Source organism: Rousettus aegyptiacus, unplaced genomic scaffold (assembly GCF_014176215.1).
Source record: "Rousettus aegyptiacus isolate mRouAeg1 unplaced genomic scaffold, mRouAeg1.p scaffold_m13_p_11, whole genome shotgun sequence".
Taxonomy (NCBI): domain Eukaryota; kingdom Metazoa; phylum Chordata; class Mammalia; order Chiroptera; family Pteropodidae; genus Rousettus; species Rousettus aegyptiacus.
The window spans coordinates 70,253,830-70,325,918 of record NW_023416286.1 but is presented as its reverse complement, the minus strand read 5'-3'; the positions used below and the strand labels follow the sequence as shown (position 1 = coordinate 70,325,918).

Here is a 72,089-nt window from a genome sequence, read left to right as displayed (position 1 = left end):
ATGAAAAAATAACTTCAACATAGTCACCTCTGAGCTCTTTATATAACATTGGAAAAAATACTGCTTTCTCACCTAGTATGAGAAACTGGGTCAAGGAGATCCTTTTACTACTGTTATTTACATAAACATTTCCTGTTTCTATAATATTTTGTTTCCATAGAGTCCTATTATTTTACTTCATTGTCACAACCACTCTGTGATGTGGGTAAGACGTGAATTAATTTCTCCTACTATTAGTGATAACACTGAGGCAGGTGATGAGCCTAAGATTGTACAGTAGAATTCAAGACAGATCCAACATCATCAGTGCTAGCACATCACGTGATACCCAGTAGCAAAGAGCTGCGTGTTTCTGGATGGAACAAATCTGTTTTATTTCTAAGTTATACTTGATGCCAACATAACTATTTAATATAACCAGTCTTGTTAAGAATAAGAAAAAATTCAAACTAATTACTGAAGTCGAGTTGTTTCAGTGAATTGACTAATTCAGCACAAATGATATAGCTACTTAAATACTATGTCAGCTTTATAAAATACATAGTCCCTCCTTCCTAAACAGTTCCTGAAACAGCTTCAGGCTCAAAATTTTAATTTCAATTTAAAATGCTCCAAATTAAATTTAAATTTATGGGAACCCCCTAGATAGGTCTGCCTCTGATGATGTGATATTTATTAGTTTCACTGTTGTCTTGCTGATTTCATTTTCTTCAGTTTTCCAGGGCACACACTACCTTGGTTCTCCTATTCCAGGGCTGCATCTTCTCAGTTTCCTTTGCTAGTTCTTGTTCCTCTTCCTAACCCCTAAATGCGTATGGTTCCAAGACTCAGTCCTAGAATCTTTTATTTCTGTCTGCACTCATTCTCTAACTGATCTCCATTCTCATAGCATTAAATGTTGTACATAAACTCATAAATTTCAGCTACAATCTCAGCCACGCCCCTGAACTTCATCCTCGTGTACCAATCACCTACTCATCATCATTTGTGAGTTTAACATGTATCTCAAGACTGAAGTGCCAAAAATCAAATTTCTGATTTCCGGCCCAAACTTGTTCCCTCTATATGCTTCTCCATCCCTCCAGTTACCTCTAACCAAAACCTTTGGAATGAGCTTTCACTTGTCTTCTCTCATACTTTATATCTAAACTATCAGGGAATCCTGTTAGTTACATCTTTAAAAATAAATCCGGCATCACACCTTTTCTTACAGACATACCACTGTCCACCTCTGACACTTGGAGCCATTTTTTCTATCACTTGGATGCTTATAATTATCTTGTTACTCCTCAGTAAACAAGGTTTGGTCTACATACCATGGGCATGGGCATCCCCTGGGAGATCGTTAGAAATGCAGCAGCTCAGTTCCCATTCTAGATCCACTGAAACAAAATCTACATTTTAGCAAGGTTCCCCATGATTTGTACGCACCCTAAAGAGTGAGAAACTTCATCCCAAACGGTCTCTCTGTTTCTTCCCCAGAACCTCTAGTCTGTTTTCAACACAATAGCAGCTAGAGTAATCCTTTTAAAATGAAAGTGATATTATGTCTGTTCTCTGCTTAAAAACCCTTTATGTTTTCCTGTCTTACTACAAGTAATAGCCACAATCCTCACAGAGGCCGACATAAACGCCTACATCACCTGCAGCCTGTTCCCTCTTGGCTCCCAACACACTCCAACTCTCATTCATTGAGAACATGTCATTTGAATGTGGAAACTTGCTAAATCTTGTGGGCAACTCCTTAACAAACACCTCTCAATATATCTTTCTTCTACATACAGGTAACTTCATTCTTAATGTTAGGTTTGTACTGACGTCGGTTTTCCACTCGGAGAGTGAACTCTACTTGCCTCTATTTTCTAGAAAACACCAAAAAATTTCCCAAACACTGATTATATTCTCCTAAATGCTTTAAAATATATACTTTTTTTTATATAGAGAGAGTTCTTACCTTTTGTAGAAATACTGAAATACTTACAGATGTAACTATATAAGGCTGAGATTTGCATTGAAATGATAAGAGAGGAGGGGAAGCAGACATGGGAAAAGGTGAAACAAGCTTGGCCTTAAGGGAAAATAGTTGATAGGTACAGGGAAATTGTTTGTTTTCCAATCAACTTTTGTATATGTTTGAAATTTGTCTGAACAAAATATTTTTAACACATATTCAAATTTATTAAAATAATTTTCTTCTTTTCCACGATACCAGAATAAAATTATATGATGTCTAAGTTAAGCTTTGATGGTAACAATGAACAAATATGCCAAAGTAATTCAGAAATAATTGTTATCCTCTGTGCTTATGATTCTTTATCTCCCTAGGCCTCTCTGGATTATATCTCCTTGATAAAGGCTGTTCTTATTAGCTTTCTAAAGGCAGATTATTTTAATGGAAAATTCTGTCCCTAGGAAAAATAAATAATTGCAAGTGCTTTGGGTAGCATTAAACTTTGAGAAAAATTACTGTTTACAGTTTGTAGAAGAATAATGATATCTTATTATTTAATAAACAGCATTGGACTTCTAATTCATTTATTTGTTTTCCTAACGTAAAGTCGGCACATAGTAGGCAGTCAACAAGTATTAACTGAATAAAAGAATAGATGAATAAGTAATTATATTAATGTTGATAGCTGTGTTAAAAAATAAAATCTAATCCAGTCTTAAATAAGGTCAAAATTATATTTGGCAAAATTGCTTTTTCTCAAATGATTGCATCACTAAAGGAATGTTTATTTGTCATCTGGTTAGAATTTCAACTCAGTATTTGTTTTAGGTTACATTCCTAATATAACAGATTCTAAGGTGTAGATTTGCATACAGGAAGTTTATTGGAATGTAGATGAGGGATAAACACCTATAAAAGTGAGGGAAGCAGGATGGGGCAGAAGGAGAAATGGAACTCTGGAGCGATTGTGACAGTGACCTCAGCTAGTCCTATGTGGAGTTTTGGAGCTGGGTGGTCCTTCAGTTGTCCCAAATCAAGAATAGGGAACCAAGCCTTTGGATCTTGTGCAGAGTAGTACTGACATGCAGACTGCCCTGGCTTCTCTACCCAGGCAATTTTTAGAGAAGAGGTTCTGCGAGCCATCAGCAGTCAAACTACAAGGCCCACCATAATATTTATTTTCACACCCAATATTGAAAATTTCACACCAATAAAATATTCTACAATTATTTCCTTTCTACTCATTTCCTAACGTGATCTGTGCTACTGCCATATACTAAATCATTTCTGTTTAAAAGAATATTGAACTCTGTCTTAAAACTCTCCACCTCTCTTAAAACTATGAAATCTGCTTTTCCTTCACTTTAGGCATCTTGTTTCTTAACCCTATTTATTCTTGTTTTCATTTTTATTTTTGAACTTTTTTATTGTGGTTAAATATATATAACAATGTCATTTTAACCATTCGTAAAGATACAGTTCGGTGGAATTAAAAACATTCAAGATATTGTGTAATCCATCACCATTGTCTATACCCAAAACATTTTCATCATTCTCAACAAAAACTAAGTACCCATTAAACAATAATGCCTCCTCCCAGCCCCTGGTAACCTCTGTTCTACTTTCTGACTCTATGAATTTGCCTAGCCTAAGTAAGTGTTATCATACAATATTTGTCCCTCTATATTGGCCTTATTTCACTACACATAATGTTGTTAAGTCCTCTACATTGTAGCATATAACAAAATTTTCATTCTTTTTTAAGGCTAAATAATGTTCCATTATATACATATGCCATATTTTGTTTATCATTTCATCTATTGATTGGTAGGTGGGTTATTTCCACAATTTTGGCTATTATAAATAATGCTGCTATGAATTTGAGTGTGCAAATATCTGTTCAAGTTCCTGCTTTCCATTATTTTGAATATAGACCACAAATTGAAGTTGCTGGGTCATATGGTAGTTCTATGTTTAACCTTTTGAGAAACTACCGAACTGTTTTCCACAGAAGCTGCACCATTTTAAATTTCCACCAGAAATGTGTGAGAGTTCCAATATCTCTACCTCTGCACCAATACTTTTTATTTTCCATTTATTTGTTTGTTTGTTTATTAACACCATCTTAGTAAGTATGAAGTGATATTTCATTGTAGTCATAGAACAGAAGCTATAAATGAAAGGTTTTTAGGAGAGGAGGAATTTGGACAATTCAGTTAACACTTTTTCGTAACTTTCCAGCACTGATCTGAGGCTTGGGAGCCAGAGCACAGAAATTGGTTGTAGAAAATTGTAAGAGATGGGGATAGAGGAAAGGAACATCGTAATAAGTCAAGGAGATGAGATATGTTGGAGTGCCAATGAAGATGAGAGGATGCTTATATAACTTTGTAGATCAGAGCACTCTATTGACATGAACTATCCACCATCTTGGAATTTTACATAAGAGAGGCAGCTGGTCTGGAGCCCTTTTTGTGGGGGAGGGGAGTTGGTTTGTTTTTATCTCTGTTAAAGCAGCCAATCCAATATTTTTATTTCGTTTATTTTAATTTAATTTATTCTTGCCCCCAGGGAAGAGTGCTGCTAAGGGGAGAAGGTATAAAGCTAAATAATAAGATAGCTAAAGATATTCAATTTTTTAAAAATAAAAATGGAAGATGAAAGCAATTTATATTAAGAATTTTATAAGTTGAAAACAGGCTTCCTGTAAATCACATGCAATGTAGCTGCAAAAAAAGCAATTCAATGGCAATGAAATTGCTAAGTGCTAAGAGATGCATGAATTGCTCTCAGTTGGGCTGCTGAATTGATCTATGGTCTTCACATCCAAGGAGGAGGACATGTCCTGTCCATGGTAAAACAAAGCCATTTTATCCCAGTCAGACCAATCACCTTCTCTCTCTATTTTCTCTACCTAAAACTTTAGGGAATCAAGCTTTAGAAGAGGGACAATAGACACAAATGTAAAGGAAGAAAAATCTCTCTTTTTCAATGCCTCTCCTTTCTCCTGGGTGACTTTTTTCCCTTTCGTCACCACTTTCATTTCTCTGCAAGCTCTGGTGTTTTCACACTGACTTACCTCTAGTAGGAGAGCCTGGAAAACGAATATATTCTTTTAAAAAGGAAGTGATTTTAACCCAAAGCAATAACACAACCCAAAGGAATAAGCTCAAAACAATAAAGTTTTGACACTGGTTTAACTGGGTAAATAGTTTTTTTGAGGGTTAGATGCTCTCCAAATCATGGCAGAGGGGACTATCTAAGCCTACCCTACTTTTGAGGAATTACTATTCTTTCGAAATCTCTATAAGGCTGTCAGCTTCTGAGAGCTCTCTTCACAGATCTGATAGCCCTGGCTTTATAACTTGGATATCCTGAAGGAGCAGGATGAAACAGATTCTTCACTCAAGAGTCCTCATCTTTTCCTAAAGAAGAACTGCTTTTGACTTCTACTTGGGAAAATTACACTGACAGAGCCAAATACTAAACTGCTACTGAGATGAACAGTGAGCACAGCCGAGAAGATGAGCCTGGCACCATTACCTAACTTTTAAAAGAGGCAAATCAAAGGGGACAGGCTCCAAGATCGGTTGGTAATATATCTCAATATGCCCACGTGAGCCCTAGACCCTAGGGATCTAGATTAACAAGCTGGCCACAGGTATACCCTGACATCAGGCTCCTAGAAAGGAAAATTCTTTTAAATCAAAAGCAAATATTTCCTTAACTGTATTCCTTAGAGAATATCATCCAGCCTTGATGAATGACTCACTCCTCAGAAGTTACTTCCCTTCTTCAACACTTTAATATTAAAAATCATTACTTATTAAAGATTTTAGTATAATTTCCTCAGAGACTATCAGAAAGTCCCCAAATAACCCAGGATAATTTAAATTCCGCATGACTCCTGAAATTGATAAGATAGAATTATAGTAATTACAGTACTTAGGATTCTTGTCAAAAAAAAAGTTTAAAACTCATTTTAATGGAGGTACCATTCCCCCCCACAAAATTAAGCTATAATTATTTTTCAAATTTTACTTGATTTTTCAATGTTTATTTCCCCTAAAATTAGTAATAAAAAAAAAAACTTATAGATTTAGGGCTTTTAATAAATGCATTTATAAAACTGTACTTAGAAATTGAGAATTATGCTTGGAAAAAAAATTGTCATACCCTACTAGTATTTGCTGCCAAGTACAGATTTTTACTAACTGCATCTTTCTGGTAATCCCAAAGCTATAGTTTTCTGAAGAAACTTCAAACTTTGAAGGTAGCTATCAATAATTTAAAACAAATATATCGATTACTATTCTTTCTTACCTTAATATTCATTTTAACTAGGTTTGTTTTCCTTGAAAAAATCGTAATATTACATATTAGGTATACATAATGCATTATTTTTCTATATAGTTATTCGGACATTTGATTATTATACTAACCTTGTGAAATACAAAGTAGGGTGTTTATCCTTACTCTATTAATTTAAAAATAAATTAAAAATGAAGTGCAGAGAGGGTAAGTGACTTGTCCAAAGACAGAAAGTTAAAGACACATTGAACACTATCACTCAAAACTGATGACTAATCTCAAAATTTATTAGTGACATAAAATGTTTACTTCTTCCTATTTCCACAATACATTAATAGACCAAGCCCGATCTATAGCTACTCCACTTCCAAAATGTGTACATTCTCATTAGCTCTGATTCTCCTTTTACTTTGCTGTTAGAAACGGGGTACCTGAGAGTGAGCCATGAAAAGATGCCATCAGATTGTATCAAAAATTAGTGAAAACCATAAAGAGCTGGTTTCCATCCATCCCTGCCCCCTTCCCTAGGGGGGAAGGAAAAAAAAAAAAAAAACTACAGGCTTGTAAGCACCCAGCTATGGCCACAGAGCTGTTTGATTGCTTAAGCCGGGTGGTCAGACAATAGGACCAGAAAGAATGGCCGCTTCCTTCCTTCCTGTTGAGTGTTCTGCCTGAGTGAGCAAATTCAATAGCACTTTGCTTCACAGCAACACTAGGCTCTAGCATGAGGGAAAATCAACAAAGAGCCATTCTAGGGCATTTCCAACCCCACCTAAGCCAAGCCTCTGAGCTATAGAACCGTGGGGGAGGGGCTGGCCAGATTCAGACTCTCTTGGCGGGGTGTGCCTGAAAGCGTGTAAACATGCAGGTTATTGTTTATATTGAGGGCTGCTGTTTATGCCACAGTATGCATCTGTAATTGCCCAGTTTAGTTGTCTTCCACTTTCTAATCTACAATTCTCCGAAATGTTTCAATGCTTTCTTCACTGTGACAACAAAAACAAAATTATTTTGGATAACTAAGATTATCTTAACCCTAGCATCACCTTAAACGTTCTTCCAGCATGCCATCTTCTTTTCTTCCGCTGCCTTTTAGATCTATGTGCATAATAATTTGGCCAATTGGGCAGTTAAGAATGGGAACTAATGAAGGTGTAAAAGAAAGACATTAAATATTTAATACTGTAGAGTTCTATTTAACTAAACCTAAATTTCTAAGTTAAAATACTTTTGTATCGTCTTTAGAAGTATAGATGTAGAGTCTATAATTTCAAAAGTCTTTAAAAGTCTTTAAAGACGTCATGCCTCTAAATTACCTTTTAAAAATTAAATATCATCTTACATAATAATGTTTTGTTTTTCCCACTCTATGTAAACCATACTCAGAATAAATTATGTCAGTAGGCTCAATTTCTAGAGATGATTCCCAAGAGTCTATACCCCAGCCACTGAAACCATGAAGGCGATGATGAATGACTCCCTTGATAGTGTTATACTGCGCAGTTAGCCTTAAAAAAGAGAGATTATCTAGATCAGCCTGACCTATCACACAAGCCCTTAAAAGTCAAATGACTTTTTCTAGATGCTCAGTAGAGAAAGAGATTCAAAGTGCAGAAAAGATTTGACAGGCCATTGTTGGTTTGAAGATGGAGGGAGCTACATGAGAAGGAATGTGGATGGTCAGGAATTGCTGAGGATGACCATCAGATAACAACCACCAAAGAAACAGGAACCTCAGTCCTATGATCCCATATGTATGTGCTAGAAACTGGCTTCTGTCAATGATCTGAATGAGTTTAGGAGGTGATTCTACCACAGAGCTTCCCAGTAAGGGCCCAGCCCAGGGCATAAACATAGGCCTTACGGGAGCCTGAAGAAAGAACTGAGCCGAACTCTCCCAAACCTGTATCTATAGAACTGTTAGATAATAAATAGATTTCATTTTAAGCCAAGTAGGTGGTAATGTGTCAGGGAAGTAATTTAAAAAAAAATACATCTTTCCTTTTCTTCGTTATGCTGAATTTTCTCAGGTGCATCAACATCTTCATGAATATGAAAATTTACTTGGCCATCTTTGGTTGTTGATTTGGGCATAGTTTCTGCCACTGTGAAGTCCATCATGTTTAAACATTTTTGGCAGTAGATGTGCATGTGTATTTATACATGGACTTCCACAACTGGAAATAGGCAGCATCCAACACTGTTATTATAGAGGCGTTTAGACTTCAGGAAACCATAATATGGTTAAACTAAATTATATTATTCATCTGATGATGCAAACTGAAACATATCTTGGGTTCGAAATTGAAGATGAAAGTTAAGATTCTTTAAGTGACTAAAGAACATATAATACTTCATCTTTCAATATGAAAGATTAAATTCTACATGCATTCTAATTGGTAATCATTTACAAATTTTATTTCATAAAAATTAGTAAGAAAAAGTCTCCATGAATAATAAAACTTATTAAGAGCCAGAGACTATGTGACGGCCTTTTTTATTTAAACTTTAAAACAATCCCTTTAAGAAATTACTATTATTTTAACCCTTTCACAGAGGAAGCAACTGTAGCTCAGAGAGATTACAGGATTTACCCAAACTCACACAACCGGGATTTGAGCCAAGGCAACTTGAAAACAGAGTCCCAGATCTTTTTTTAGCAACGTAAAATACAATTTTATTTTGAGAGCATTTTAAATATGTATAAGAGTTCCAAGTACAGAACAAAGAACTTTTTTTTTTCTGAATCACTTGAGAGTAATAGCTGATCTGATATCCTATCATCACCAATAAAGACATTCTCTTATATAAGCACAATATAATCCTCAAAATTAGAGAGCTAACCTTGATACATTACCACCACCTAATCCTCAGACCCAATTTAACATTTCCAATTGACCCAATAATATCTTTTATGAGAAATGGATCTGGTTCAGAATCACACATTTCATTCAGATGTCATGTCTCATTAATCCCATTCATTCTGAAAGAGTTCATCAGTCTTTTCTTAATTTTCAAGACTTGAAAATTACAGGCCCATTATTTTATAGAATATTCCTCAATTTTCATTTTTTCTGTTGTTTCCTTTTGATTAGATTCAAGTTTTGTATCTTCAACAGCCTATTGCAAAAGTAAAGCTGTGTTCTCTTTGCATGGTATCTAGTAGTGCACAACGATGTTCACTTTAATCTCTTGATTAAGGTGGTATCTGACATATTTTTCTGCTATGACGTAATTTTTTTCCTTTATAATTAAAAGTGTTTTATGGGAAGTGGCTCCATAGTGTAGTGGTTAACACGTCTGCTTTACACATAGAAGATCCTGGGTTCATGCCCCTGGTGGAGCCACGGACCATACCTTGGGTGCTCCAGGCTCCCCGAGTGAGCCGGGGGTGCCAGGCCCCGGGCACATGGCATGAGCATGTGGGAGGAGACGCCTCACCTTTAGCGATCCAGTTCTTAAGAGGAAACGACAACATCCATAGGTCAGGAGTAGAAGTGGAGGGGTGGGGGGAATTTAAGAGAGGGAAAAAATAGTATTTTGTGGGGGATGTTATTTGAAGACATGAAATATCCTATTTCTTATTACTTTTTTAGTTTGTTTATTTATTAATTTATATCAGAATCATCTCACAAATTTCTACTTTATTCAATGATTTACAATCCATTAATATTATTTACTTGTGCCTTTATTTTGGCCAGTGAGAGCTCATTTAAGCTGGCTGCTATATCTATTTGACACCTTAACATAATTTTGTGTTCACTTCCTTACTTTCTGATACAATTGCTTTCTGAAACAGCACCTCTAGAATCAGCCATTTCCTCAAGGTTCTCTGGTTAATTTTGTGAAGAGAATGATAGTTAGAAACCCAGATTCAGGTGTTAGATGTGTTCGGTGCCATTAGGGTGTTGTTTCCAGACCCTTCCACAAAACTAGGGAATATACATAAATATATACACATTAACATCTATTTTTATTGAAATCCAAAGTCCACGCCAATAGCTCCTATTCCAATCCAATATCACAGGGTTAAGTGAAAATTTCTCTTTTTTGTTATTTGTAATTTCCTTATGAGAAAGTAAGATATTCTGAAATTACATGTTCTCAGGAATCAGAATTTGCATACTGGAAGTCTGGGCTGCTAGCTTCAGAATGTTCTTTGTCAAACTTTCTCAGTCATCTCCAGTTTTTTTTTCTCTCTTTCCTTCTCTATTTGCTAAACTTCCAGTTTCTTGTGCACACACCTAAGGTTTTGCTTACTATTTACTCTATAATAATATTACATTGAAGGGGTTCAGAATGAACCTCCCCGTAATGTGCCACTTTGGCATGTGGACTATTTTGAGCTGATGGCAATCAAGACCCAGCAGATTCAAGAAAGACTTTACTTCTCCCTTAATTACCTAAAAGAATTTAGATAGGAGTCCTGGCCCAGAAAGAGAACTATTACTAGAAATAACCTCAATTTGAATGACCTACCTGTATAGCAGGAGAAACATCTAATTACCAACTATCTGCTCTTCTTACTGTCCTCTGAATCATCCTCTCCACCTTTTAAGCCTCAGGCCCTATTCCATTTCTTAGCTCAGGTTAGCATGTGGGCTTCAATTACCTGACTTGTCCTCGGGTTTCATATTCTTATTATGGTGGACCCCCATACATACGTAATTAAAATTGTTTTTCTCTCATTAATCTATTTTATGTTACTTTGTTAGACCAGCCAAAGAATTTAGATGGGTAAAAGGAAAATTCTTCCTTCCCCACAATGTATGTGCCTCCTCTACTTGATTATAATGCCACAAAGGTACAGATAGATCTTCCTGACATAGTACCTGACACAAAATGTGTTAACAACAGTTAACCAAATGAAACAGGGGTACATGACAAATGAATAGAATGGTCAGTTTTCAGGTCTTTCAATGGAAGAATAGACCAAATGCCAAATCCTTGGCTTGATCTGACAGAGAAAATCCATTTAAGAGTATTGCCTAGCCTATCCTAGAGCAGACGTGGATGATCAGATAAAAATGCACATTTCTTTCTAGTGTTCTTGAACACTATGTTTGCCAGGTTAACCAGAGACTTCAAATCTAAGCATTGTTTTCATCTATTGCGATTTTTTGTATTTGTTGTGTACAGTCCACTGGTTTGGCAATACAAGTCCATTAAGTATGTTATAAAATGAAAATAATCACAGCATGGGAAGGCAGACATTACTATGTTAATTTAGTTGAACTTCAGAAGAAATGAGTCAATGGACAAATAACTACTTACACTATTAGAAGAAAAACAATAATCTTTTTAATATATTTTAAGCAATTTAAATTTTTAAAGCATTTTTGTTATTCTGTCTTTTAGAATTAAACTGATTTTAGAAATAAAATAACTTAGACATAAAGAGTTCAAGGACATGTCAAGTCATAGAGTTGACATTTATTTGACGGGCCTGTGCTAGATGCAAAGATGAACTAAAATTTTGCCAGCCTGAAGCTGCTTTTTGAGAAGTTGATTTTAAGCTGTTTATTAAGAAATAAGACTCAGAGAGAACCTTTGGCTCTCCCCACTGTCTAGCCCAAGAGATACAGAAAGAAAAATGTGCTTTAGGAAGCGTGTCTGGGCGTAATCATCTTAGGATTCTTCACCTCAGCATTAGTTAGGAACACTCCAAGCCTGTTAGCTAGATACCCCCTGTGTCCCATTGTTTCTGAGTTGCCCAGCAAGAATTTGCCAGGTATACTCTGTTCCTCCTCAACTATCTGTAAATCTCCCATTCTCACTTCTGAAAACTAACACCCTACACTGCTTTCTCTTTTGTCCAAGAATGTCATATATACCACTGTTTTGGAATTTTCATGCTTATGTGAATTCCACATGGGCATGTATTAAAATGTGATTTTTCTCCTGTTAATCTGTCTCTATTAATTGGATTATTAACCCAGCTAGAAGAATTTAGAAAGTGGGAGAAAAAGTATTAACTTTTTAGCCCACACAAAAATTTAAATATTGATTTCGATTTCTGATCTTCTACTTTAAAACTCTATTCACTAATTTGTGGTATTCTGAATAAATGCCTTTTTTCCCCTCTAGATTCTTTTTCATTCTCCCTCAGAAGACATCGGGATTGCTTATTAATTTTTTTTATGTTGAATGATATAATTTATTCTCATTTTCATGAACGGCCACACAACAACCTCTAACAATATTCCATGCCTTCGTTAGAGTTTTCAGTTTGAAAAAAAGCTGTGGAAAAATGGAATTTCCCCCTGGCTTGCTGGTTAATAAGCACACCGCCACTGCGGGTCAACGTGGCTTCTTCCGGTGGGTGTTCTGGCAACTCCTTTAGTTAATTAAAAGCTAGACTACATGTACTAATTATTCATTATGGAGCTGTCTTCTTTGCACTGCTGTTTACTCTGTTATAAATATGAGAGTACACTGTTACTTTGCTTTACAAATAGCAGATCAGAAGTATTTCATTCAGTCTGACTCAATTGTGCCCTGAGAGACAGAATAAAACATCAGGTTGAACTAAGTCAGCACATTAATATGTGTAAACTACGAAGGTGTCTGATATAATTATTTTAATTAAAGTGATGTTCTGTGAACATTTTGTTTCCCATACTCTATTAGTGGGAAAAAAATATTCTCCCTTTATTTTGGTCAAATAGGTAATATTTTCCTTCTTCCTCCCCCCCCCCCCAACCCCCAAAGCAGTCGATCTATCTCCTTTATAATTTACAAGAACTCTCCTGAGGCATTCATATGCTTCGAAGGTCTTGTAAATTATTATTCATTAGTTATTATTATTATAACTAATAATTTCCCTAAATCCACATTTCACTTTTGGCTAATCTATTTGGTTCAAATGTGTGTAAACACAGGAGTGTTCTATTTCTCAAAATCAGAAAGGCTTTGTTAGAAGCTCTGTAGGAGGCATTCAAGGTTTAAATTCAGCAGGATTTTCTCAGCAAACCCAGCACCTTTACTCCCACCTCCATTACAGCTCTGCAGTTTCCTTATTTCCCCTCCCCCAGAGAAGGAAGCTCATCATCATTAGCACACAAATGCCAAATAACCAGCCAGGCCTCTCCCTAGGAATACAAATTAGGGGCAGGTAGCTGAAGAGCTTAGAAAGCTGAAATCAGTCACAAAGAAAAGGATGAATAGATGAGAGACCGAAAGTGGGGTAAAGTGTTTAGTTTTTGTCATTTAAAGTGATGTCTTTAACTCTTTGCCTTCTAGAGACTACCCCTCACCAAATAATAGAGCTTTGCAATCAAGAGTATTTGAGTTAAAAAAAAAAAAAAAGGTATCAAGTTTCCTTTTGTAAGATATAATGATAAAATTAGATATTGGTTTCACTAAGGCCTATGTCTGACAGAAATACAATAGAGAGCCTGTGACATTGAATTATTTACTAGCAGACTTTTTATTAAGGAAAAAAAAAGAGACTAGTGCATTTCCTTTTTTTATTTTGGTCACTACTTTCAGCTCAATGCAAATCATGTTTTGCTGCATTTACACTTGGCTGAGTTTTGACTTGGGAGGTGAGTTTGGCTGGAAGCTTGAATCTTATTTTCTAATTAGCTCTACTTTATCTAGTAATTAATGGCAGAGCATTGCCATAGCTTTTGGTAATAATTATGAGATCAATGGCCAAGCATGTCTTCTCCGAGACTGCTACGGCTTTGGATGTCCGGAAACTTGGATATTCCAAATGCAGTACTGCAGGCAAAGCAACCAGCAATGCGCTCTCAAACTCAAGTCTGAGTGTTTAAGCGTGACTCTTACCTCAGTGGTTAAAAACAGAACTACAGAGTAAGAAGATGTGTTAGAGCCTTAATATAAAACAACCAAGGGGCACAGAAGTACAGAGCTTAACAAAAAACTCAGGGTTTCTCCTACAACAGTATATTGTGACTTAGAGGTTTTTTTTTTTTTTTTTTTTTTTTTATTTTTTCATTAAGTGTTAAGAGTGCATTTCCTAATTTGGAGAAGACCGATCTTTGTTTTAACGCTGCTAGAGATTGCAAATCATGTACTACAATTATTTATTAAATACCTTCTGTATGCCCTTTGACCACATTTATGCTCATCTCTGATCCTTACATTTTTTGTGGGACTAGTTTGGACAAACAAGTTATATGTAGATGCCAAAGAAGATGTATGTCATTGAAGTGGAGACAGGGTTTGTAAAACATAAATTCTAAAATATCCTAAATGACCACTTATATGATGGTCTTGAAGAGAGGAGACCAGGACATAGGTGCGTTTGAGGGGTGCATGCCTATAATGCATGTTTTTACATCTACTGTGACAGATTCACAGTATCATTGTTTTGTTTATAGCAACACTCCTGACTAAAGCTAATACATCATCTTGCTTCCCTTTTCTTCTTATTTTTCCAGATATATGCATTTTTTTAGGACAAAAATGGTTTTTCCTTTCTCAGCATCTTTTTTTTTTTTTTTTATCACCTCCCATAGTTAGATTTCTTTCTGTCACCACATATCTGACCCCTTTTCCTTCCCCCCATCCCCCTTACCCTCTGGTAACCACTAGTCTATTGTCCATGTCAATGAATCTCAGTTTATTTGTTTGTCCTATTTGTCATTTTTGATTTCACACACAGGTAATGCTGCAAAGTTTCTGCTCTGAAATCTATCAAAAGTAAAATCTGCATATAAAATCTAGGAGATAATAATTAATATCAGATAAACAGTTCAAAGAAAGACATTCTCTGAAAATCATCATCATCTTGTCAAGGGGTTTTCCTCAAAAGCTTCATGGACATTTCCTTCCCTTCAGGTTGACATTGGATTGAAGAGTAAGAGCTTCCCTGCAAACCTTTGCTTTCTTTTTTGTTTGGTTATTTCCATATATTTTTAAATAACTCTGTAAAATCCTACTGAATACAAAGCAATAGGGAAGCAGTTAGTCTATAAAAATGCAAGCTTTAGAAAGAGATAGTTTGAATGGAGGAGTCCCTGTATTTATCATTAGTCTGACATCTTCGAGCTCTAGTATCTTATCTACAAAAGTAGGATAATAATATCAACCTCACAGTAGGTTGTGAGATTAAATGGAATCCTATTTGTAAGAAGCCTAGCCCAGTGCCTGCATCTAGGAGCTACTCAGCCCATGCTAAGCTACTTTTTTTCTTTCAGAGAATGTGCAGAACATGTTTATTTTATAGCTGGGTTATTCACAGGAAGATTGACTTAAGAAAGTATGAATCGAGGAGCTTAGTCTAATATCAATGTGAATCAACTGGGTTCTGAGAAGGGGTCTGATGAAGGATACACAGCAATGAGTGAAACCCAGGAAAGTCCAGAGTAGATTGGTTTAAATAAGAAGCTCTCTGTAGTTACCCCATCCCTCTCCCCAGCCCTAGGCTTCCTTTTCAGTACTTGACAAGTGAACAGAGGACTCCATCTTGTGCGTGGAGCCTAAGCCAATAGTCTGTTCCCAGACTCTCCACCTGGAAGTTGCACATACATCTCAAACCACTCATGCCAAAAATAAAATTGATAAACGTCTCTATTCAATCTGCTCTGTATCTCACATTCCCTAGCTTTATGGTTGGCATTATTATCTAACTTAGAAAACTGCTTTATATCATTATAACTTTACCTTCGAAAAGGACATTTAATTTGTCACCAGGTCCTGTAGGCTCTTCTTCTCAAGTCATTTCTTCTTTTTTCATCTTTATCTCTACTGGTTTTTCTAAAATACATGCTTCGATCACCCCTTACCCTCGATACCCCCAATTCTCTCCACTTGAAGTGCTGTCGCTCTCCATTCTCCACCTCAGTAAAAACTACTCCTGTTTCAAGAAGCAATTCCACTGCCCCCTCTACTAAACTTTTCTTATCCCCTTCAATGGATGTTTGTTCCCATTAGTGTCCATTAGTGTCCATTTGAAGATGAACTCTAGAACATACCCCGTTTTATTGTTTCTTCTTAAGTTTTCTATTTCTAATAAAATGTCTGTGTTTTTTAATTATAAAACTAAAAGAGAAAAAGATAAAAGTGTTCACAGTAAATGATTCAGCGGTGTATAAAATATAAAGTAAAAGTCCCACATATTTCATTCCCAGACAAAATCACCACTGTTAACGATTTGGTGTATGTCCTTCCATCCTAAATAAACAGAAACACACACACACACACTCACACATACACCAGTGCACACACTTGCACTTGAGTACAAACACACATATATTTCCAAGACTGAGATTTTAATTTTAATATTTTTAAATTTAAGTATAGTTGATATACAATATTATATTAGTTTTATATTAGTTTCAGTTGTACAATATAGTGATTTGGCATTTTTATACCTTACATTGTGATCACCCCACTAATTCTAGTAATCACCTATAACTGTGCAAGCTTATCACAATAAAGATGAGATTTGAAATACAGAATACTCTATAACCTTCTTTTAGCACTTAAAATTCTTTGGATATTTTTTCATATCTGATCATGAATATACACATATGGAATTCTTTTAATTAGTGCTTACAATGGAACACTTCATTACATAATTGTGTCATAATTTATTTAACAACTTTATATCAATAACCATTTATATTGTTCGATAGTAGCTATTATGAACATGTGCATTGGATATTCTCAGATACAAAACTTAGGATGTTCATCTAATAATCCCTGTAGATAATTTTCTTAAAATCTAGTTACTTATTAGAATATGCATAGTTTTGCTATTACTAGTACTTCAAATGAGTTGTCTAGAAAGTTTATACCAATTTTCATTCTCAACTATGAATTTTCTGTCCTTTCACCAATAATGAATATCATCTTATTTTTAATCTTTGCCAATTTTTTAGGTGATAAATGACATCTCGTTTTTCTTTCTTTCCATATTTCACTTGCACAATTAATTTTTGATTTAGCCTTTCATATTGTTTGCCCATTTTGTACTTTTTGTCTCATTATTTTCTTATTTACATGAAAGAGCTATTTCTCTATAGGTAGGTAGGTAGGTAGGTAGATAGATAAGTAAGTTAGCAGAAATAGATACATAGGTAGGTAGGTAGGTAAGTAGGTAAGTAGATAGATAGGTAGGTAGGTAGATAGATAGATAGATAGATAGATAGATAGATAGATAGATACAAATTTTGTCTTCTAACTTCCTTTATGCTTTTACCATTTAGATATTCAAAAAGTCTATGTAACCACCTGGCACTATTTTACATTAGATTTCCTGGTTTTGGTGTCATATTAAGAAAGTTCTTTTCTAATTAAAAGAAAAAAGTCATATATTTTCTTTTAGTTTTCATTGTTTTTGTTTTTCACAGTTCCTGTCTTTACTATTTATTCATTTGACTATTAATTCTTTTTTAATATATTTGTACTTAAGGGAGTTTTTCCCCAAACACTTGCCTATAAACCCAAACCATTTATTTAACAATCGATCATTTCCTCTTTGATTTTTAAATGTCACCTTTGTTATATAAAGGGGATCAGAATATGCCATCCCAAAACATGCCATTTTGGCCTAAAAATTATCTTGAGCTGAAGGCAATTAAGAAGCAGCAAACATAGAACTGGCTCTCTACCTCCCCCTATCAGCCTAAAAGCAGGGCATAAATATCCCTTCATGTAGATTTACCCCCTTCCCTTCCTTTACCAGGAAGAGGAAGCACAACTCTTATCACTGGAGACAGAAAGTAGGCACTACAATGGGTGTACGCACACAAACTTTACTAAAATGACACTTATCTTCTATTAGTTCCCCCCCATATAGTTACCTTCCCATGATTTACCACCCTTAGAAGCCTCAAACCCCTTTCCTTTGTCTTGTTACTTCTCCACAAAATTGTCACCTTTTGTTAAAATTGTATAGAAGACCTCATCTTATGTGTCCTATCTGCACCATTTAACCCAATGAATTATTCCCTCCCTCTTGAAATAATTTCTTTCCATGGTTTCCAAGACACCACACTGTCTTAGTTTTCCTCCTATGTCTCTGGCTGCTCCTTCTCAGTCTCTTTTGCTAATTTTGTCTCCTCATCTCCACCAATAAACAATGCCCCCAGGATTATTTACTTTAGTGGATTATCAAGTCTCATGACTTTAAACACAATCTCTATGCCAATGACCCCACCTCTAAACTACATAATCCTATATCCAACTGCCTTCTCAATACCCTCCCTTGGAATGTTCCCTCTCAACCTTGGTTCTCTTACATTCATTCTCTCTCAGGGTACCTCTATTCTTTCAGTTCCACGAATTTTGAAGAAGTTCTTCACTCCTCTCTTTCTCCCTACCATACGTCCAGTCTATCAGAAAATCCTGTCAGTTCAAACTCTAAAATAGAATTGGGTCACTTCTTATCCTTCTGCTATGACTACCCTCGTTTAAACCACCCTAATCTTTTCCCTGCATTATTGCAGTAACCTTCCAACTGGTCTCCTTGCTTTTGCCCTTGACCCACTGTGGTCTGTGCACAGCACGGGAATGCTTCTCTTCATGTTCTGTCACTCCTCTACTCAAAATCCTCCAAAAGATCCTTTCAAAGTGCACTCCATGGCTTACAAGGCACTTTTTCATTTGTCCCCATCGTCTCTCTGGCCTCCTCTCCTTCACCTCTTCCCCTAGTCCACCCTCCTCCAGCCTCTTTTTCCCTCTTCATGGACTTTTACTTTTTCACTCTACCTGAGGATTCTTCCTCCAAATATCTACATGACCTTTCCCCTCACTTCCTATAGGTCTTTTCTTAATGCCATCCTCTCTATAAGGTCTTCTCTGTCTCCTTTCTCTAAAACGCCAGCAATGCTTGTACCCTTTCCCTGCTTTATTTTCCTCCTGAGTTTACTTTATTTTATTTGTCTTCTCCTCTAGAATATAAGCTCCATGAAGGCAAGAGTTTTTAGTTCACCACTGAATCTCCAAAACTAGCCACATAGTACACTCTCAAAAACAGTCACTAAAAGGATAAATGGGTGTAGAAGATATCCTTGATATGTGTCTGATTCTGTGGAAATTTTTCTAAAATTTCATATTTTTATTCTACTACTTAATATTCATTTGGGTAGATACTCTTTATAAAATAAGTTTCTTTTGACTCTCGATTACCTTAAATCTGTTATTATAAATGGATATTGAATTTCACTAAATGACTTTTTCATAAGTATAAAAACAATTATATGCTTTATCCCTTTAAAATAAATTGAATTAACCTTGAATTCTGGACAGAAATTCTGTGTGATAATGATTTCTTTGTTTTAATCAATCACTTCATTTAATTCTCTAATATCATTTTGAATGTTTTGCATTTATATCCATACATGAGTTTAATCTATGTTTTTGTTTTTCTTTTACAAGACATCTTTATCAAGTTGAATATTACTATTTTGCTAGCTTCATAAAATTAGCTGGGAAACTTTCTTCTCTCACCCCACCTCCGTTTTCCTGTGTTCTGGAATAGTTTAAATAACATAGGAATTATAATTTCTTATATTATGATATAGATAGAATAACCTATAAATCTATTAGTACCTGACACTCTTTTAGGTATAAGTCTTTAACAACCTTTCCAATTGCCTCTATGGTTGCTCAATATATTCATATTTAATTCCCCTTGAATAAATCTTGCTAATTTATATTTCCTTATAACAGCATTAATTTTATACAGATTTTTAAAGCATTTAATAAGCAACCTCAACTAAGTAAATATTATGTTCTTTGCTTAAAGCATTATTGGCTCCCCTATGATCTTACTAAACTGGATAAAATCCACTGCATATCATAAAATTAAATTTTTAACTTATATATCTGGTGAATGAATAGAAGCACTGAGGTCTTTGAAGACATATCTATTGTGGAAGAGAAGAGGGAAGATTATGCCTAGTTCCTCCACAGTGTCTAGCACATGTGTTAGGTGTGCCAAACACTCAAAAAGGAAATATACTGACTGTGCCAAATAGAGTCAAGAGTTTCCTCATTTTCTACACAAGTTAGTGGAGTATAAAACCAGGTACTTCACTTGTCTCCTTTATCTTCCCTCTATTACTCACTTCAGATATACCCATGTGTCCGTTGAAATCCTACACAATCCAATATCCCAAAAGTAGTGCCAAAACAGAAGTACTTAGGCCATTAATTATGGTCGAAATGCTATAATAAGCCCTCTGAGAGATATAAAGAAGAATGAGACATGGCCTTTGCCATCCAATGACTGACAATCTCATTGAGAAAACTTGTTTTGAAGTAGCTCTAATAATAGTTTATAAAAGAGATACTAAACATCACAGTAGTATAATTCTTTTAACAAAGATCCAGTCAGCATCTATGAATCAGGAGCTATACTAGACATTATTTGTATAAAAACTAATAATCCTCAAGAAGTTAATGATCGAACCAGGGGAGACTCAGGTGTATAAAGTTAACTACACTGTGAGGTGATACATTCATTTATGTGACAAATAAAATACTGCACGGGCATTCACAAGAAAGCTATGGGTGAGTAGTAGGGAAATCAGTCATGGGGATGGCTTTATTGCAGGACTAACATTTAAGATGGAGACTAAGACAATGTATTCCTAAGCAGAACGAGAGGAGAGAGGATCCTGGAGACCCATAAGGAAAGACACTAAGTTAAAACATGATCTTTCAAGTATAGCTAACATGTAAAAGTCTGTTTGCATTGGGGGCAAAAACTGGGGTAATGGAAAGAGATAAATCTGGAAATATACCTTGAAGCCAGATGATGAAGTATCTTGAATTTTTGAATAGGGTGATAAAGACCTTCAATTTTTAAAGCAATAAAGTATTTAATATATATGTTAAATGCTCTGAGTGCCCTTTACCTCATCACAGAAAAAAAAAAAAAAAAAAAAAAAAAAAAAAAAACATTTATTTAATCAAATTTGGAGCTTATATTTATATTGATGAGCCTTGAAACTTAAAGTTCTTGACATATGTTGAATTCACTTTGGGGGCCACACAGCAGGCATCCTCCAATACAGCAGAAGGCCTTGTCTGACAGCCCATTGCAAGAGATCTAAAAACAAATTAAAATACTACAAAGAAATAAATAGTGATTTTAGCTATGAACCCTAAAAGTAAATGTCCAAATTGCAGGTATTGATTTGCGATCAACTTGCTTCTCATTAGAATTTATTTTCTTAATAAAGACCATTTTTATTTAATGATGGTTAATAACTCACCCTTTCAACACCCAGGAATCTAACCAGTATGATATTGAGGTTGATGATAACCATAGTATGATAGGAGCTCATATTTAAAACTTTTTGATAGAATATATGTGTAGAATAAATTTTTTCCTAAAAGTTTAATGTTCATCATATTGTTTAACTATCACAAAAATTGACTGAAGTATGTATTGTTTTTATTCCATTGGCCTTTGAAGAAACTGAAGCTTAAAGAGATGATTTATCTCTCCCAAGGTCATACACTCAGTTGCAAATCCAGGTCTCAAATTCTATCTGACTTTGGAAATGACATTCTTAATATTTATATTGTTGTTTTACAAAAATAGCTCTAGCAATAAGTGAAAAACAAAAGCTCACTAGAAATAGAAAATAAGCCAGGAGCCTAGTACAATAGTCCAGGCAAGAAATGAACAAGGTCTGGTATCAAGCATTGAGTATGGGATGACATAAAGAGAAGGGATTCTGGAGTCATTTGTGAGATTAAATTAACCAGACTGGAACATCCTTTGGATCTAAAGGGTAAGAAAGAGACAGGAGTCAAGGCGATTCTGGAATATAGCTTGAGTGACTAGGCAGATGAAGATAACATCATCTAACACAAGACATGTAGGCAAAGGAGTGGGTTTTACTGGGACACTCAGAAGTGATTGGACCTTAAGATATAAATTTTGGAATCAGTTTCATTTCAATAATAGCTAACACTATGGGGATAGATTAGATATCTTGACCCGAGGAGAGAATCGAGAATCCGTAGAAACGTGACACAAGGAAAAAGACCAGAATCCCAGAAAAATTCCAGATATGCCAGTGGTCAAAACAAGTGCTATGAGAATTTAAGGAAAGCAAAGTTTAATTCTGGCAGAGGGTGTCAGGGAAAGCATCTTGAAAGTGGGATATACAGTAGAATTTAAAAGTACAAATGAGGAGAGTAGTAGAAGATGGATATTCCAGGTCAAAAAACAGTTTGAATAGTAGTTAGTAGATGTTGCTTCAGGAATTTAGTATGTACACAGAGAGGATAAAGTTGGAGTGGGAAGAAGAGAAATTGTGCAGTGGTTGGTAGAGCTAGAGAGGTGAAGGAGTCAACTTGCAGAGAATGTGTATTGATATGGAAGAATTTCAAGCAGGAGAGTTAGGTGATGAGTTCCCAGTTTCAGGAAGAAAGCTTGTGGAACCTCTCCATGGGAAAACAAGAGGCTCTGACCTTTTCCAGGTCAAATCTGCAAATGATCATTGTGTTAGGGAACCAAAGAAGGGTGTTTTGGGCTTTCTTAGGCAGAAAAGGAGGTGGAAGGATGTATTTTCTTTTTCATAAATCCTATGAAATCTTTAAATCAGACCTCTATCTGACCCATGAACTAAACAGACTCATTAATCATCTAATTATAAAATATCTGCCTTTTAACTTGAACAAATTTTTAAAATAGTTATGACAGCATTTCAGAAGAAAAATATCTTTCATCATCCCTCTAACTTAAAGAACAGTCAAATTATATATTATTTACCGTGTTAAAAATCTGGAAATTGTTCAAAAGTTTGCCACACCGAAGAATAAATTATTTGTGACTTTGTAATTATTTATACTTCAGATATGATGTATTTATTTATTCTTACGAGTAGATAAATTAAATTTTAAAAAGAGTTTTTTCTGATCTAGGAAGTTACATAGCTTCCTTTATTTACATACCTCAGTGATTTATGACACATATTTTACACTGTATTTTACTTTTTTTAAATGCTCTAAAAATTGTTATTTCTAGAAATAGTTCTGTTCATCCAGGCTTTAAGTTTTCTTAAAGTAGTTTAAAGAGATTCTTCCATTATATTTTGCTTTTTTATTTTGTATAGTTCAAATTTTTTCTTCAGAAATGCTAATATTGAAATGCTTTTGATTGTGAATTTCCAGGGAAGATAGAAATGATATTATCAAAAAGCACACACACGTGCGCGCACACACGAACACACACACACACACAAGAGTAGAAAGAATCAGAAAGATTGCGATGACATTTTAAATAAAGATGTTCTACAGCTTCTCCATGGCCTTTGTTTGCTGATTTCAGAAAGGGTTAGAAGTTTTGCTAGCTAATGTTGACAGTTGTTTAGAAAAGTATTTACAGAAGTTTGGAAGGAAATATGACTCTTTCATGAGGGAAGGGGAGCAGGGGGGTTCAGCTGGACTGACTATAACCTTAAGCAGCAGAATCGGAAATGGAAACTTATTCTTCTGAGAGTTGACAACGGTGTACTGCACTTCGCAGACTCTCCCTGGAGAGTCTGTTGCTAAACTTGTGCTCAGCAATGTTCATAACTGATTCATGCTCTATAAAAGAGAGGTCAAGGGATGTTTAAATTCATTTATTTTAATGACCTGAGAATTTGAGTCCAATGGGATTAGAATCCCCTCTCACCTCCCTAGTGTAGCCACTGTGCAATTACTATTCCCGTTGAGTTCTCCTGGTATCTTTGTGAAGTACCACAAAGATGAGAGACACTATAATCAGAATCCAAATGCATTCACCACATATGAAATGAATGATTGATACTTGGATGAGGCCTTTGAAGTCACTAATGTGTAGCCCTGTATTAAATATTAAGAAAGAGTAATTTTTATTATTTTTAAAGTAAAACATACATATGCTCTTTCTACACTCTAGTGATTCATTGTTCACACCTTGGGAGAGCCCCCAACCCACTCTGGAGGTTATTCCTTTAGACTATTCAGGCTGAAAGAGGAAACCTAGTTGGAAATAAAAGCAAAAAACCATTTGCTGACGAAAGAAACAATTCTGTTACCTCTTGAAAATTAACACTTTTGAGCAGCGAGCAGCATTTTGTTCAAAATAAATTTATTCACTAAGCAAGAGCTATTCACTTAAGCAAATCTCCTTTAAATTGACAATCAGCCTGCCTTTATCTTTTTTTTAGTCATATATATAAGTCCGGTAAAATGGATCATAAGGTATCTGTCTATTTTGTGTTGAAAATTTAGTTTACCGTGTTCATGGATGATGTGGAGAGTTGAAAGTGCACTTTTGGGGAGACGGGTGTGGTTAAAGAAATTGAAGAATTGCTTCTTGGTGGCTAGATAGGAAAACAGTGCCAGAGCCTGTCCATTGCCAAATTCTGTTTTTTCTTTACTACAAACAGAACCTATTATTTCTGTAACGGATTTTAGTAATCATGTATTAATTCAATTCGCCTACTTCACAGGAGGCAAAAATGATTTAAACGACTTGCCTGTTGTTACATAGCTAGGGACAGAGTCAGGATCGGGATCTAGTTTTCCTCACTGTCGCTCCATTTATTCCACATTTTCTCACTTATGAAAAACACCCCATAAATGCCCTTTGTAGAGTGATAACCTCGACGCCAAGGTGCAAAGCATTTATGCAGATTATTTACTACCAATAATTTATTGTATTTCAACATATGAACATGGCATGTCTTTGAGCATTCGGGCAATTAAAAAATAGTTCTACTTTATAAGGAACCCTTTCTTGATGTGTCATTTGTTGTCCTGGAATTTTATCTGTAAGATATGTCCCTGCTGAACTGCTACATGAAACTCCACGTTTCCCTGACACCTAACAACCTTACTGTTGTCTCTCTTTTTCTTTCCTTTTTTTTTTGTGGGGGGAGGAGGGGCGGAGAGGACTTTAATTTCTTTCTTTTTTAAAAAATTTTATTTTAGTTTCAACTATACAGTACATTGGCTAGACATTTATATAGTTTACAAAACAATCCCCCTAATTGCTCTTTCTCTCCTCTGGCTCTCCACTTAGCCATTACATTACTGCTGACATTCCCGATGCTCTACTCCCCAACCTCATGACCATTCGTCAACTACTAATTTCTACTTCTTTCAATGAGCAATTTATAGTCCTAGCTTCAAAATCCCACATATGAGATAGATAGATAGATAGATAGATAGATAGATAGATAGATGATAGATAGATAGATAGATAGATAGATACATACATACATACATACATACATAGACAGACAGATGATAGATAGATAGAGAAAACATATCTGTGATAATATAAGTAATGTAATGACCTTGAGATAAGACACTCTAGGAAGTGTTATCTGGTTTTGCCCATTGGTCAGTGGTTATTTTGGTAGACTGCATTAGTGGCCACAGGAGAAAACTATGTGAGAGGGTGTAAACAAATGGAGAAAGCCAGTGTTGGTATTGCAGCTTCACTGTAGGTTGTCTGTAGCATGAATGCATGCCCACCTGCTGGTTCAGGACCTTGTGCTGCCATCGCTCTGCATGTATGGCATGTCAAATAGTACTAGACTTTGGCATTCCTATTGACAGCCCAAGGCAAGTTCCTGTCCTCTGGTGTAGGAAGACTTGCTATCAGAGAGGCTAAATTTGTTCTCTAAGGACAAAACAGTATAATTGTATCACAGATGGAGAAAGATTTCCATCAACTGGATTTTGCAGAGACTGTGTAGGACATTAGGGTTGCTTGAGCTTGGAGAACCTTTACCAGGTGAGTATGCCTCAGGTGATGCCAACATCCTACTGTCTTAAAACTGGCATCCAGGGTTCCATCCAGAGTTGAATAGGGCTGCCTCGCTGACACCTGAGCAACTCAGGGAAATGCTGGTCATCCTGGGAAAGAAACAATGTGATTCCTCAAAGGGGGTATTGACTTTCATTGCAATCCTTCCTCATGAGCAGGATGAGAGGGGCACTACAGCAGGAAGAGAATTCAGCTCCTGTGTCTTGCTTAGCTTCAAATCTAAAGCTGAAACACCAAAGCCATGGGTATCAGGAGGGACAGAGCTGTCATATCAGTTATTGATATGACTGGGAGATGTAAAGAGAATCTTGGATAAAAAGGAATTAACACTTATCAAACAACCACCAGGAGCTAGGTGCTGTGCTTAAAAATGCACATACCTTATCTTATCATGAATTGTTATATAAGTTGAGAGGAAAGTATTTTTCCTTCAGTAAGGGTGAAGAAACACAGAGAGGTTTAGACACTACTCATGGTCACACAGTTTTCTTCTGGTAGAGCAGGGGTCAGATTAGGTGTTGGAGACTTCAAAGCTCATATTCTTTCTGGGACATTGGACAGATGAGTAAGCGAGTAAGTAAATAAACTGGATTATTTATTTTTGTAGGAAATTACTCTCTTAGTAAAATAAGCAAATTAACTAATAAATAAAATGACTCAGAGGAGTCTTGATTTTAGATGTGCTTCCTACTGGCACGTACATTCCCTGTTTATGATCGACTTTTGTTGACAATGTTGACATAATCTATGACAACCCTACACTATAATTTGTTCTAGTTTCATACAGAGAAATAGGAGTGAGGAGTAACAGAGAAGGAGAAAGGGAGATAGAACTAGGGACCAGACCCTTCCTGCTGGCTAAGGTCTGGGAAGGGTCATGACCTCATGCTCAGAGCAGCGAACGCCGTAGGAAGTTTCTGCATCCTCCTCTCTTAGAAAAATTCCCCAGAAATTTATTTTGAAAATTTAAAGGTAATTTTTTCCCTCTCTCAATGTCTAAGCTTTTATTTTCAACTATCATGATTATACTACATTAAAAATAAACTATAGTCACTCCTATATTAAATGCTTTTGTGTTTTTAATGCCTACAGGACAAACACAATGGAAGAATCAAAGCAAAGGCTGTAGAACAAATGAAAACTCACTAGCATTAGCAGAGAAAGGGACAAAACAAATTACAAGATGTTCTTGTAGATATTTTCATAGTTTAGCTTACCACAAAATTCAGCCACTCTTTTTTTTTTTTAACTTAATAAATTAAGCAATTGAACTTTAAATATAAGATGGATCATCAGACAGACCAAATCCGTTACTGTCATTCCACTGTTATGTTCTTCTCCACTTCTATTTGGTAATTACACCTAGCAGGCTGCAAGACGTGTGAGCTCTGGGTGCAGAAGACAGGAGAAAAAGAAGGTGAATCAGCCCAGTACCCACTCTTCAAGCCCTGTCTAAGAACCACTGGGAGGCAGGAATCTGTGAATTCTTACATTCTGCTACAGGGGCTGAAGTCAGCTTTTTTATGTGTCTAAATGGGACATAAATTATTGTTAACTTAAAATAGAACATGGTGATTTAGCATGGTTTTAATTGGATTTGGGCAATAAAAATACCCTTTGCTACTGAAAAAGGAATGCAAAATTTGAAAATGAAGGTTATATAACCTCTTTATGGCAAAAGAGCAGTCTTTGAAAGGTTGTCCTCACAATAGAAGCTGATTTTATATTCCTAATGAGGCATGGGAGACAAAATCTACTCTCCAAATGTCTCAACTCTCTTCAGTGTTCTCTATTTAATTAGAATTACTCCCTATACTAATCTCTCCAGCTAGCAATCTAATAGCCATTAGCAGAATTTATTTACTGTTTAAATTGCTACTTAAAGTTTAGGCTTGGTTCCAAGGATTTAAGGCAGGTAACGAAGAGAAGGTTTGGTCTTTTAAGTCAAATCCTTGCCTCATCTCTCCCTTCGATGTAAGTACAAGAACTTTCCTTGTAAAACAAAACAAAGCAAAACTCAAAGGCTTAAGAAAAGAGACTTTTTTTTTTTTTTTTTGGAGGGGGAGGACAGGGATAAGGGATGATGAGACAAGCAGATGATTCTATGTGTCTGAATATACCTGCAAACCTGTTGAATTTGGAAATGATTTAAGTATATTCTTTTTTTCTTTTTTGTAAACACATATGCAAATGTGAATCTTAGATTTTAGTAATGTGTGAGACAGACAACAAAGAACAACAATCAAAATGGATCTGCCACACTCAATAGGGCAGCATCTTTTCATTTCCTATAGGAAAAAAATTAAAGCTACAGTAGTAACCAACCTAGAATAGGGCAAGTTCACAGTTATTACTCCAGTATATACTTTCGGTAAGCTTTATTTAGAAGTTCTATCAAATTCAAATAGAATATAAAATTTAGTGTTTTAATTTTTAAATGTATAACTCTTTTAATTTTTAGATTAGTCTGATTAGAACAATTACAAAATAATCGCATACTATAGTTACTAGGATTAGGAAAATCAATGAAAATAAAATAGTATGTTTCTATATGATAACTAACCAGGAATTAAATGGTAAATTTACTCAAATTAAATTTTGAATGAATCATTACATAAATTGTTCTTAAATTTAAATGCCATAAAGCAATACTTTTATATTGTTCAACTACTTGTTCAATTCTGGTTCATTAAATGCAACACAAAGGCTAAAAATATATTTGTTCATGGTTTCTCTTTATAGGTTTCCAAGTTAAGTAATTAATATATTATAAATTTTAAAAAAGTGTGTATTTTTTCATTATTCTACAGGATTAGAATTGCTGAGACTGATTAGATGAGCTCTATTGCTCATGCACTGATTTGAAGGAATAGTAGCAATGGTGATGACAATTACAACAAAAATTGTCTTAGACCCCATATAAGAAGTTAGTTTGGAATAACCTAATTTTAAATAATAATTTGTTGCCTATTTGTGAAGATGCTGGAACAAAAATATCATCAATGTAGAAGACATTTAAGAGATGTTTCTCTGTAATCATTGATAGAGAAAATGACTGTGATATGATGAAAACAGGATTTAGAATCAAAAGTCTGACCTTGAAGATATTTTCACTTGCTTACTATATGATTTGGAACTAACTATATATGATTCTCTCACCTACAGAAACTCTGATTTCCTCTTATGTAAAATAGGATTGTTATTATCTGTCCTACAAGTATCTCAGTCAGGGCTAGCTGTGAGGAAGAAAAGTCAAATGAGATACTGAGTGTAAAAAGAGCAAGTCAATGGTAGAGTACTGTACCATAAAATGTAATTGATTACTATGACTTGCATAGATGTGGCCCAAAATATTAAGGTCTCAGTCTAGAACTAAGGGGGAAAAAAAAAAACAGAAAAAAAAACAAACCATAATGATATTTAATCTAAAATGTTTCTATCTCTATCCTGCTTTATCCTATGAAGAAAGTGAAGTGGCTAACAACCAAAGCTGCTGTTTATTAAGTACTTTGTTTATTTGGTATATCTTCATGCCAAAATACTGCAAATCTAAGGCATGTGCTAGATACTGGTGATAAAATAGATTCTTGTCCTGTCAAGGATTATATGAACCAAGTTAAAAAAGGCAGTGATGATATACCATAGTTTTAATTTTGAAACAATTCACACACAAAAAAAATACTTTTAATCTCTCTTTTATTTGTGAATAAATAGATGCTCAGAGATGTTAAATAAGCCCCCTAGGTCATTCGGCCAGCCAGTGGTGACACTAACATGAGATGCCATCTATCGAGTTTCAAAGTGATTTTGTAACCTTGTAAATCTTCACTTCTTTAAAATGACTTTTTCTCTTCTCTTTCTCCTTGATTCAAACTGGCCTTGGGCTCATTGCTTCTTTTCTTTCCTTATCCTGCATACTGCACGACCACTCCCTTAATCACGAAGCCCTTAGGTCATCATCAAAACAGTCTTAGGAACAAAGCTTCAGGTTTGTGGACCACAGAAATAGAGTTTCCGTCAAACTAAAGATAACATCTGGCAGCTCCACACCCATGAAGGCAGAACTACGCCTTGACTGACATCAGGACCTAAAGCAATGATCAACTGCCTCCTACCCTAGCCCTGACCAGTCAGAAGTCCCGCAACCCCAACTCCCTTCATTTCCATGACAACTGATTTTTCTCTATATAATCTGTACCCCTGAGATACTCAGGGAGCCAGGCCTTTGAGCATTTGAGTGATAGCTTGCCTTGATACTCAGCACTTGGATATCTCTAATAAACTTTACTTTCTTTACTACAAAACCTGCATGAATCTCTTCGATGGCTTAGGCTCATGCAGACAGATGAACACTTTTTCTGTCCCAGTAACAATTTTGATTCTTACATATTGCTTCAAAATAAAGTTTTTGGTGCTTTCCTACAGACCCACGAAAGCTCTGCTAGGTAGTTCAGACATTAAATTGTTCTATTAGTTATTTATGTACACAGTGATTTTTTAAATACATCGGTTTTCAGAAGAAAATATATTTCATATTCTTTAATATGGTTTTCTGTATAATACAAGGGGTTTAGTGTCCCATTTTTTAAAGTTCCATCCTTTTGTCACCAGGAAATAAATTATGATGTATTGATGAAAGCCTAAAGGCAAAACAAATCAGATATAACTATTATTCTAATTAAAAAGCAAGTGATTCCCTAGATCCTTGTTGTTTGTGATGGTGAATTTTGTATGTCAACTTGGCTGAACCATGGTACCCAGCTATTTGGTCAAACATTATTCTGGGTGTTTCTGTGAGGGTGATTTTGGATGAGGTTAACATTTAAATCATCAGACTTTGAGTAAAGTAGATTGCTCTCCACAATGTGGGTGAGCCTCATCCAATCAGTTGAAAGTCTTACTAAAACAAAGACTTACCTCTTCCAGGAAAGATGGAAATTCCGCCAACAGATGTCTTTGGGCTTGAACTGCAACATTGGCTCTTCCCTGGGTTTCCAGCCTACCTGCCCAATCTGCAAATTTGGATTTGCCAGCCTTCATAGTCACATGACTGAACTCCTTAAAATAAATATCTTGTGGATTCTGTTTCTCTGAAGAACCCTGACTAAAACACTGCTCAAAGGGAGATAAGCAAACCCATAGGATCTATATAGCTAGCATGGAAATGCAGAATCTCAGACCCCTCCCTTGACCTATTATTGTTCAGAATCCACATTTTTACAGCATCCCCAGAAGACTGGTGTCACAGTTAAGGTAGAAAGTCCTACCTAGGATGATCAGAAATTCAAGATGTTTTTTTCCTTTTATGTTTGTAAGTATATCTCTGCTAGACTTGACATCTGTTTTCAGGGCATTGAGGGTCCTTTTACTTCAGGTTAGTTGAGTGCTTTGGACCAGTGACAGTGTTAATGAGAAAAATTGTTTCTGGTTCTATTTGACTATTACCACCACATGTTAAAAAAAAAAAAATTGATAAAACTCTTTCCAATTCTGTGATCTAAATCATTGTCACTGGGAAAGCCTAGTACATGTTCTGTTTGGATTAATGGAGTAGATTCAGAGGCTGCCCACATAAGAAAAAATATTTTGAAGGGTTATGAGTATCTAGATAAAAAATATGTACATATAAAATCATAATAGACCCACTTCTATGATGGTTGGATTTTGGTTAACAAAAACTCATTTATTCAAAAGGCTTTTAGAAAGCATCTACTTTGTGCCAGGCATTGTAATAAGCACTAGAGACTAAAATAAGTCTCATTCCTGTCTTTAAAAACCTTACAGTCAGTCCAGAAGATGGCTAATGTAAGAGAAATACCATGATACAGCTGTCTTCCACTAATGTCCATGAAAGGAGGAAGAGACAAATTTTTCTTTAACTGATTTTTTATTTTCTAATTTATCCCACATAAAATAATCAGCTGAGTTTTCCAAAATGGGTACTTCTTCATACCTCTTCTTTCTTAGACACTGTTAGTATATCTTTACTTTTTATTGAATTCACTTATTCATTTATTCATCAAATACTTATTGAGCACATCCTATGTACTAAGTGCTGGCCTTGGCCCTGGAAATCCAGCAGTAAACTAAATAATAAAGGTCTCATGGAGAGAAAAGTTAAATACTCACACATATAATTATATCCCTACATTGGCAATATGTGCTATGAAAGAAAAGGTCTGAATAATACAGCAAATCACAAGAGGGCATTATCTATACTAGGAGCTTCCCTGAGAGATGATATTTTCACTGATTCTTAAAGGAAGGTTAAGAGTTTCTCGGATGAATGGTTGTGGGATGAGGGTAAAGGAAAGAGTAGATTCCTTGGAAAGGCAGTAGTATTTTTCTGATGGATGACATCAGATAAAAGAGAGAAGGCCAACCCTTATGGCTCTTGTGTAACTGGGCAGAAGAATAGGTATTGGAATGAAGAAGAACCAGATCACTCAGGACCTTGAACAAGAACTGGAACTTTGTTCAAAGAGCAAGTCTGTTTCAACAGGCATCATCTAGTTTAGAATACACTTTTAAAGAATCGTTCTTATTGTCAATTACAAAATGTTATGGAATTGGCTAAAAATGGATTTTGGGGGCATGTTAGGATAAAATACAGGTTCTTTAGTTTGACATTCAGATCCCTCTGAGCTGAGGCCAAACCCGTCTTTCTAGTCTTCATTTCTACTTCTCCCTTATATCAATGTTCATTTCAGCCAGACTGGTCCGCTCACTATCTCCAGAACAAAACTTTGCTCAATCCTGATTTTTGCCTTTCCAGAATACCTCCTCACTACCTATTTTTCAAGAGCCATTTTTTTTTTAAATACCTACAGCACATGGTATTCCTAGGTGGTCTCCCATCCAAGTACTAAAGAGGCCCGACCCTGCTTAGCTTCCAAGACCAGATGAGATGGGGCACAGTCAGGGTGGCATGGCCATAGTTTCTATTTTTTTATTATTATTTTTAATTTTTTTAAGAGCCAGGGAAAATTTCATCTATCTTCAGTACCCTGGTTGAACATTATTCTTTTCTCTAAATATCTCAATTACGATTTTCCTGAAAATTTAAGACACTGTGGATTGTAAGAGACACATATTTTTGAACCACAAAGAAAGTGAATATTTTTAATTTTATTTGTTTATTTGTTTTTGTTTATTATTTTTTGACTCCTACAGCACCTAATCTTCCTAGGTGTCTCCCATCCAAGTACTAACCAGGCCTGACCTGCTTAGCTTCTGAGATCAGATGGGATTGAGCTTGTTCAGGGTGGCATGGCTGTAGATAAGAAAGTGAATAAATTCATAACAAAATCTTAATGTTAGCCTGTGAAGGTACATAAGTTGGTCATACCAGCTTAGTATTGCTTTGAAATTTCTCTCATCTATTTATCTACTTTTGGATCTCTCCCTTTCTTAGGTCCTATACAACACTTACTTGCTTTTTGCAAAAAAAAAAAAAAAATTAGATTGCAATTTATCCAATAACAACATTTTTCCTTACTACTATACTGAAGCCCAGTAATGAAATATTTAATATCCTTACTTTTTAGGTACATGATAAATTTTCATTTTATGTTGTTTCATGAAGACATTCTAAACAACGATTAAACTTAAAAAGTATAAAACCAACCATACATATTAATTCCACTGGAGTGGGACAATATAAATAGCTATGATCAAATTTGAGCACTACGATGACAGTTTTGCCATGACTGTTGTCTATATGCCAATGTTGGGCTCACCAAATGAACTAATACTATGAGCCCCCACCTCCTCTAACAAAAACAAAACAAAACAAAACCATCTACATTGCTAGCATTGTCACACATTCAGTCCTAAAGTTATCAATTGAGACCATGAATGAATTCCTCAAGTTCTTCTTTCCGATGTACTCTCAAAGTAAATCAACATTGGATAAAAACAAAGTATATAAACCTATTGACATTGCTATTTGCTTTAGAAGAAATATTGCAAAATTCTGATGTGCATGGAAACACGCACACACACATGCATGCCTATATACATGCACATACCTCTATGGAGAAACTGTAGTAAATTGAATGCATAACTATTATTAACGATATTCATTTAACAGTTCTCTGTTAACAAGGTACTTTATTTGAAGGATAGTGTCTCATTTAATTGTTAGACCACTCATGAAGTATGTATTATCACCCAGTTTGCAGGGAAGAAATTGAACCATAAAGAGGTTAAGTAACCTGTCTAAGAAGATAAATGACCTATGGTTCTATAGCCAATGTTTTTCCTAATCAGCCATATGATTTCCATGTCATTAATGTCTTATAGGTAGTTAATACCCAACAATCATAGTTTTATACACGCTCCTTTTCAGACTTCTATCAAAATTATAGCTAGGCTGATCTAGAGTTATGTGTCATATGAAAATTTTCATTACTTTACAAAGGGACTTACCTGTGTCTTTTATTCAAAAGTTTATTTTAAAAGTATGCTTCAATTTGTCAACTACTTACATGAGTGTGAAGAAAACAGAATGTTAGCTAGCACCTATCAACAATTAAAGATAAGTCTAGAAAAAAAGGGGGGGGTTCTGTACAGATTTTTTATCTTAACAATCCAACATTTTTTTAAACTAGAGTATTTACAATGATTTATATGCTACTTTTTCTCCAAGAGCTTTAAAATAGCTTAATGTAAAAAACAGTATACATGCCACAAATTAATCAAGACTGAAGTAAGCTAGCTAATAATTTGATTTACAAAATTATAGTAAATTAAGATTTTTACTTGGTGTGTCTTTTTAGGGGACAAAAGTATCTTGTGAATTTTACAAGACAGTTTACTTATTTCTTCTTCTTGAAACAAATATATGTCCATTAAGAAATGTCAGAAAATTACATCAATAAATTCTAAAGATGCACATTTCTTGAATGTTCATGTTTTATACAGATTTGTGTTATATATAAATAATACATAATATACACATACACACATTTATTAGGTGTCAATTTTCTGTAACTAAAATCTCTTCTGAAGAAACATTTATTTGAAATTTATCAATCCTTTTGGCTTCATGTCAATTCTTTTTTGTTCTTTTTACATTCAAGAATGAATCCCTTTCTCTCTCACACTTGGCTGTCTGTGGACTCCTACCCACTAGGACGATTTTAGAGAATGATTCAAATCCCTTTGCAGATATATCCTCCTCTGAAAACACTTTCATACCACAGCCAAGAAAGTTCACTGCTCCCTCTACAGATGCATTGTAAGTCTGTTAACACATGTATTATGCTCCATAGTAAACATTTGTTTTGTTGTCCTACAGAGAAGTTCTAGGAGGACAAGAGATATTGTCTTATATCTCCAGTATTTTACACTGTGCTTGAAGTTAAAAAAAAATTAAACTGAAATACAAAATACTAGTAAATATTCTTTAGTGCTTACTTTGTACCAGTCACAAGGGTTAATATTTCACACATATCTCTTCAACTTCACAACAACCTTTGGATCAAGAAATTATTATCTCTCAGATACAGATAAAGCCATTAGGCTTAGAGAAGTTAAGTAACTTGCCTGTGGCTACACAACTAATAAGTAACAGAGGAGGGCATTTGCACAGGGGCTTGTCTCCAAAGCTCATGAACTTAAAATACTACGGAAAAGTACGTATATTAAACTTATATAGATATTTACAAATATAGAGCATTTATCCACCAGAATTTCAGAGGCTAAGCACTCAGAATGAAAATTCCAAAATTATGGTCATAGCGATCTCTTTGTCTTTTGGTCTTACCCTCCCTCACACAGCTGACAGGCTTCCTTGCTATGTGTTAGAAGGATATATTACATTCTCCCCACTGCTCCCAGTTTCTCCTGCTGCAGAACTTATCAGACTCGGCATTATCGGCATTTTGGGCTGAATAATTCTACGTTATGGGGGACTGTCCTGGGCATTGTAGAATGTTTAGCAGCAGCCCTGGCCTCTACCTACAGGATGCCGATAGCTCCTCCTTCCTACTCCCAGTAGTGAAAACCAAAATGTCAAATGTCCTCTTGGGGGATGAAATTGCCTAAGACAGAAAATGGGTAATGTTACGAGTCATTGTCTATGACTTAGAATCTAAGTCTTACATTATTCGCTTCCAGAGGCTCTGAGCATCATCCTTACCTTGCTAGTGCAGATCCAGTGAATGCTTTTTCCCTTCTCTTACTGTTACATCTTTTACACAGAAGATACACAATAAATATTAAATCAGTGACAAGTAATTGCATCTAGGGCCTGCAGTTTTGATTGTTCATGTGGCAGGGCTAAGACTCAGAAGACACATTGTTGAGTTATTATCTTGTGACTTTTTGTAGGCCATCACAATCAGACCAAGAGTCTTTCAAAGAATCCATTTCCAAAGTTTAAGCTTAACAGCATAGTGTTAATGTTTGGAGCTAAATCAACAAGGCGCTATCCTAATTATGTAGGTCAGAATCCAGGTGACATCTAGACCTGAATGCAAATGTCGATTTTGTGGCTGCTCATGCTCCTAGAATCAGTTTCTCACTAGCAGAATAATGATGGATCAGAGACAAACATCTCTTGGGATGTGCTACCCATCGATCACCAACATAACAGATACTAAGTGTACCCCAATATACTGTATGTGCTACTGTTTGATTCATGTTAGGCTGCTTGGTAACTAGGCTTTATAGTGTTCACAGTGACCATTGGGTATGAATCCTTAAACGCTGTTCTTAATTTATAAGGCTGACTTTCTAACAGGAATGTAACTGCTTTAAGCCTACTTTTGAGCAGGAAAGCTGGGTTTGGGACTACCAAGGGTACACTGAGCCTATTAAGAACTTAGGAGAAATGAGAGATGATACCAAGGTGGTATTTGCCAGAACCCTGCTTGACTGTAAGCCTTATTTAGGCAAGTCAATAAACCAGATGCTATTCGAAGGACAAAATGATTTCAAAATGTTAAGTCATATTAACTTAGGAGCCAGACATAGTCACCTAGGCCTTGAGAGCCATGTGGACCTGTGCAGCCAGGGCTCGGGCATTGTTTTTTGGCAAGGTCAGAATTGTTCCCAAGTTCAACCACTTCCCTTCACACTATCACACCTTTTTATCTTAGCTCAATTATCCCCACTTTACTGATCTTCACAAGTGTTCATCCTACTCTACATTCAGAAGCAGGCTAAAATTATGGTTTAATGATAAGAGCTGAATTCCAGCAAAAGCTGGGAGAGCAAGAATAGATCAATTTTTCCAACTTATTTCTTACTTATATATACTTAAATATCTTAAAAATATATTTTGTAATGCATACTTTTTAGGGAAAGGTATTAGTGGATCATGAATCTTAAAATGAAGAACAAACATAGCAAAACATAGCTGTCCAAATAATCCAACATCTCTACATTTCATGAATGCTAATTCTGTTGCATCTCCTTTAGCAAAAAAAAAAAAAAAATTGTTTTAAATTTAATTTTTAATTAAAATTTTTCAATTTAAATAGCCGTAACCATTGACGAGACCTGGAGATCAAACCATTATTAAGAATACATCAGGGCTTTTCCCAAGTTTTGCACATGGTTCCTCATTTTTGCTTTTGCTAACAAAGTTCTGCCATTTATTAAGAGTTGCTAACCTTTTCCTTTTGCATTGCATCAACTAGCCCTGTGACTCGTAAAAAGTAGCCATTCGAAAAATGTTTAAGTTGAAATGCTAAACTATTTTGGTGCCCAAATTCCATTCCAAGTGGCCTTTTGTATTAAGCCAAATTATTTATTCTTCTCTGGGTATTAGAACTGTTTTAAGAAATAAACCCCTTAAAGGTATGCTGAAGCCTTTACATGCCTCACCTAGCCAAGCCAGAGGCCAACACAACAGGCTTCATCTTAATCTCCTTTAACAGTTTCTTTAAAAAATGTGAGTTAGTTGCCAAATAAGACTGGCTTTTAAAAATTCTTTAGGTCAAAGTGCAGTTTTAAATAAAAAAGTGAAATATTTGCTAGTCATGGATAAAAGTTCAAGTGCTACTCTTTTTTATCGGCTCTATTTCTATCTCCTTTTCCTTTTTTTGATTCCAAGTTAAATGAATATTTTAAGTTTAATTTTGACCATGAGTGCACTATAGTTAGTGGTATTCATTCGCATGTCATCATTCCCGTGGTTGTCTCTCGTGATGTAAGGAGGGTGGTGGTGTGGCATCCAAACAAAATCCAATTATAGGAGGTATATATAGTCCAACAGTTTTATCCTCCCATGAATGGCCAAACCAGTGTTTAAATATTCCAGATAGCTTCACTCTGATGACCAGTTAGGCCAAATCGGATTGACTTTATTTTAAAATTCTGCTCTTATCTTTAATCAACAGACTCATCCTTGGTATGCTACAGAGAAATGAAGCAATTGCCTCAAATAAAATAGAAATTAACATAACTTTTGCCTTAATAAATAATGAAAACAATGGGTACTGATATGATATTGACGTAATTAGTTAATGCCTTATTTTTATATTTCTTTACTGAAACAGTATAAAATTTCTGCAAAAGATGAAAAACATTGTTTTTGACCTACGCTAAACACTAAAGTTTTCAATGTTGAGACTTCTGCATCTACATTCTGGTCCTTTTGCACAATAAAGAGAGGAAAGCAAATGACCAATTGTGGATAAAACAGCGAATGGAACTCCAAACTGATTAAACCTTTGAAAATTGACCTATATGCTCAAAGTTAATTAATATCAAACCCATTAACTATCAAATATCTCATAACACTGTACAAAGAGCAAATTCATTTCTATGACATCAATATCTTAAACATATATCCTGGAGACAAGCAGTCCTTGACACAAGTATACTGGAGAAAGGAATTCTGCAAGAAGTTTGGTTAAGAGTACCTGCACTTGGTTTTTGCTTTCTTCTTTCACAGACAATCCCCAGAGCATGCTCTAACATGGCAGAAATTTGGCAGGGCTTTAAAAAAAAAATCTCCTCAAAACACATAAATTAATGTTTTAAGTAACAATCAAGTTGTCATTCTTAAATGAATTTTAATAGAATGTACAGTTTTCTAAAAAAATAAAAAAGCAAGAAACCAGAAAAAGATTTCCCTAAATGTTTAGCAGTCAACTGACATGTTTGCTGTATCATTATACTTTTAACCTAACACAATATCAAAATAATGGCCATTGATTTTAAATTCGTATTTATTAATTTTCATGAAACTTAAGAGATTAAAAACTTAAGGTGGTTATTCCTGCATATCTCAAGAAATAATTTGTAACATTTAAACTCTTTAACACATTGATGAGCACCAGCTGTTTTCAATCTATTTAAACATTTAATTTTCCATATTCTGAAAATGAATTCCACTGGTTTATAGATACAAATCTTGCAAACTATCCAATGAGTAAGGAACCCTGCCCTATTTTTAACATTCTAATTCCTCTTAGACCATTTGAAGGGTTAAATTTAGGAGTGGTAGAATTGCAATATCCAGTATCCCAAAGTTGAAACTTAGAATAAATCATTTCTAAATTAATTTAACCTTGTTTTTTTGGAAAATGTTTAGAGGAAACTGAAGAGCTTCACAGAAATATAGGAAGGATATATAGTTCCTTGAAAGTCAATTTAAAGAAACAAAACAGAAGACGCCCTGTACTAAGACCTCTTAACCAAAGAGGAGCCTCAGAACAGGAAATGAGAGATTAAACAATGATAGGTAAATCATTTCCTAGACTTCCGGCGATTCTTGGCAGCAAAGGGGTGTGCTTTTGGAAGAAAAAATCATCAGACACAAAGTGACTAATTAATCAAGTGACTTACTACAAATAAGAAAACCTGGTATTTGTTAAGATGGGCTTGTAGCAGCTTGCTGTGTTTGCTTCATAAAGACAACTGCAAACATACTTTTTGCCATATTGCATCTTTTTCCCAAAGTAAAATGTAACAATTTTCTGGATAATCTGATTAAACAAATGGGGCCTCTCAAGTTAGCCTGCTTGGGCTTGAATTAACTAGGCTAACATAGGATGACATTTCGTGATACCCTATACCTAAATCAAAAACAAGCTACATTTTCCACGTCTTTCCTAATATAAGAATCTGGTATCATGGTGATAAACTTGAGTCTAAAAACCAAATAGATTGGCAAAACATAGCCATGACTGCCTAAGAAAACTTTTTTTTTGCCTCAATTATAAACATTTCTATGTGTATACTGCATGCCTGTCACACAGAGGACATTTAATACGTTTGTTAAACTAAATGTGTTTCTCTGGTCTTGAATTAGCATCATGGCATTAATTCTTAGTACTGAAGAAAAAAGAAAAAGTCTCATAATTAATATTTTAGGGATGTCTCCTGACTGAATCAATTTAAGATTTTTCCCCCCAAACAACCTTCAAAACAAAGGCAAGTCAACAAATCTACAAAAACAAGATGGAAGAACAGGAGTAAATGATACAACCAAAGTAAGCTCTCATGATTAATACAGGTATATCAAATGCGTATTTCCTGATTGTTAGAATTATCTCTGAAAAATCATCAAATCTCCACATACTTTAAAGCAGCAACCTTAAGATAAAAATAACCTTATAGATAAGTGAAACTATTTCATTGAAATGCTAGCCTTAACATAAAATGTGGTTTCTTTCAGGTCCAGAAAAAAAAGGTGAAATAAGACAAAACAGCTCAGTTTAATTTCAAACGTTAATATATTTTCTATTTTATATTGAACATATGCATCTGTAACCCCTCATTTGCAGCAACTATCACATCCTCATAAAAGGGACAAAATTTGTAAGATGCCTCTTAAAATAAATATTCTTTTTTTATAAAATAATAAAACTTCAAATAAATATTCTTTACACTAAACAATATGTTGAAAAAATTAGAAAATAAAGGTTGAATTTTACTGTAACTGTACAATATACATGAAGTCCAAAGGGAAATCAGAGTCTTACAATAAAGGCTTTCTGTAAGGCAAAATACAATCTAAAACATACTGATTGATTCACATTCTTCTGAATGTACAACATATTAGTATAATATTTTGTGACTGTGCCATATAGCATGGCACAACTTGTTTTTCACAGTTGCAAATATTATTGTATATACAAAAATATAGCACATTATCTCTGAAGAAAACAATGGAAAAAAAAGTCATTTGCTAATTTACAAATTTTGCAAGAACTATTAACAAACAAAAATTTTGCCTAGGAGAGTGTCTGTTCCTTTAGCTTATGCAAGGTGTGAGTCGCCAGGTTCTGTATGTTATCCCATACTTTGAGCTCTGTTAGCTGAGTTCTAACAAGCATATCAGTTAAAATGGCACATGGACAAAAGCATTTCACTGCAAACAGCAAAGAATATCCCAACCCTCTGGTAACAGTGCCAAGATTATAACTGTTTAGTTGGCTGCATATGTGTTAAAAAGGAAAAAAGGAATAATCCTTATTATAGCAATATTCCTGATTAATGATGCTATGTTGGTTTTTCAAAGTTCCTGGGTGGGACAGTGGGAACTTTGCAGCAAACTGTGTTTGAGTTTTTACAACGACAACCAGGCCTGTTAACCCGGTCATAACACCCCTGGCACAATTTAAGGCAACCCTTGGCTGGAAGGTAACACCATAAACAAGGCAAAAAGAGGGACATGACGCCCATGGCCGACCAACGTGTACAACAGTGAGACTGGCTGCAAGAACACGGGTTGTCAGCACAGTTGTCCTCGTCATCATTAGAACAGTGATAGAAGAGACCTTTCACACAGCACACACAAGTCCCATAGTCAATCACGTTCTGGGCTGAGCAAAGGCACTGCTTGTCGCAGATCCAGTCTGACGGCAGAGGCCTCGGGTAGGTGCACTCCTTACACTTGCACTTGCCACAGTCCTCACACCTGTAGGCATGCAGGCCCAAATCTTCCTTGCTCAGTGGCTTAAGCTCACCTGGCTTGAGCTCTGATTTGGGCTGCACCCGGATTATCCCATCGGCAACTGGCCCAGAGAAGGATGGTCCCAACAGTCTCTGTTCGGAGGAACTGCTGCTGGTACTTGTCCTTGTACTGCTCCGGGACCCGGAGCTGACAGTGCTGATGGACCTGGACAGAGGGGCTCGTGCAGAAGAATGGACCGAGTGCTGGAGCCTGGGGGGCTGGCGGTGCTCAGGCAGACCATGGAGTCTCTCGTGTTTGTGCTGAGTGGAGGGGCGAGGAGCAGGTTTGAGCCCAGGTCTCGGAACCACAGTGGGCCCCTCTGTGTACTCATTGGTGTTTCGGATGGCTCTGATCTGATCCAGAGACAACACGTGTACCTGCTGGGTGAGGGCATCTCTGGGGTCAGGCTCCCCACGTTGCCTGCCACCATCACGGGGTGCCTGTAGCAAGGGCTGCGACCCGCTGCCACTCTGAGCTCTGGCCTCCATCAGGTCTTGGAAATGTGGTCACTCCAGCAGGCTTAGAACACATCTGAATTCCTGTGGAAAGCAAGAGGAAAAAGTAGGTTTATACTCCAGGATACTTCCCACTCTCCACCCACCTGAGTTAACTCTTCACTTTCCACTTCCTCTAAAGAAACAGGATTTGAAATGGAGTGGCTGTGGGAGTTATAGAATAGCCATATGATCAACGCCTGTTCCAAAACATAATTATGGCTCGGTACTGACAATTCTTTAATCCTGTGATGTGCAGTGACACAAGCTAACTTGTTTCAATCACACAAGTAACAATTTCTTATTCAAATAAAATTTGCAAGGTTCAAGATCAATGTAAAAATTGCAAGAAAGTAATGTTAGAACATAACATTGCTACTGACATTCTCAAAAGTTGAACACTTTTACCAAATTTTGAACTAGGTTTAAGATTATCAAGGCCATTTGCCTTAAATGTCAATACAGCTTAGAAATTTGTACTTTAATATATGATTTATCTAGTATTCTGTGACTTCATTAATAGCATGCAAAAAATAAGTATTCTCTCCCCAAGAAACAGTTATAAATTTTACAACAATCAGGTATTAACTTTATACAGTAGCACAAAGTTACAGAATTAAAAACAAATCGATTCAAATTCTGTTAGGTGCCAAAAGCACAATAAAGCAAACTCACACAACAAGCAATGAGACAGAAACTTATTTTCAACTTCTCAACTTGAGAATTGAACGTTCTACAGCCTGACTGCCTAGAACTTAAATTCTGCAGCTGAAAGGCTGTTCTGTTTTAGAAATAAATTATGTCAAGATCTTAACTGCTTTGCCTGTTTCCAAAAACTTAACAGTTGAGAACATAAACTGGTTGGTGATAACGGGAAGTGTTCTAAAAATTCAAGTGTCACATCACAAATCTAGCATTCTTCTGACAAGTAATCGCTTAAATTTCAAACCCTCTATAAATTTCAAAATTGTCATCCCCTTCATCACTAAAATCTACAATAAATAAAAACAGGCAAAAGTAGACCTTTATCCAACCTCCGCTTTTTTGAAAAGAGAGACAAGGCAGGTGACACACGCCTCTCAATTTGGAACAAGGCAGAGCTGGAAACCGGATCTCACTTCCAACAGAAAAGCAGACAAGACAACGATGCTCTTTGCTTTCACTCCATTTATCGGCTCTATCTACACCCCAGCACTGTCCTCAGCAGGTGGGACACAGTCGGGGCTCCAAGGGACTTTTTTTCTCTGGGCGGACTGCCGCAGCCCAGAGGCTAGGCTGCCCCCCCACCCCGCCCGCGCAATCCCGACACCCGCAGATAGGCGGGGGGCGCGGGCGCCTCGGAAAGGAACGTGCTGTGAAACGCTCGAGCACACTTCCCCCTCCCGTCCCTTTCCTGCTAAAATCTCCCCCACCCCTAGGCAAAGGTCACTTAGCCCACCACAAGGCGTTCTCGAAAAGGCCTTCGAACTTCGGGTACAGGTTTTCAGCCCAGTAGCCGCCAGGACGAAAGCCCTGCCTGAAACACAGAACCGGGACACGGAGGTCTAATCCACGTACACTGGGCGACTCGGCAGTGCACTGACCACAGGGTCACTGCCTGCAATCTGCACACGCCTGTATGTTAAAATTTAAGAAATACAGATGTGTGTGTATACACACACATCTGTATTTCTTAAAAGAAAAATTGCTTTTTAATTTAAGAACGTGTTGCAGGGCCCCACTGCACACGTCGGGTATGCAGAACCCAGATCCCTGGGCTGGGAACTTTTACTGTAGTGCAAAGAAGCTTCTTTGGGGGGAGGAAGGAGGGGTTCTTTCTTTTTTTTCTTTTTTTTTCTTCTCACGAAAGTGATTTCTGTCCATCCCTGGCCTCCTTCGCAGTCCGCCCCCCATCCCCCGCTTTGAAACTCCCATTAAGAACAGTGTGTGATCAGACTAAGGATTAGGAGGAAAGGACTTCAGCACAGGGGTGGGGCAAACACACACAGAACCGCTTTGTAAAAACGCACAGGTTTCCGAATTAAAAAACAGCAGCAACAAAAAAGTAGATCAGCCAAAGGAAATAGAAAAGTAGCCTCTTATGCCACCTATTTTCAGGTAATGGAAAACGATCGCGACCGCTTGATGACTTTCTTCCTGTGTTGGGTTAACCCAATCGTCCAAAAATAAAAAAAGCGTGACCCAGGCGGACCACGGCGAACGGAAAAAAGAGAAAGCTGCGCTTCCGAACCGCAGAGACCCGGCGCCAGGCAGGGCGACGCTCCCATCCGCACCCGGCTTGCCTCTGTCCACACGCGACAGGGGCGGGGGCTCCCCTCCACCCGGCACACTGTCCTTTTTTCACCCGTGGGGTCTCGGTGCCCCCGTGAGGCGAGCGACTCGCGCGCCCTCGGTCCCACCTCTCCCAGGATTTGCCTTCCCTGGAGAGGAACAGGTTAGAAATGCGGGCGCCTGCGACGGCGACCTGGGAATCACAAAGTGGTTTGCCTCCCTCTCTTTCGCCCTCGGCGCCGAATTCGCGGCCGACGCAGGGCCAGGAGCCGACCCGCGGCGAGCGGTCCGCCACCCCAACCCCCAAGAGCGCGGGCGCGTGGGGTCGGGCACCCTGCACCGGGCGCGCACTGCAGCCCCCGCCGGGATTTAGAGAAAGGGAGGCCCGAGGAGAGAGACCCCACTCCCGGACCGGCTGCACCTACTCCATGTTGCCCACAACGCGCCGACTACGGCGCCGGGAGTTGAAGAGCCGAACGCGCCTCACCGTGATCGCGGCTTTGCACCAACCCCTCTCTCCGTTGAATTCTCTTCTTCCTGCGATGTGCAAATAGATCCAGCCCCGATGCAAACTTTCCCCCCCTTCTTTCCAAACTCTGCTCCAGTCCAACTTCTGAGCAATCGGCGGTAGGGAAAAAAAGGAGAGGACTATCCTCAGCCAAGTCCCCAGCCGAAGAACACTCCGGGGTTCGTGGCTAGACGCGACCCCCTTTCCAGAAGCGCACGCGGAGTATTTCCTTTTTTTCTCAATGAACTGGAGGCCGAAGCGCCAATGGCGAGTCTCTTTTCCCGGCAGATGAGCGAATGAGGAAAGAAAACGGCCTTACAGAGAACCTAAAGGCAGATGGCTAAGTCGTGCGGCCGCCGCGTTGGAGCGGAGGCGGCGCGGGGACGCGGTGCCGCGGCCGGGCCGGGCGGGCGCGGGGGCCTGGGCGCTGCGCGCTCCGCCGGCCCCTCTCCGCTCGCGCTGCGGCGCGCAGCTCTCGGCGGTGCAGACTGGGCGTTGTGGAGGCGCGGCGGCGAGGCCGAGGCGGGGGCGGTGGGTGCGGAGGAGGAGGCGGCGGCGGAGGCGGAGGCGGAGGCGGAGGCGGAGGAGGAGGAGGGTCTGGGGCCCGGCCGGGGGGGGGGCTCGCCGTTGGCTTGCGCCCTCGCCTTTCCGGAGGAGGCAGGGAGCTCTGCGGCGGCCGCGGCAGCAGTAAATGGCGTCATGTGGATCCGAGGCGGAACAGAGCAGTTGTTGTCCCAGAGGATATATCGCATCCGGTCCCAGCTCATTGGCTCCGCGGGGCTACATTCACTCACACTCCAGCGCCCGCCAGCGCTCCGAGCCACAGGAGGCATTCAAAAGGGCAACCGCGCCGCCCTGCGCGTCCCGAGGCCGGTCCTGCCGCCCGCGCGCCGTCACGCGGGGCGCCCGCGGGGCCGGACTGGGCACGGCAGGGTTAGTTTATCTAGTTTCAAGGAAACACTGACCTTAAGGTTTCCCCAGAGGCCACGAGGACGAGCCATAGGCTCGAGCTGACTTATGGAACTTTCTCCTCGCCACTTAGGAAAAGAGAATGAACATTGAAAAACTAATCCTGGCCACGCAGTGTTAGCATTTAAAACAAGTTGCAGGTTTTAAGACTTTATTCAGAATCCATTTCAAGCCCACCTCTCCCCTTTTCTGGTCCCCCTCGAGGGGGCGACGGGGAGAGAAGGAGGGGGAGGGGAAGGGGAGCGGGAAGTGAGGTGGGAGGGCTATTGGTTTATTCTTTGTCTACTGGATTAACCCGATTATACACCAGGCACCAGCACCAACCGCCTCCCCCACCTCAGAGGGGTGTACAAGAGGAACGGAATGCAGATTCAGGTTTCAAGTGCTTTACGCCCTGACCGGGATTTGCTTTTTTATTGTGTCGATTTGTAGATTTCGTTTTAATATTAGATTTTATTTTTGAAGGGGGAGTTAGAAAAATATTTCTTGATGTTTTGTTTGACACAATAGCTGAAGGAAATTCCACAGTCTACGCCTTTTTAAAATTAGTTAAGTAATACGCACATACACGACTACTAAGGGCGACATCACGGGTTTCTGAAATGGGAGGAGGGAGGCACTCTGTTTCGTTGAAGATTTCCTCCGCTTACCCAGAAAAGTCATCCTTGATTTTTTATTCTTATCACCGAGGACAATTATCAAGAAGATTCTATTGCCCATTTGGAATGTAGACTGTACTTTACTACTTTAAAAATAGAATTATATGTAAAGATAGAAATGCATACATATGCACTGCTCTGCCGTTCACTAAGAAACGTTTGCACGTGGGCGCACTAGTGAGAAATTAACACTTCCTCACGCACATTCCTAATACTGGATTCAAATGATTTACAGAATGTTTTTACTTTACAGAAAAGTACTTACTACTCCCGAATAGCACCTGCGATCTTGCCCCCGTGCAAAGTTAGAGTTATTGAAACAGTGCTAGGAAAACGTGCTTAACTCCCCGGGTCCAGCTCCAGCCCACAATCGTTCGCAGCTGCCCTGGCACTTGCTGCCTTATCCTGAGCTCTCGCTCTAGAATGTCCCGGACGCATTCCCTGCCGCGCTGCGCTCCCGCCCTGCCTTCTCCATGTTTCTCTAGGGTTGTCTGCCCTCGCCCGGGGTTTGGAACTAGAGATGGCAGGGGAAGTGGCATGCGTTATTTCCGGGCGCTGGCCTACGTCCCCACACTCCTCCAGTGAAGGTGGACGAGGCTACGTCGGCCGGCTCCGCGGCGTCCCGGCTGCTGCAGGCACCGGTCGACCCGGCTTTCCAGGTCCAGGCCGCTCGCCCGTCGCCCTAGTCCTTTGAGCCACCGCGTGAACGCAGGCGTCGTGTAGTTTACGGCCCCGTCAGGCCACCAGGGGGCGCCCGTCCGGCGCGGGGCTGGAGCTCCCTTCCCATTACTCAACGAGGGTAGGCGAGGTTACCTTTCAAAATGTACTGTAGGCCGGCTGTTTCGAAAAAAAAAAAAAAGGAAAGAAAGAAAGAAAGAGAAAGAAAGAAAGAAAGAAAAAAAGAGCTTTATAACATAAATGCCACAACAGGTAATTTTCCCTATCATCTCCTCGGACACGTTCCGTTTGGAATGCGAAATGAACACCTAGGTTCCGAAGAACTCCAGCTTTTACCAAGGGAAGGAGTTGGGGGCCAAAGCCAGATTGTACAAAGCTGGTCGGGAATGCGCTGTTAGTCTGCGGTCAGGCAGTCTTAGGCAGGACAGGTGAAACAAACGCCTTCTCTTCGCCTCTTCAAACCCCTTTACCCTGCGACTGCTTCCTATGAAACTCTTGTGCCCATTCTCTTCTCCCAGCACTGCGGGGACTCTGTAAAGACACGTTGTTCTGGATCAAAGCATAAAATGGAATTTAAATCAGGAGCTTCTGCCTTGTTAGAGCACCTTATATTTTATTGAGTCAATGGGGAAGAAGCTAGGAATTTATATTTATCTTTCATGAGCTAGAAGGAATCCCATGTAAGCTAGCTCTCCCCTCCTCCCCCACAGCCTCCAGTTTGCTGGCTGGAAAAACATTTAACCTGTAATTTAAGCACAAGGTAAAAACAAGAATCAGTTGGATTCTTTCTAATTTACTCCTTACTATTTATTTTATTTAGTCCAATTATTATTTTTCAGACGTGCTGTATAAAGCAGTATATTGTACCTCCAAAGTTTATTTAGGGAGTTATAATCCCAAAGAGGAATTATGTTTATGTGTGTATGCATGTACATGCACACACAATGAAGTGTTTGGTGCAGCTCTTGTAATGTTTTCCCAAATCGATTCTCATGTTGCATTCCAAAATTATGACTGGGATTAATTTTGAAAGATTCTTCAGAATTATGAAAGAATATTATGTAAAACTTCACAAAGACGTCCATTTCAATCGTGTCGTTAAAGGTTCCAGAGAGGCAGCATAGTTATTACCATTTGCCTAATGCTGAATCCATGGAAACTCGTGCAGCACCAACACTCACCTCCAGGTTCTGGGGGATACACCAGGTAACGGTGCCTTCCTACCCTAACCATGGAACAGGACTGTGTGGCATACATTTGGAAGCTCACCTCTGCCTTTATTTTATTTTCTGTATTCATTTATTTGGGTTAATTTCATTTTATAACTATTATTCTCAATTTTTTTTTTTGTTAATGAGGCAGTATATAAACTTATGTGATTTTTGCCTCCCCCAATCTTTGCTAGAAGGCATCAATAGAGATGACGTAGACATGCCTCTTTACCAGTAGGTATGTGGGCAGAGTTAAGTCAGATATTTTCAAGGTTGCACTACTCAATTCACCTAAGTTTTTGAATATATTTAGCAATGGGTGAATGTAGCTTTAAACAACTCTAGTTTGAGTTTGTGTGTGTGATTGATCAAACTACTTTGGCCTTACTTGGTTCAGATACAGTTTTAATAACCAATGAGAAATCTTGCAGTGATATGATGCATTCTTGAGATAAGAATTAATAACTTGATTATTTGGTTATTTGTTAGTTTTATAAACAAGACAATTTATTTATATATTCACATTTAAAGTTGGTCCAGAACACACCAGTGTATACTGCTTCCAAGAGTAACAGTTTAGGTCGCTCAACTATTATTTCTCCTCAATTGCAATAGTAAACATAATTTATGCAGGGACTCTTCTCAGAGGGACCTTCCTCAATTAAAGGGCTTTGCAATAATGGACCTTTTGATTTGGCAGCCATGACTTTAGTCACTTCACTTTTAGAATTGCCTTTATTTTTCAAATTCTGTTGATAATGCCTCTGGGAAGGAATTGGGAGTGGCTGCACTAAAAGATGCAAATGGATTCAAAATAGACCCCTGGGGTTTTTATCTAGATAGCTTGGGGAACTGGGGACAATTGATCTCTGCATTTAACCTTCTTTGGTGGTGTCCTTTATCTCTAACTAAACTGGAGGAAAGATTTGGAATTATTTCAAGGTAAGAGGAGTGGTCTTGATGAAGCTGACCTTGAACTGGAGGCTCCTGTGAGTCTAGTCTTTTTCTAAGATCTTATATTCAACCTGATGATTCCTACTGGTCCTGCTAGATCTGAGCAATTGTTATTACAATTTCTGCAAAGTTAGTTGTGGACTGAAGTTCTGAAACAAGGCAAAACAAGATTTCTGTGCTGGCCAGCATGATTTTTCTCATATTTCCAATATATTTGTCATTTCACTTGAAGACCAAGCTTCTTCCTTTGTAGGACTGATGTGTGCAGAGAAAGTCGAATCAGTGAAAACACTGCATTGTTGCTTTGACTCCCCTTTCCCCCAAGAGCCCTATGTTTACTTGTTTTTCTGTTTAACAGTTGATCGCTTTTTTTCCGGAATCTTTTTAACCCAGATGCTGAAGCTTCATATAAGGGAAAATTGTGAATTGAAATGAAGATTTGGATATTACTGGCCAAGTTTTGTAGCAGTAGGAAGATTTTAGCCTCGGAATAAATGGTAAACCTTTGGAGACTAGATCAACTGTGGACACTAGATCAAAAGGGCATAGGAAGTTCAACCTGTTCTCTAACGAAGATGTAGTCAAACAGATTCCACTAAACCCATTCTTATGGTCCAGATGCCTCAATATCAAGGCTGCCAGCTAGCCCTGAATGAATCTCAGTTAACAGGTCAAATCTAAAAATATTCGGTTTGGTAAATGGACTAAGAGTGCATGCAGATTTAATTTGTTCCTTTGGAGAGGAAGTGTTTTGAAGTTACAGTGAATTGTGAATCATTTGAGAACATTGTGGGGTTATATAAAACAGCTTTTCTATATAGTCTGTTTTGGGTGTGACTCTTTAAAAAGAGAGATTATTCCAAGAATCTGGAGAGTCTATCAGGCCTGCTTTGGACGTCTTTGTTAGGGGACGGGAATGGAAATGAAAGATACTGCAACATCTCAATCTTAAAAAAAGAAAACACTCGGATCCCCATAAACATTAGATACTCAATAAGTGCTTGTCAATAAATGAAATTAATGAACATAATTAAAATAGGTCAATATTTTGTATCTTAATTTTGTGGCAAAAAATTAAGATTTTAAAAAAATTTTTAATAGCAGAATTTAAGAGTTCCACCAGTCTGGAAATTACCATTGTGTTTTGCATAATCATCAGGCAGTGACTGAAATAAGTTTGTTAAGACCATTATTTTTAATCGGTGAAGTGGTATATATTATAAAGTTAAAAAATAAGTTCTTATGGAAATTTTATGTAATAGAAAAGAAGCCTGTAAGGAACACCTATTCTTAAACTATATGATAAAGAAATTAACAAAGAGGCCGATGGTGGGTGGCTGGAGAATATAGGTCAAAGTAGACTGTTATGAGTTTCTTACTTTGAAAAGTGCATTTGGCAAAAGTATGACTGTTATTAAATTAAGTACTAATCTGTAATTTCAAATGAAGAAATGATCACTTCGTTAACTTTTAAGAACATGTTTTAAAAATAACTGCGGGAAACCCACCAAGTAGTGAACGATTTTGCCTTTCGTGTTCTTTGTGAAAATCTTGCCATTCTGAGAAATACTCTTCTTACCCTGGTTTGACAGTGCAGACATACTTGTATTATAACCTAAAAGATGTTAAAACTATGGACTTGCAAAATTATAAATTAGATCTTCAAAATCATAATTCTCTCTATTTTTTTAACTGAAATTCCTAAAAGCAAATGATACTGAGGTCAAACTTTTAAATATCCTAATAGATTCTGAAGGCTTTGAAAGTTCAAGAGATCTAGATTTGGAGTCAGTGTGGACCACTTTGGGCAAATCTGAAGCATTTAATCATCCCTGGCTTCTGATTATTCCTAGGGTAAAGATTCAAGTCCTTAAGTCAACTTCACGGTCCTACAGTCCAGTTCCTTTTTATCCCCAGCCTCCTCTTACACCATATTCCCCTGCTTTCTGTCCTGCAGCTATAACCGCTATCTTTTAATTGCTGAAAAGTACCTCTCCTGCAATAGGAACTTTGTGTGTATATGCTGTACCCCCATTCACTTCTGGCCTTTTGCCATGTTAATTCCGATTTATCTTTCAAACCGCTGTTGTCATTGTCTCTGGAGAGCTTTTTCTGACCTCTCTAACTAGGTCAGGCCCTTCTCTGACCCTCTCTGATACAAACATATATGTAATTAAATGATTGATTGATTAATTACTGTCTCCTTCACTGTCTTTTAAACTGCCTGAGGTCTGGAATCCAAGTCAGATTTTGCCCGCCATTTTATCCCCAGCCCTGAAGGGCCTGGCACATACAAGGAATGCAGACATTATTTTTAAATAGGATGAATGAATAAAATTATTAACTTTAGTTCCCATCTGTAAAAGGGTTGCTGTGAAGACTGAATGATGTAAACTATCTACAAAGTCTAGCAAGTGAGCAGCTCTCAATGAGTAGCAGTGATCATCGAGGTTTAGAACAAGTTTTAATGACTGTTATTAGCTTTATTTAGCTATTAATAGTCAGTATTTTTATATAAAGCTTAATCTTACATTGATTTATGTTTTCATGTGTGACCTTTTCTGAGTAGGTAGAGCACTTTAGGGAAGAAGGGATCTATTTAGCTGATGTGGTAGTTTCTGACTGGAATGTCTACTTACTGAATTGCCTGTCCAAGAAGTCTGGAGGCTTAAGAAATGTGAGTTCCTTCTCTGAGAGTGGCTTCCACATTTGGGCTCTTACTTGGCACTGAATTTAACTGTATGTTTTGGGGATAGAGGCTTGTGTCTGCAATGGTGTTCAAGCTCCATCTCGTTAGGAGGAAGATATACACTCACATCAAATGAGGGGTGGCAGAGGTTTTTGTTGTACACTAGAATGCAGTGATATTTCAGTGTTCTGAATTCTTTAGGTTATTATGGTGGTATAAAGGTGAATTTGCACATGACTCATAGTAATAATGATCAAACACAATCCTTAGGTTTAGAGTCTTACATTATGCAACAAGTCCTATTCTCCAGCATTCTGGGGAAAACATATGTCAAAGACTCTAACTTATTTAATATCAACATGGCGTGGACTTCTTGGGGCAGAATTCCTTGGCCTTAGCCTGGGAGCTGCTGACTGTATCACTTTGCTCAGTGGGCTTGAGATGAGAACTAGCTAGTTTCTTACTGCAAGGAGCTAAAACTCTAAATGGGGAAACGAGGCAAATAGCCATGAAAATACTAGAAAGCCATTGGAGGGAACCCACTTAGGCAGTTTTTGACTGGGTGCTATTGATGCTTGAGGGTTTGCTGGCCCTGTGGAATTAAGGAAGCTTGTGAAGGAGGCAGCCTCTGATCAGGGCAATGGGTTGGCTGTTTGATCTCCTTGGACCCTGGTTAACAGATCTGTCATCCTCTCATTTTGGCAGTATGAACTTTAAGCGGTTTATTAAAAAGCTAAAATTCTATGAATATATACCAAGAGTGTGGTTGGAAAAGGTCCTTATGTTTATACTACTGTAACTTTGTAATGGAATTCAGCTAAGACAGTTCTAGACAGAAGCCAAAATACTGTATTTGAATTTCACCAAAGAATCCTTTAAGTATATTCAAGACATCATTTCAACTTCAGGTGGGGCCTGGGTTTATGGCAACAAATGATTTTCTAAACATTTTTGGCATCCTTTTCCCAAGACCTTCCTACAATTATTAAAATACGTTGTTTTTATGGCCTACCTTCTTAATCACTTTTCAAATTATTAGTGGAGTATGATACTTCTGAAATCTACTACCCATGGTACCTGAAGGGCAAAAGCCATCTTCCATGTAGCAATGATTAACGTAATATATAGCTCAGTAGGTATTATAAATCGAATCAGCTGTGATTTAGCATGCATTCAGCAATAGTGTGGGAGCTTTTACCAAAAAACTCTAGTTTATTTTGATGATTACTTTCTATTTATATCGAGTACTTTATATTTTAGAATTATCTATAGATAACTGACTCTCCATTTTCCCTATTACTGCTTTCCAATGACAAATGAATTACTTTCATTTTTTTTCTGAGTTACATGCTCACTGTAAGAAAAAATAGTTAAACAATTCAGATAACTATAAATAAATAAAAATACCATCATGATTAATATGAAATGAATATTTGTTTTAAAAATCCTTCATTGCTAGTCATTAGAGTCCCCATTTTTGAAGACTCAGGGGACAGGTGGTTTTGCCAGAATAAACAATGCTGTGACAAGCCTTGTTCTTCATATATATTTGCACATTTGCCTTATGTTCATAACATATGTCAAAGGACAAAACTAAAGCAATTTAGTAATAAGTTTGATGTCTTTTATTCAAGGGAAAACAATTCATGGATTGGGGGAGGCTGTGCTTCACAAGCCGTAGAACACATTTCTCAACAGACGGTTTCAAAGAAATCGAATTTGAGGCAAATTTGGGCCTATTAAAATTCTGATAATTTTTCTGATGAGGTTACTAAAAGATTATTCCAGTTTACATGTTTATTCTCAGTTTATGAGAGGGACTGTTTCTCCAAAACTGTCACCAATAGTGAGTTTTGTCAAAAATTTTCATCCATGCTTATCTGATAGGTGACTCTTGGTATCTTGTTTCATTTTGTGTTTTTTGGTTTCCATATGAAGTTAAGCATATTTTCCTATGTTTACTAGAAATTTGCATTTTTTTCCTGTGAATTCAATTTTGTATTCTTTTTTCTAAAAATTTTTTATTCTTTTTTCTATTATTTTAAGCGAGGCAACCCTTGGTTGACCTCATAGATTGCAAGGACCTTGTCAGCTTACAGTCCTTTATTTTTAATTAATTTGTTTTTTACGCCTACAGCACCTGGTGTTCCTAGGTGGTCTCCTATCCAAGCACTAACCAGACCCAACAACTTTGAATTCTTTATTCATGTTTTAATGGAGGTGCTTTGTTTATTTTGTTTATTTTGGTCTTTCTTATTTTAAAATGCAAACATTTCACCCCCCATCATTTTCCATGTATCTTTCAAACTTACTTTTGTTTATTTATGTATTTGTTTGTTTTGTTTTGTCTTTTGCCGAATAAGATGTTTTTCAATTTGTATGGAAACTCATGTCTATCAATTTTTTTCATTTATGATTTCTGGCTGTGCTCAGTTGCTTAAAATAGATTCCTGGCATCCAAATTATAAAAATAATGACCCTTGTAGTAAATTTATAATTTAACATTAAGGACTAAAATCATTGGGGATTAACTTGGTATAAATAATAAATGCATATTGCTTATTGGAATAATCATTAGGCCAAGTCTGGAGGATGTATATGTTTGGTTGGTGAGAGGTAACAAAAGATTATCCTTTGAGTTTTGATTCAAAACATGAAAATTCTGGCCCCAAATTAAGTTAAGGTTGCCAGATTCAACAAATAAAAATAAAAGACATTCAGTCATATTTGCATTTCAGATAACAACAAATTGTTTTTTATAAGTAGGTGTCATATTGTATTTTATCCAGTGACCCCAAATCAAGCAAAGTAAGTAATATTTTGAATAAAAGCTAGTCATTTCAAAATCTACTGCTACCTTACTTATTGCAATATTTAGGTTATTCAGAATATTGTTTTAGAAAAATTTTATCACATCCTAAATATGACCCACATTTTCACTTTGTTCATCTCTAGAGATTTTTCCATGTATGGTATATGTCTACCCAACCAAATAGAAGTGTGAATTGAGCTTTTCATCCAAGAACTAACATATAGTTAGCTACATTCAAGAGAAAGTTATATATATTTTTCAAACGGCAAGTGTTCTTGCTTTCTTTTCTAGGACAGAGGTTCTCAATCCTAGCTGCACATTAGACAAATAGGGGAAGATTTGAAAAAACCAGATGATGAGAGCCTTCTTCACATAGAGTCTGATTTAGGTTGGTCTGGGCCTTATATAAATTTCTCAGTCTCCAACTGTTGTAGTTTCCTTGCCCATAAGGTTAAGATCAACATATTTTTTATGTCTGAGCATCATTGTGAAGATTAAATGAATAATGCATGTAGAGCTTTAGAGGAGGTCTGATGTAATAAATCATCAATAAATGAAAATCATTATATTATTACAACTAAACCATAACAGAAATCCATAGCTCACTGAGAACCAGAACAGAATATGGAGTAGACCCAAAGTATGGGTAGATGAAGATGCTACAACAGTCTTACACCTGCTTGCAAGACCTGATTATCGATAGCTCATCTTCACATTTAGTGATACTTTTAGGTTTGAAAATCAGCCATGGTGAGTTTATTTATAACACGGAAATCATCAACTTGATTTCAGTCCTGAAATCAAGATTTTTTTGTACCCCAGAGAACCAGTTATTAACACTTAGCTCCATGTGAAAGGATAAAGGCAGCAAGAGGGAAGTCTGGGGTGAAAAATAACATGTATTTACTTCATGGTTTGGCCTGGGCATTGGCCTGCCAGATCATGGTGTCTGTCTTTTAGGGAACTGGGGCCCAAACTGTGGGTCTTGGGCGGTATAGATGGAAGAGCACAATGGTCCTCACTTACTTTTGAGTCTAGAATCATCAGGATGTGATGGAACTCTCAACCAATCATTAAGTCTTGTGCTAAGTTAGTTATCGTTCTCAAAAACCTAATGATTAATAATAGAAGAGTCAAATGGTGGTTGCCAGAGACTGGGGGATGGAGGAAATGGGAAAAAGCTGGTAAAAGGATGCAAACTTTCAGTCATAAGATGAATAAGTTCTGAGGATCTAATGTACAGCATGGGGACTATAGTCATGCTCAAAATTTGCTAAGAGAGTAGATCTTAAGTGTTCTTATACACAAAGGGAACTATGTGTGAGGTAGTGGATATGTTAATTTGGTTGTGGGAATCATTTCAATATATATGTACATCAAATCATCGCGTTGTACACTTTAAGTATATTACAATTTTATTTGTCCATTACACCTCATTAAAGCTTGGGAGAGAGGGTGGCGGGGAAACAAACTAAAGATTTGTAGAGCTATCCCAGGGGATAGACACAGGAAGCCACAAGATAAACAGGGCCCACCTAAGTATTTCAATTTACATATGTTTTTAAAATACAAGTAATAATAATAACAATAACAACAATTGACAAAGAAGACATCCCCTTAAGGGCTTTAGTTTCACAACACTCCAGGAACAGGTTCACTGTCCTTTGCCTCTGCTGGGTGGAAACAGATGGAAAACACTTTGCCTCAGTTTCCTTACTGGTCAGAACAGGATGATTGTCAGACTGAAACCACATAAATGGATTTTAACTGCATAGTGGTGGTAGTTAGCGCCTCAGGTTTTAGAATGTTTGTTGTGTCAGTTTATGATCTAGGAAAATAGAGCTAAGTAAATACCCAGCCAGAGTTTGAACTTTGACCCGGGCCTCAGTAGCCCTTAGTGCTCCCTAAAACCCTGAACCTAATTGATTCAACCAAGATAGAGCTGAAGCATCTCATTGCCTAACATTTATTTTTGCTGATCTCTGTATAAATCAGCATTTGTCATAGTCCAATTTAACCTTTATTTGACTTGCTTTAACAAGAGACGGTAAAAAACTTCTAATAATGATTGAAACTTTTCACTTATAGAATGTTTTGAAAAAAATCAGCTTGTCTCCTTCTGCTAATTCACAATAAAAATGTGCAACATTGTTATTTTGGATTATTTTCTAGCAATCTGTGTAAAATCATGCATTTTAAAAACTTCAGTGTGATACTTTTAATCTCATAGTACTTCACCATATATTTAAAATCAATCAGAAATGTACATTTTTACAAATTTTTCTCGGAAACAGTACGTATATAAAATTATGATATATTCTGTTAATGCTGCATGCATATAAAGTGGACTATAAACCCTAAAAGTAAGCTCTTTGGACCCAGACTTATTGTCAAGCTGAGTACCTTGGAAAACAAACTCTCTTTGTCTGAACATTTGAAAGGTAGCAAAAGAGAGTGAAAACCAGTTTTCTTTCTTTCTTTTTTTTTTTAAACTTTTTTGTTTTTGTAGGAGAACCAGCAGTGGAAGAAAAGATCACTTCCTCTGTAGACACTTTATGGGTTTCAAATTCTGTAAAACTCTGCCATGTAACTTGATTCCAAAGCCAATGAAATCCTGTTAGACTTTTCCTGCCCTCCTTCCTGCTTCCATCTTTTTGATTGTCTCACCTTTTAAAAACTTTGTATTTGTATACATGTGTGATCCTCATATCATTGTTTGGCTTTTTACCCAGGCACTTTTCACCTACATCCTCTTCATTCCTCATTTGGCAGCCGATTGGGCTTCTTCCTGCCTTGAATACCACACTGCCTAGTTATTCAAGCTCAGTCATTAGCACCCTGTCCCCCTACTAAAATTATGAATGAAAAGCCTTGTTGTTCTTTACAAATAACTCAGGCTTCCTCAGTCAGTCAAATTCGAATGGAAGTGACTGCCGGACAAAGGGGCGGGATGATGGACAGTCCTCACAGCAAGTCATCAATGCCCACAGGAAGTTTTTTAAGCCACAATATAGGTAGAGAGGGTTGGGCGTTCCCGGAGGACAAGCCTACAGAGGGGGGTTCTGGGAGCGGGGCTCTTTGTCCGTTTGTATTTTAGAAAAAAAAAAAAAAAAATCCACAAAACCGAGACATAACAACGTACAGACTCAATTTTGTCCTTGCAGGGACTTAAAAATTCTTCCATGGAGACATCTACCTTGCAGTAATTCTGGTTTAAACTGACACACACAGACAAAAGTGAAGGCACCAACCATTTACTTGGTTTTGAATGCTGAACGGTGCGAGCGTGGGTTACGTACTCAGAGCTGCACAACTCCCTGCTGAGAAGTTGCTTTGTCCTGGGCCCCTTTTTCACAACAGGGGAAAAGGTAATTGACAGCCCAATTGTTTGGCCGGGACCCCTGCTATTTTAAAATCCTGGAAGGCCCCAGTCACACGTTGTCAATAATAGCCGTCGGAGGTGCGGAGTGAAGAAGGACTGTTCAGGAAACAGTTTGAGCCCTTCAAGTGGACAGGCCTCAGTGACTTTTCTTGCACTCTGGCTGCCACAAGCAGCTTATTCAAAAATAACCTTAAAGTAATAAATCAAACTTGTTTCCTGAGCTATACAAGGAACAGCTGGTTATTTTTCCTCACTTTTTTTTTTTTTCAAAGACCAAAAAAAAAAAAAAAAAAAGAAAGATTTTTACTACAGGAAATCAAGCATGTCAAAATTTGGCAAAGCAATTTGGATGATTTAACAGCTAAACACTTCTCTTTTTAATGTTATGCTTTCATCGGTCTTTTTTATTTAGGCTTTTCATTTTTGCATTGTTTGCTGTGGTGAGTGTCCCTTACCTGTTCTCTTCCCACTTTTGAAAGGAAAATGAGTTTAGTGTCTTGTCCTTAGAATATTTTTGGTGTAATTTCTAATATATCAGTAAGTAATTCAACTAATTGTTCACCTAAAATTCGTTTTTTTTTTTGGATTTAGATCTACAGCTCTATGTATCTGTTTCTCGTGCTATCCATATATTTTGGGAGTTCTTATGACAAAGCAGTTTTTTCTTCAATCTGTTGATTTGGGAAACCCAAGCTAGTGCATATGTCCTAACTGAAGTAGTTTGGTATTTTAAGAAAGTGCATTTTGGAACTTTTCTGTCTCTTTGTGTCTCTCTTTGTGTCTATCTCCATGTTTCTCTTTGTGTGTATCTTTTCCTCCTTGAATAAGTCTGCCCTCCAGATTCTGGAAAAATCTTCCAACCTCTGATTGACCTTACCAATAATTAGACGTTTAAGTATAAATAAATAGAATAAAACAATTCCTTTTTGTGATGATTACTGTTTCTCTTTATAGATGTCTGATATTTCAAACAAATCCATTCTAAATGAAAATATCATATAATCTTCAGAGTGTATATCTTAGAGATTAGCTTTTCACAACTTGTGGACATTTAGAATCAAAAAAGAAATGTATTTGAGGATCTGTCAGATTTTAACACCGTCAATTTTAATCAATTCAATATAATTAAAAAGATAATTTTAAGATTAGATATTAAGATTATATAAAACATCGCATTCACAGGCTATTCCAATCACTATTTAATAAGTTCGAAAAAGAATTGTTGATCACAATTTAGCATTATATGAGAAATTATAAGTTATATTTTGGGATATTGTCCTATATGTATGATTGATTTCTATTTCTCCTTCATTTTGTTAAAGAGATTGTCTCTTTGAAAAAAATACTTGCAGTGAAAAGTATGTTTACAGAAAGATAATGATGGAATTCAATGTGTAGTAGAATTAATCATTGTCAGTTTCCTTTCTATTTCTGTTCTTTTCTTTTTCCATTTCTTTTCTTTTGTGTTTGCAGTAAATTTCAATACTATAATAGCACAAATCTTTCTTTTGCTTACAGCTAGTCTAATGCACTTTGTATATATACAATGTCTTGGCTGATACAACTGAATTTGGCAGTGGGTGTGGGTTCCACATAAATGTTTCTTCCATATATGGTTGATAGTCATACCTGTTTTGATGTAACATTTCTGTACTTTCAGCATTTAAGCTTCAAACATGTGATACGTGACTGGATGGAATTTCTTGAGAACTGTATTAACATGTCTTAAAGAGTTGAATTCTGAGGTTAGTGCCATGTCATAAAAGTGTTCCTTGAAAATTTGCACAGTAATTATATGTATGGTTCATAAATGATAATATAATTTAAAATGGATTATAAATATTATAGTTAAAGTAATATAAAATATCCAGTTCTGTAGATGATTCCTATCTTTCTCATGAAGTCGCAGCCTTTCTTTTTGCTAAGAGATAATCAGGAATTGATGAGGTAAGTGGACGTGGGCCTGCTGGTATCCTCATGCAGCCTCACAACTCCTCCCTTTGCCCCTGTGGACCCTGGGCACAGTAGGGGCAAGATAGCGAGTGTAGACTGAAAGTGCTCTGTACAGACTTGCTTTCTGGCCTCCCGTTCAGCTGCCAGTCTCACAGCTTGCCCTGAAAATGGACTTCCTGTGCTGTCATTTACACTCAGTATCACACTAAGCACTCTTTGTCACTCAGCCTTTGAGACAGAAGGGGGCGAGATAACAAATCTAGATTGCTTGTGTTGACTTTGTGGATAAAGTAAAGGGCTGGAGTCAAGAACTCTGGATCTTATCCTAACTCTGCAACTGCCTTTCCTGTGACATTGAGTGAGGCTTTTGACCTTGCCATTCCTCAGTTTTCCTCATCTATCAAACGAGGATCACTATATGGTGTTCTCTTATTTTATCATGAAGGTGCAGTTATTGAAAGATATTCTAAATCCTTAAAGCCCTTAGCAAAAGGAAAAAGAAATCAGATAAAATGAACTTTTTGGCCTTTGGGGAGATGGAAAGGAAACCACAGTTGACTAATTACTCCCCATTCCCAGGAATAATTCTCTCTATAATCCTAAATGCAGGAGTTTGCTCTCCTACCCTTGTCAGTTTTTTTCCTGATCTGTTTCTTCTGTTCTCTTCCTCTCTCTCATTTTCTTTTTGTGGCCCTCTCCTTTTCCCTCTGCCCCTGCAATGTTTCCTTCATAGCCACATGCTACGAGATCAAGGTGCATAGAAATCAGCAAATATGAGAATGCCTCTGATAGGTTGTGTACAAAGTGGGTATGCAGAGAAGAGAGAACAAGGATGGCACTTTGAGCTGACTGGATGGGGAGTGACGGTAAGGGCTATGGAAGTTTCTGTCAATTTATTGCACTCAGAAAGATAAACCTTTAGAGACAACTACCAGCTGCTTGCTGGATTGTAGGGACCTGGACCACTTTTTTAGAAAGTTTTCTTTGCAAAGAGATGAGGTTGGATAAGGGTAGAAACCTGTAGTGAAATTCAGGAATTGTCTCAATGGGATGGGATGGAGAGCCTCTTCTGGCCCATCTATGGCTATATTCTTTTTCTTTTTTAGTTAAATTATGCAATTGAGTGTAGCTTTGAGTAGAAAGGGATTTGGTCCCCTACTTCAATTAGAATATGTGAATTTTAAAGAAAGCATTTTAATACATTTTACTTTTTAAAAACCATTGATTGAATTTTATTGCTGTTGTCTCTTTTTCATTATTTTGTGAAGAGATCGGTAACATAAATTGCCAACCAGATATTAATTTACATAGTATTCCTCATGGCATTTTAAGAAGGTCATTGTGTATTCTGGCTTGCTTATTTGTTTTTCCAGATCAACACATCCATTAATATGTGTTTAGAGTTTTTTCATTTGGAAGGCAGTGATATCATTTGGTATTTTATGCTTTTATCTTCTGTAGATACCTGGTTTTATATGGCCTGACATTGTGTTTATTTGATATTTCCTATTGAATTCACTATATATTCATGGTTGTTTCATGCTATTTTACTACCCGTAGATAGGCTTTTTAATCATGACCTCAAAAAAAAAAAAAAGAGTAAAAAACTATATGGAGATATATATTTAAAAAATTTTTAATTATTAATATTTTTACTTCTCTTAATAAGAAGGATATTAAAAGATACATACCAGTCTACTTATAATACACAGGCTCTTAAGGGGAGTCAAAAGATTAATTTCTCTTCTAATTTGTTTCATTTTGTACAACAAACATGTATTGCTTTCTTAATTAAAATATAAAGAAAATATTTTAATACTGATTTAATATAAACAGTTAAACAGAAGATTTAACAATCACAGATAATATTTATATTTACAAGGGTTTTACCAATCTTGATAGTGTTTAAAAATCCATAATGAAAAGACAGTTCTTTTTGTTTTTAGAGCTCACATACAGAAAAAACAATGGTTGGTGCTCCCTCTGCTGGTTTCCTGCAACAATTAGCTGGCCAACTTGGGTGGATAAAAAGAGCAAAGAAAATTACGATAATTCCTCGATCTTTAAACACCCTTTCTGCGCACAGTTCCATCCCTGATTAGCAGCAAGTGTCAATGTCATTTGTGAAAATGGATTCTTTCCTAAAATTTAATAATGATACTGAAGTTGCATTAGATAATGATATTTTTTAAAATGAATTTCATCTTTCTCATTTCATAAAGTAGGACATAAAACACAACTATTCTTAATTTATTGGGTATTTTGGGGTGGAGATTAATCTTATATACCTAAATCTCAGTAACTGGATCTAGTAGTGAGTCAGCTATCTAAACATCTTTACGTTATAAGCAAAACCGATGAGGAAGTGACATTATCACCGGACAATTACATTTTTTATTAAACATCTTATTTATATCACTTGGAAATTGCTTAATTTAATTAATATTGTTATCTAAACTATAAAGATTCTTAGAGTTATCAGTTTGTTTTCTGGGAATCCTGACTTTCATGGATCAGAGTATGTTGAGCCATATATACTATTCATTTATCAATTACTTATATTAAATCATATCTAAATCTTCATTGTACTCTATATTATAGTACTGTAATCCATATCTTAAAGATGTTTACTGTGAAGATTCTGCCTGTAGACATTCAATTCCTACTACTAGTTTTTGCCTTGAGATAGATGTCACTTATAATATAAGCTGATAGGAAAAAATGAAATTATTTCCCTTAGGAATATGTGCATTTAGTAGGGAGCTCTGGAGAATCTATACGCTTTCAAAGGAAGCATTTTTGATGGTAGATTTCAGAGAGAAGGGTTGTAGTAAGATAAAATAGACCAGAGAAGAGTCACCTCTAGGAAATTGATGGGTCCATGGGAGTGGAGCAGAGAATTAAGAAAGCTTCAAGCAATAGTCAATAAAGGATGAAGAGGTGCCATCCAGCAGGGAAAAACAGGAGTTGTATTTCTTTGATCGAGAGCTGCTCTCCTCTCAAAAAGTCATTGTTGTGAGGGGTGCTCAGGTAATGGTGAAAATTAAGGAAATAACAGGGTAGAAAGGCAGAGCTCATAAATCAACTTTACCCATTATTGATATGAACCACAGTTAGATCATACTAACACCCTAGAAAATACCAGGTAGAGAATTCAGCACATGACAAGGTCAGGGAAAAGCAGTTTTAAATAGCAGAGATCCAGCGACAGCTATAGGAGTTTAAGTATGGAGTTTTTAGGCTCTGGAAAGAGTATGGAGGGAGATGACTGTTGGGGGTATGGGTATACGGAAGATGTACAAATTCTACAACTCCAGTGCTGGAGGGCCTGGAAGACGAGGCAATGAATCAAAGTAAAGATAAGACTCGGTTCCTGCAGCTGGGGTCTGACGTCAGGAAGATTCATGGCAGGATGCTTGTTCTGGATTGTGGGATATCAGCAGTTGGGGTCAAGGCTGATTTGCTACTGACCCCAATGTACTGCTACATTCCTTCATCCTTAGTCTGGAAAGGCTTTACACACGTGAGTGCATATTCAGTTACAACCTTCAAGCCATACAGATAACTGCCCCAAAGTGGGAATTTCAGGAGATATTATTAGATGGGGGGTCATGCCCCTTGCCACTCAAACCATGATATATGGGCTAATGCTTATTTAGCCTACTTATAAAATCACTCTGCATTAGAGGTTAAGGATTAAAGAGACCAGAACACCCCTTGTTCAAACAACTTTTACATTTACCATCAGTCCCGCATAATTGTTCTTTAATTTTTTTATGTATTTTTTTTTTAGTTCTGTCTTTTCAGAGATATATTTTAAGTTTCTTAAATGTAGGATTTTCTCTTTTTTTTCCATATCTTTTGCATTTCCCTAAATGCTTAATTTCGTACCTAGATTATTCTAAATGACAGAACCGTTAAGGGGTAATTTTCCAATGATGCTTTATAGAGCTGTGGCAAATCCCCCGAGTTACCACATGAGGGTGAGGGATGAAAAGGAACTTTGATTTTACATATTTATATTATATGAGAAAAAATGCAAATTAAGCATATTCTGGTCAGAGGGTTAGAATCCTTTAGATCTATGCTGTTAACAGTAGCCGTTAGCCACATGTGGCCATTAAGCTCTTGAAATATGCTGTAATATATACAGGATTTTAAAGACTTAGTACAAGAAAATAGACTGTGAAATATTTATATTTTTATATTATTTATATGTTAAAATGACAATATATAGCTACTAAAATAGTTATTTTTAATTAGTTTCTTTTTACTTTTTCACTACTCAAAAATGGTTATATATATATATGTGTGTATATATATATATATATATATATACATATATATATATATACACACATACATATCTTTTTTATCGGGACGAAAGTAGTTCCTAAACTTTTTTGAATAATAGCAGATTCCTTTGAGAATTTGATAAAAACTCAATAAATCATGGAGATAAATAGATACTGTCACTTCTGATACACTCAACGTATGTGTTCCTACAACTCATCACGCTGTGCAAACTCAGGCACTAGAAACTACCACAATCTAGAAACTGGGGCTGCGATTGAGCTAAACACTCACAAATTTTGTTTGTGATACATAAAAAAAGATAGGAGCATAATAAAAATGGTAGCACAGTTTTATCTGTGGTAAATGGTGAAGGACTATATCAATATTACAATAAATATGACACTTGACCTTGAAATATGTCCCACTGTTAGGGGAGTAGGTGCCCCTGCAAATGCTCTCCAACCACACCTTCCCTGTTCCCACAGCCATGACCTGTGTCAGAGGAAGAGAATAATAGGGAGATAGGAAATGAGTGAGGGAAAGAGACATAAAGAGAGAAAAATAACAGAGAACAGAGAGGAAAAGTACAAAATATGCTGAGAGGAAAGAGGGGGAAAAAGAGAGAGAAGGGCATGAGGTCGAGCGACCAGCAGGCAGGGTTGCAATTTGAGCGTTACTGGAAGGTTAACCTGAAATCGGATGGAAAGGTGGAACAGCAGATGTTGAAAGTTGAAATAGTAAATGAAACAGCAAATATAGAGCTCATTGTCCTCAAGAGCTGTGTGCATGCATGCGTTTCATTGATTCGTGTGCAGTTCAGTTTAGCTAGCTACAGTTTTCTGTGTTGGCTTGGTGATGAAATTGACACGACCAAATGCAAAATTAGCATTGTGCTAGAATTTTCTCCCATTTATCAGTCATATTGGAACAAATCTGCGTTTTTCGAAACAAGCGTTACAGCAGAACTGACTATAGAGATACAGACACTGCAATAGATTGCCAAGCACAGCCCACATTGACAACCTCCAGACTAGAGGACTTTTAGCACTAATTATTAGGAATCAAAGCTGCTATATCTACGTTAGTTTTAAAATTTTCTTTTAGATTGCAGTTGACATCCAACATTATATTAGTTTCAAGTGTATAACATAGTGGTTAGACACATAACTTACTAAGTGATCCCCCAATAAGTCTTGTACTCACCTGGCACCACACATAGCCACCACGATATTATTGATAACACTCCCCATGCATTAGGATTTTTCAGATTTTGTGATCACAAGGGATTATGAGAAGGGGAGCCTGATTAACAATTTGTAGCTCCGAGTGGAGCTTAGGGAGTAAATGTCTTATTGGGTTGGATCCAAGGAGGTAGAGGAAACATGTTGTATTTGGGGGGCAGAGAAGGTAGATTCCCTTTAGATACCAACTGAGAATTATCTAACTATACCGGCCTTTTCTAATCTATGACGAAATTGTCCAAGAAAACCCTTTGTGAACAGGACTACTAAATTTTTTCCCAGCAATAGTAAATAAATGCTTAGTGAGTAGGGACATTTCCACAGATAGCAGAGATAAGGAGCAGATGCTAAATTAATTTTATGCTTTTCTTTATTCTGGGATTTAGTTACAATATACAGAATTTTGTTTCCATGAATTCACAGAAATAGGCCAAAGTATCTGTTAAAGGGAAGTGAATTGAGAGGATCTTTAAGTCACTAAGAATAGTGAAGTAACTTTGAAAATTAAATCAAAACATTAAAAGTGCCCATTAAAAAGATTAATAATGATAATAATGATGATGATAAGCTAAAATTTATTGCGCTTTTAGCATATGCCAGGAACTATACTATGTGTTTTGAATTATTTTAGTTAATATTCACAACATTTTGAGATAGGTTTTATTGTAATCTTTTTATGGCCAGAAAAAACTCAACCAACATCACACTAATAGCAAGTAGCTGAGTTGAGACTTGAATGTAGGTGATCTAGAGCCAGTATTTTCATGGAAACCACCAGACTCTTTGGCCCTATGAGTGGATTACTGGGATATCATCTACAGTCATATAGTCTGATATTGTTTAAATATTGTGTAATGAATTCTATTGCTTATGTTATTTTTTTAAAAAGAGAAAAAACACAGAGATTTAAAAGAGCAAGCCTTCAAAAACTAATAAATTAAAAGAGTTTTAAAAAGTGAAAGTCAACTTTTAAATTCTACATCCAACATTTTATAATGCATGTGTTTGGGTAGCATGACTTAAAAATGTTTTTATTTAATACGAGTGAAAAAGGGGTGCCTATCATATGTAAGCTCAACTGGGAGTTTCCTTTGCCATCAAATGCATTAAGAATCGCCAACTGTAAATTGTAGTAACAGTGGACACTATAATCAATTTAAAATTGCTGTTCAGTTTTATAGAAGAAGTATTTAATATTAGGCTATTAAAATGGTGACAAATGTCATTTATTATTTTTTGAAAATAAGGAAAATTAATCATTTTTTCATATGTACAGTTAGATATCTTGTGTGTTATGTTGTAGCAAAGGTAACACTTTATTCTAAATCCTAAGTTTCATTTTTGTTAAAATCATTTTCCATTTAATAATCTTTGCTCTAGATTCTAATTTATAGGAAGTATGTAGTTGTTGAAACATATCATACACTTGGGACTAATATAATCAATATAAGGTTGTATACCAACTATACTGAAATAAAAATAAATTTAAAAAAGAAGTATCTAGTAAGATATTTTGTGTTTAAGCCAAATTCATTTTTAAATTAAATTTTTTTCTTCGCGTATCAATGGGTACTACCTCATTTTATTTCCTTTGTTTGATAAATCTATTCTTTTTCCAGATACTTGGCTCTCGTTAGTGGATTAACAAGGGGAGATTTTAGAAATGAGAGTAGAAGATTGTCCCTCCTCTCCTCCCCTTTTGATCCCTCATTTCTGATATTGCGTGTCTGTGGGCATGTCATTGCACAAACTTTTGTCTCCGTTCTCTGTTGTGTGAGAGGAAATAATAATACATGCTGGAAATGAGATCTCCTTAAGGGAATCTTTAAAAAAAATCCCTGTAGGAGCACCTTTTCTCCTGCTATTGGATTATGACTATCTGGGGAAGCACTCTCTTCCTCGGATTCCTCTTCAGGTTTTCTTAGAGAAGAGCCGAGTACCTGGACTGCTCTCTGCATTGCCTTACCTGGCGCCCAAGTGTTCTTGGCTGCATTTACCAGAAGGATGGTATGTCTGGGACTGCTCAGGGGAAGCTGTTAGGTGCAGCTGCTCTCCCCTCTGGTACTGGTCACCGCTCAGCTCCCCGGAAGGGAATATTCGTACATGGCTTCTCAAGTGGTGTAACTGTGCTCTCTGCCAGCAGCCTGGGCCTGGGGCCAAAGGAGAGAAAGGAGGGGCCGACAGTCTCCCTCACCACTCCAGACATACTTTCCTGTCCTGAGGGCCTAAGGTGAACTTAATTCATCTCATAGTGTGATGAATGAAAAATCAGAGTGGCAGATGGAGGAGCAGATTTTTAATAAAAGAATATGGTTTTCTGAAAGATATGATAATGATAATTTGTGATAAAGGTTTAAGTTCTAGTGAAATGAAGTTGACGCCCATGTATCTGTGATATCAGGCGAGTGGACATTAACCTGGCAGTTTACCTTTCAGTCAGGCAAAGTGTTAGCATTTCTCCTGGAGGCTGAGTCATCTTTCCAGTCTTGATTATGAATCAAGGCATTTCTTGCCTGTCCTGGCATTACCATTTAGCTTGTCCGGGGAACCAGGAAAATTGTGCATTACCAAACCCTTTCATGACAGGAGAAAACAAGCTGATAATTTCATTGGAGGACTGATTTTCATCTCTCACTTCCCTTCTCATTCCCCTCCTGTCCTTTCTGCCTGTCCTACAGGTTCCAGTTTATGCTCACATTAGGGTGAGCGCCCTGGGCCATGGGCAGACAGGGAGAATCACACTTGTGTGTGGCAGGATCCTACAAATCCCAGCATGCGTCCTTGCAAGTCAACTGGGCCCCATAACAACCCTCAGCAATTGCATTACTATGGGAATTGAATTTGTTTGCTAGGGCTGCCATAGCAAAATACCACAGACTGGAGCCTTAAACAACAGAAATTTATTTTCTCATAGTTCTGGAGGCTAGAAGTCTAAGATCAAGGTGTTGTCAGGGTTGGTGTCCTCTGAGGTCTCTCTCCTTGGTTTGCAGATGGTGCCTTCTAGTTGTGTTCTCAAATGATCTTCTGTGCATGTGGGCATGCACATCCCTGGTATCTCTCTGTGTTTTCTAATTTCTTCTTTTTATAAGGACATCAGTCAGATTAAAGTCTAACCTAAAGGCCTCATTTTAACTTAATTACCGATTTAAAAGTCCTGTCTCCAAATACAGTCACATTCTGAGGTAACTGGTGTTTAAGGCTTCAGCATGTGAATTTTGGAGGAACACAATTCAATGAGTAATGAGTAATTTCCCTTTGTTTCTAATTTAGAACACCCAAACAGTAGTTGATTTAAGCCCCAGTCTTTTCTTTTGAAAGGCAGGATGGCATATTGGGAAGACGCATACCCTTTGAAATTAGACTGCTAATGGTATAAACCCTGATTTAATAACTAACTCTTTTTTTTTTTTTTTGCACTCTGGGCTCTCTCTGTCTCTATTTCCTTATTTGTAAAATCTATGTAACATCTCCTTGGGGATACGGTGGGATAACCTGTCTGAAGTGCCTGGGACAATGATGTAGGCAATAAGGTTAGTTCTGCTTCCTTCCTTTCAGGATAGGTGAAGGTTTCTGTTACTTTCAAGGGAAGGCATTCTTCCCTGGTTCCTCTAGTAATATTCAATCTCTTTCCCAAAGGGAAAGGAAATGGCCAAGGAGGTAGTTATAAGTTGTCGAAATACTTCTTTTAGGTGTGCCATGTATTTTTTTAGGCTTTTGTGAAATGGACTGGAAATTAATAATCATTTAGAGCCCTTTATTTTAGGGAATGATATTCAGTTTGGGAAACAGAAAATAATATATCAAGGTCTAGTGGTTGCTGTCATGAGATATCAGAGCTAGGTAGGAAATTAAGGACCCAACTAAGTGGTTGCTGAATAAGCTAATACATAAAAGACAGTCACTAGGATGGAATAAGTATAGTAGGGGTTTGAGGAACAGTTATCGCATCACATTTGGTGCGACAAAACAACTCTCACCTTGAACTTATTGGTGAATATAGAGCTTATGATATATTGCTAAGCAGAACCGTGGGTATGTCTGCTTGCAATTGTAAGCCTTTAGATTTGTTATCAGGGTAAGGCTAGAAGGGTAAAATCTGGATAGTGGCTTGGCATCAGAGAACAACTAATAAGCATTTTCTTTGTATAATTATTACTCATACACTTTGCTTATTTGTCTCGTCATAGAAGTAACAGAATGGATAACATATAATTTATAGTTTATTGCCACGTTTCTTTGACTCTCAGATCACTTCCAGAGAAGATTTCCAATATCTTTTTATTTTTGCCATCATCATGATTCATAGTGGAGCAACATGAAGTAAAAATAAAGAAACAAAGCTAAGTAGAGAACTCAGACACAGTCTACTGGTAATTTTCCACTACTTAAGAGAGAATGTCACTTTTCTCCCAAACAACCCAATCCTTACGCTTATCACCAATGTACATAGCATGATTGATATTGCATATCTGCTATGTAAACATTGCTCTAATATTTTTCATTACTTTTGCCCAAATGACCCTGAGTAAATGTAGTATCTGGCACAAGGTGCTAGAGTCATGGCACTGTTTCAAAGCCAGTGGCTTTGTTGCACAACATGAAACCCTCAGAACTTTGGCAGGGCTGGAGTTCATTTTTATCTTCAAAAAATTTTACTGAAGATTTCACCTTTATTATCCATGAAGGGAACCAAACAAATGAGATACTTTTAACTTCCTAACTGGGTAATGATAAATAGTTTACATGTGAAAAGCATCCAGTAGTTGGCAAAATATTTTCATTCACAGACTCACAGACACACAGACACACACACACCATATACTTTGGGTAGAAACAGAAATCCATTTTAGTAGGAATAAATCTCACCTTCTAAAAAAGGGGAATGTTATAACTTGATTATCTTTCTTTGAATGTCCTCATATTCACTGATATTAATGTTTGGAGAATCTTTTTAAAACCCTTTGAGTCGTAGTTGTATTTTTATTCAATAAAGGGAAGCTATTTGCACTCATTAAGGCAAGCAGATTTCAAGGATGTTTAGATTTCCATGTGATACCTCATGGAGATGAAGTACATCATTTTTTTGTTTTAGTGGAAAATTAAATGAAGTGAACTTTTGATACAATCTTTAACAGTTCAATTTTAAAATAAATGTTATTTCACCTTCTCTGTGTCAAAAAGAGATGAGTATATACATTGAATGATTCTAGCTCACATAAGCCAGTCAATGGAGTTTTTCTATGTCTACGAAGTATTTTATAATAACTTTTTTCAAAGAATGAATTTTTTAAAATAAAAGCTTAGTGGATTATTTAGATACCTCAAATACTGATCCAAAATACTTCCACTGTAATCATTAGTTCTTGGGGGAAAAAAATACACCAACAGTATATTAAACAGTTTGAGCATGAATTTCCCATGACTAGAAAGCTAAATAGAATTGCATGAAAGTAATGGAAATAATTGACAGTTACTTTTATCATCATCATCATCATCATCATCATCATCATCATCATCATCATCAATCGTTCTATGTCCTGTTAAGCAGAACTCTTCAACAGAAGCTTTCTTCCTACAAAAATATCCTCAAATCCTCATAAAATCCAAAGTACTCCGGTTTTCTTCATGGAAGCAAAACTGTTTATCACAAATTTAATTGGGTAAACTGAGAAAACATCTGAATGAGAGGCAATGTGCTAGTTGTTAAGGTGGAGCCGGAATACAATGTGAAGAAGCGACCCCGATGCCTGGCTTCTAGATCTGACTTTGCCACTTGAGAATTGTCTGTTCTCAGGTAAATTATTTAACCCCAGCCCCAGCCCCACCCCAGGGCCTTGGTTTTTAAATCTGTAAAAGAGAAGCTCAATACTTGCTTCTGCTTACTTCATAGCATACTTCTAGGGTAGGCGAGATAGTGAATGTGAAATGCTTTCAATATTTCTAGATGTTATGAAAATATAAGTGATTGTTATTATTTTTTGAGTGGTGGTGAAAAGCTTGGTGGACTTGCTCAGAAAACCTGAGTCCAAGTTTCCATTCTTCCACTTATTATC

At 36.9% G+C, this 72,089-nt stretch overlaps 1 protein-coding gene and 1 pseudogene across 2 annotated transcripts; both read right to left on the bottom strand.

Annotated features, from left to right (window-relative positions):
• Positions 1-32,824: 32,824 nt before the first annotated feature.
• LOC118609722 lies at positions 32,825-32,943 on the bottom strand (annotated as a pseudogene).
• A 7,734-nt stretch (positions 32,944-40,677) lies between these two features.
• On the bottom strand, positions 40,678-45,677 carry SPRY2 (sprouty RTK signaling antagonist 2). Of its 2 annotated transcripts, none has more exons than XM_016159028.2 (2): positions 45,172-45,677; positions 40,678-42,458 (listed from the first exon to the last, which is right to left on the bottom strand). In XM_016159028.2, exon 2 carries the CDS (start codon positions 42,405-42,407, stop codon positions 41,466-41,468), a length of 942 nt encoding a protein of 313 aa, XP_016014514.1. In that variant the 5' UTR covers positions 42,408-42,458; positions 45,172-45,677; the 3' UTR covers positions 40,678-41,465. The 2 variants fall into 2 exon arrangements, with proteins under 2 accessions (XP_016014514.1, XP_016014515.1); XM_016159029.2 differs by lacking the exon at positions 45,172-45,677 and adding an exon at positions 43,437-45,139.
• Positions 45,678-72,089: the final 26,412 nt, after the last annotated feature.

Excerpts from the sequence above, each read along its gene's own strand:
- SPRY2 (XM_016159028.2), bottom strand. The coding sequence starts at position 42,407 with ATGGAGGCCAGAGCTCAGAGTGGCAGCGGGTCGCAGCCCTTGCTACAG.